This window comes from Ostrea edulis, chromosome 2, assembly GCF_947568905.1.
Source record: "Ostrea edulis chromosome 2, xbOstEdul1.1, whole genome shotgun sequence".
Lineage (NCBI taxonomy): Eukaryota > Metazoa > Mollusca > Bivalvia > Ostreida > Ostreidae > Ostrea > Ostrea edulis.
Genome location: NC_079165.1, coordinates 1,258,958 through 1,331,046, shown reverse-complemented (window position 1 = coordinate 1,331,046; position 72,089 = coordinate 1,258,958). Strand labels below are relative to the sequence as shown.

The 72,089-nt window shown below is 34.4% G+C and overlaps 4 protein-coding genes, 1 long non-coding RNA gene and 1 pseudogene across 6 annotated transcripts in view; 3 read left to right on the top strand and 3 right to left on the bottom strand.

Moving 5' to 3' along the window:
• The window catches only part of LOC125678399 (serine/threonine-protein phosphatase 6 regulatory ankyrin repeat subunit C-like), a 7,705-nt gene extending 6,672 nt beyond the window's left edge, over nt 1-1,033 (bottom strand). The window contains exon 1 of the mRNA XM_056156629.1: nt 989-1,033. Within this exon, the coding sequence (XP_056012604.1) occupies nt 989-1,033 (45 nt within the window). The remainder of the gene's footprint in view (nt 1-988) is intronic.
• Nucleotides 1,034-4,705: 3,672 nt separating this feature from the next.
• On the bottom strand, nt 4,706-5,394 carry LOC125678398 (ankycorbin-like). The gene is made up of 2 exons (XM_048916828.2): nt 5,142-5,394; nt 4,706-5,022 (listed from the first exon to the last, which is right to left on the bottom strand). The coding sequence occupies exons 1-2, from the start codon at nt 5,392-5,394 to the stop codon at nt 4,706-4,708; spliced, it is 570 nt and encodes a 189-aa protein (XP_048772785.2).
• Nucleotides 5,395-18,055: 12,661 nt separating this feature from the next.
• LOC125681411 (uncharacterized) lies at nt 18,056-23,804 on the top strand. The gene is made up of 3 exons (XR_008800741.1): nt 18,056-21,434; nt 21,925-22,289; nt 22,548-23,804. It is a non-coding gene; the product is annotated as an uncharacterized LOC125681411 (long non-coding RNA).
• Nucleotides 23,805-23,964: 160 nt separating this feature from the next.
• On the top strand, nt 23,965-26,475 carry LOC125681412 (uncharacterized; annotated as a pseudogene).
• A 19,599-nt stretch (nt 26,476-46,074) lies between these two features.
• On the bottom strand, nt 46,075-55,175 carry LOC125678957 (tryptophan--tRNA ligase, cytoplasmic). 2 transcript variants are annotated; one of them, XM_056157253.1, is made up of 9 exons: nt 55,054-55,175; nt 52,382-52,570; nt 51,623-51,731; nt 50,876-50,995; nt 49,682-49,864; nt 48,038-48,251; nt 47,120-47,293; nt 46,594-46,734; nt 46,075-46,438 (listed from the first exon to the last, which is right to left on the bottom strand). In XM_056157253.1, exons 2-9 carry the CDS (start codon nt 52,518-52,520, stop codon nt 46,262-46,264), a joined length of 1,257 nt encoding a protein of 418 aa, XP_056013228.1. In that variant the 5' UTR covers nt 52,521-52,570; nt 55,054-55,175; the 3' UTR covers nt 46,075-46,261. The 2 variants fall into 2 exon arrangements, with proteins under 2 accessions (XP_056013228.1, XP_048773739.1); XM_048917782.2 differs by lacking the exon at nt 55,054-55,175 and adding an exon at nt 52,677-54,197.
• Nucleotides 52,663-70,274, top strand: LOC125678958 (tryptophan 2,3-dioxygenase-like). Its single transcript, XM_048917783.2, has 14 exons — nt 52,663-52,764; nt 63,685-63,731; nt 63,832-63,922; nt 64,056-64,123; nt 65,428-65,496; nt 66,617-66,678; nt 67,222-67,297; nt 67,396-67,506; nt 67,941-68,030; nt 68,182-68,217; nt 68,343-68,388; nt 68,547-68,681; nt 68,764-68,854; nt 69,848-70,274. The coding sequence occupies exons 2-14, from the start codon at nt 63,687-63,689 to the stop codon at nt 69,939-69,941; spliced, it is 1,014 nt and encodes a 337-aa protein (XP_048773740.2). The 5' UTR covers nt 52,663-52,764; nt 63,685-63,686; the 3' UTR covers nt 69,942-70,274.
• Nucleotides 70,275-72,089: the final 1,815 nt, after the last annotated feature.

Here is a 72,089-nt window from a genome sequence, read left to right as displayed (position 1 = left end):
ATGAAATATGATAGGGATTGGTTTAGAAGCTGAATGCATTATTCAAAAATATGTGTGAATTATGTATGATGATGTTAAAAGCGATGCAACACTAATTGTAAAAACCCTTAATTCATTTTGATGCCTGGGAGATTTACATTACATTTTAACGATTGAATATTGAGATTAAGATATATTTCAGTATGCAGTTGAAATTTTTCAAAAAAGTATATCTTACTTATATAAAGAAAACAATAACTGATTTGAAACATATAAATGATTAAACTATATTCCTCCCAATTAGTAATACATTGTTCAAATGCGTAAATGAATGTCGCAACATTACAAATATAATTCAAATTCAAGGAAACTTAGTTTATTTGAATTGAACTAAACCATAAATAAAACAGTATTTGGTGACTATTACACACTCTATGGAATTCGTCGTATTATAGTTGATATATGATAAATATGAAGAAAATTGAGTGATGTATGATTACAATCTCGTATTCGACACATAACAACAAAACTACGTACCAACTATCATTCTGTGTTTAGTAAACCAGATATGATGAGATAATTATATAGATTCCATGAGGAATATGTATTGGATCCAGCTGACAAAAGCTCATGATGCGATTGTCTGTATTTGTAAGTATCATTATTACAGCTGCATTCTAAACGAACTTGGCATTAATTCCACATTTGGTAATCCTTCTTATACTCCAAGTTTCCTTTTCAAAGACGATATTTTCCAAAATCATGCTTTAGTGTTAAACACATGTGATAGCCAGGTCAATGAAACAAACGCACGAAAGGTGAAGATAACGAACAGTGATTGACCTCATAAATCTCATAAGCAATGCAAAATAGATAACTGGGCAAACACGGACCCCTGGACACACCAGAGGTGGGATCAGGTGTCTAGGGGGAGAAATCACCCCTGTCGACCGACAAATATGAATTGCTGTACCTATACTGAATTTCAAAATTACACAAAACCCCTTACAAACAGATAAACTACTAGATCCAGCAAATGTTCTACAAAGCTCATGTCTTTGCTCCTCACATAAATATAAACTGCTTTTGAATTACTGTGTTTACTTGATCAAGTTGTAAGGTTCAACGCGGGTGTGACCGGTCAACAGGGGATGCTTACTCCCCCTAGCCATCTGATCCCACCTCTGATATATAAAGAGGTCCGTGTTTGCCCTACTCTTAATATTGTATTCTTTATAGGAGCTATGTTCATCTCCCCATTTTGTATCGTACAGTAAGTAGAAGGCCATTTTTATCTTCTTACAAAATGTAGACAGTGAAAGCGACTGTAGTTAATATTATAACAGGGGCGTGTATGATTGTGAGAACATAAACGCGTTTGCATCTGCAAAAGAGAGAGAGGAAATCAAAATAGTTTACGTCAGGACTAAAACTTGTCAAACATCAATTGTAATTCAGACCAGAGTAGAGCACTTACCATGTCTACAATTCAAACCCCACGGTCATTGCATCAAAATGTTATTTATAAATTCATAATGATAAAAAGTATAGCCCCACAGTACATGCAAGCATTCGTTTTAATTTTTCTTCCAGAATGATTAACGATTAAGCTAATGAGTAATAATGGTTTTCTATACACTCAGAGTTTACAAATGAATGAAGTAATGGCACATAATATCTCCAAATTTACATTTAATGTTTCTTTCATCCATAAATTCATACAAAATATTGTCGTCTTGTTCATTAAGAAATGCGGTTTACCAAAACAAACAGCAAGTCCAAGTTATATGTCTCATTGTCGCACTGCCCAATCAGATTCTTGATATACTCTAAAATGATGATATGTTAATGAAGACATTATGAAGTATATAAAACCACAATAGAGCAATAACAAGAATTTTACAATAAACAATATCACCATATGTGAAAGGCAAATCATCTGATGATAAAGGGAATTATTTCTGTATAATTCAAATTACATTATGAAGAAATTCGATTCGAATTTAGTAACAAAAGTCTCGTAAATCTCTAAAACATTTCCTAAAACATGCTCTTCTCAAACACAGGGTTCAGAATATTTGCTTGAAATAGAATCGTAAAAGATATATTCAACATGTGGCAGTCTAAAAATGTAGAATATTATAATGTCCGGCGGGACCTGTGATCCCTGGTTTATGAGACTGGTGTCATCCAATGAACAACGGTATATCGTGATATACTGCAATACGAAAGGTATCTGTGATTTATTTTGCTCTCACTTTCGTCAACATTAAATATCATGTATTTTCAAAGGTGAAATTTATTCCTTGCACTTTACTGCTGTTGATCGTTTGTTTGTCATACATGTGGATTTGTCGTACAAAGGACAGTTCAAAGTAACTTGTGGAGAATCGCATACATGTAAGGCGGAGTATTCCGTAATATTCCAAATGATTCCTTTGAAACTGACTTTTAATTTTGTTTTCGTTATAGGACTTATGAGATTGATCAATGTTCATTATCTTCACCTTTTCACCCCAGTGAACTCTAAATAAAAGACGCCACAGAGTCATTTATATCTGCTTGATACATGCCTTATATGGATATTATATGGATATTTTGTTGAACATGTATGCAAATGGCAAAATAATAAAGAACTTTCTGAAAGAAAGATGAATTCAGCTTCTTTATCCTTAACTTTCAATATTTGTGTATCAATATTCCATCATCACCTAGTCATGTTGTGTAAGAATCCCCATTTTGTCGATGTACGAGAGCATGTTCTATGTATGATCGCATTTTAGATTGAAACAGGGCACAGACAATTAAGTTGACATTATAGGACTTTCAATAGTCTTGTTGAAAATCAACATTTTGAAATTCTGTGATCGTTATAATAATATAATTTGCATATATATAATCTATCACTGAGTTGAAAGCTGTCTAACCTGTTTCATATCACACGATTGAATTAAGGCGTCCTATACAGGTATAAAGTAAAGTATATACTTAGAACAGTCACAAGATTTTTACATGGATAATATTCAATGAAAAATATCCGAGAAAGAATGGACATTCATGCCCGATGCCTAGTAAGCTTCCATACATTTTCATAGAGGCCAATGTTTAATATCACGTGACTATCACGTGTCATTGTAAATTTAGAACCTACAAAACTATTGTAATAATCTTAAAAGTGCAATGATATCGGCTATATGCAGGCCGACCTTTTTTACAGTGATAAAGCTTACTATATATTCACTGAAACGTCTTGGGAGCAAGATCTATAAAAGAAATGAGGTCTAAAATGCAAATCATGCAGCATAGTTTTCAGTTTTCGAGAGTATGCAAGAAAGTATCAGATACCAAAAGAGATTTCTGTTGTGTGAGAAGTTGCTCTCAGAACTTTTCTTATTAATCGATGCAAGAGGAATAAAAACATATAAACATCAAACACCGCGATATACTGTATATTATTGCACTTTCAAATGTACTGCATCTGGTCGCAATGATTATGTAAATTACATTTGCTTAAAAGTCAGTGATGATCGAGATATAAAGACGATTTCAAGGTTGCAATACAATGTAGAATGTACAATGCATTACACAAAATAATTAAAAGGATTGCTCCCGTCCCTGAACCAGCTGTATCACTGGAAAACCAAAACAGTGAATATTTGTGTTTATATCCAAAGATGTTTCTGAAGGTAAAGCCGGAACCATTGAAAGTTTAGGTATATCGTACGAAAATTCATGAGTTAGAATAGCTTTGAAAGACTAAGTAAGATTAACAAAACATTGTGAAGATAACAAAAAGAGATCAATCTCAGAATTCCTTTCAAGAATACAGAATCAGGATTAGGGAAAACACGGAGCCATAGAAATACCAGAGTTCAGATCTAGTGTTTAGGAGGAGTAAGTATCCATTGTTGACTGTGAGCCCTTTGTCAGGTAGATATGTTATAAGATCGATTTTAAAGTCAACCTCATTCGTTTTATATATCCATAATCATGTTGAAAAATAACTGCTTTATAAACAGCAGTAATGTATGTGCTTTAACTGTTTAACTGGATACGTTTCCCTGAATGTACAGATACCGGGGCTATTAAGAACAAAAAAGGTTTGAATAAAACACAATAGATGTTCTTATCATTGCTTTATTAGTCATACTACATCGATTCTGCATTGAATAGAACTAAATGGTAGTAAAATACTTCTATTATGCTTACAGAATCCTATACTAATCAATATGCAATAAACAAAAACAAATTCTTATTGCATCGGATGCTATCCGGAACGACGCATTCCCCCTACTCATTAAGCTATCCCCGGGTAATTAAAGTGATAACGGCTATTTCTGACATAGCTATTTAACCGTCTTCTTGAATCCTTTCTCTATACAACAGACGAGGCGTTTAGTGATTATGATTTGTATACCAGACTACAAATTTTCTGTTGGCCAAGTTGTTGGCGACCTCATGCAAAACGCTCCTTCGAAATTTCTTCATGAGATTGTATGCTTATTCACAGCCAGTTCCCATCGACTTCATGTGATAGTTGGTTCTCATCGACTTCTTCTTACAAGAGGATATCATCGACTTCTAATTAGAGCAAGTCCCCATTGCTTTCTAATCTCAGTCAGTCTTCATCTATATTTAAGAGTATCTGCAGAGGTGCAGAAACAAATATGTGACAGACGTTTCAAGACTCTCTTGGTATCACATTGTATTCCCGTACCAAAGTCTTTCAAAATGTTTTGATTTTGTGAAGCAGTTTTGCGTTTTTAGACTGAAGACGTTTATTGCCCATCAGGTCCTCAGGGCATATCCACTTGTCTGCCTCTTTCATCACGTATCTGCAGTGAAACAGGATTTTAACGATTTTCGTACAGTCATTGTGTTTCCCCGTGGCAACAAGATGTAGGGCTGTTTCACCAAGACCATCCATTTCATTCACGTCACTTCCGTGTTTGATAAGGTATTCAGTGATTCTGAATTTTCCTTCCTCCAAAGCCAATAACAAGGGGGTGTTACAGGAATTATCCCTCTTGTTCATTCGACCCCCTGAAAAACAGAAACAAAATGACAATAAAGTATTGTATAATTGAAATACGTAACTGATAAAATGAAATATCAACAAATAAGATTCATGTCTTTGGAATATATTCAAGAGTTATGTATACCTGCTTTGATCAATGCTTTGATCATTTCCACATCGCCTATTTCAATAGCCAGCATCAGAGCAGATCTTCCATCTTTGTTTTCAATGTTAACATCACAGTAAACCAACAACATTTTCAGTGATTCTAAATCTCCATTAACAATAATGGTAAATATCAGAGGTTCTCCATTCTCACCAGTGATATTGGGATCGACTCCACAATTCAGCATTTTTTTCAATGCTCCCAAATTACTGTTGATAACACATTCCCACATGTTTTGAGCTATAGTTTCCATAATTTCTCTTAGACAAGTCCAGATTGTGGCCTAGATTATTTCAGAATTTACATTTTCTGTCTTTTATACTTGGCTATATTTAGCTCTAAAACTTCATAGTTATTTCGGATTTCAAACATTTTGGTTGAGCATCACTGAAGAAACATTATTTGTCGAAATGCGCATCTGGTGCATCAAAATTGGTACCGTATAAGTTTTACATGCTAGGGTTCTTTTTTATTTAGCATATTATTAGCATTGTTAGGAAAGGCTGCAAATTTGATTGGATGCTATTCGTATGCAATAAAGCTCAACATTTGTATGGGTTCTCTGCAGATATTGGAAAGATGGGAAACCGCAATTCCTAATTAATTCTTTATTTGTGAATGTGTTTAAGGGACTAAGGTTATTTAAATGGTAAACATATTTGGTGGTTTTTGAATTACCACACACGAACATCTCCAAGTATATTGTTTCGTTCGTTACAAAAACAGAATGTAAAGAATAACTATTATTATTCACGCAAAGCATGTAAAATTTAACAATTATCATTGAAAGAATAAAAGTATTTTGCAGAGCAAGGGATAATATATCACGATTGAATTTGATATAATACATACTTCTAAATATATCTCGCATATTTCCCGTATACCTTTACAAAATCACAGACAATGTGTTCTCACAGTCAGAGATGTAATATCACAGATAATTTATGGAAAATAAAAGAACTATGAATAGTACAATATAATAAAAAACAACAACAATTAATAGATTGAATATCGCACATGCATTCTTTGCCTAAATAACCAAACACCCCCCCCCCTCCTCCAGATGAAAATGCCAATTGGGTCTTATATTAGAAATTGAAATAAGTACCAGAACACACCTGGTTTGTCCAGGGGTCCGATATTGCTCTACTCTTAATTTTGTAATTTTGTGGGATTTATGAATTTGATCACTGTTCGTTATCTTCACATTTTATGCAAACTGATGCCAGGTGGATAAATGAGTGATTGGCATAGGCAGCACAGACAATTATCGTAAAATGCATAAATTCGGGATTTGCAAGCAATATAAAAGATGGATGATATAATTGGTGATTTATTTATACAAACAAGCTGTCTTCCCTTTGTTTACCAATTATTGTATGTTTTTGCAGTATTTTCAGTACCAGTTTATATAAATATTCATTTTATGATGAATTTTGAGTAAATAGTCACATGTATGTTATTATGCATACATTTCTTTACCCACCTTATTGTCAAACTTAAAACATAATACAAGGATATGTCATTTACCATTTTATTTCATGCAATTCATATTTATCACAAATACAAATAATTCATAGTGTCATTACCTCGGAATATTTGAACTTAAATCATGTGTTTACAAGTAAAGTAATCCCATTATTTCCCTATACATCTCGTGACATAAATCAATGTCATGATTCGTATAAGGAATACAGACTGAAAAGCATGGGAAACACGGACAACTCGATATACCAGAGACTGCAACCCCTGTAACCTCAAGGTATTTGACAGTAGCATGCCTCAATTTAAAAACTGATCATACACAAACCAAACTCTTGCGTATAGAATTACATATGTTGTTGAGAGAAATAAACACCATATACAGGTGATAATAAAATATTCCTACATAAATATGGGAATTTGATGATGGATAAGCTGAAGTCATCCTGTTCGTCATGAAGTTGAGTTGTTAGTTTGCTATTAACATGTATGCTCAGAAAAAATAATACGAAGCAGATATGGAAGACTATGAGGTGTCTTTTATTTCGAGTTCATTGGGATATATCGAATCAGCACATCAACAAAAACTAAAAGCATAGGTGGTATAAAATCGTGTTCCTATTAATAGTTGTGATAATGAGAATGATATATTCAGCATAGTCTTTAACAGTTACTCCTTTTAAAGCAAACTTTGTATTTCGATTCATATGCGAAATCACCACTATACTTGTGTTTGTTTTTAAATGTGTTTCGCAAATTTGTCCAAAAACAAAAAAAATCAAACCGAAGCTTTCGCAAAACCAGTTTGATATAGGTACACACTTTCTGCGACACATAACTGGTATTTGTATTGCTTGAAAAATGTATGCCAACACTCTACTCTTGAGATATTACTGAAATAAGTCAACAAATGTCTGTAGCATTCACTTTTAAAATTATGTGGCAATGGCTGGTCTTAGTTCAGTATACTATTTGACAAAAGCGCTGATCATAATGTGGTAGATAAATGGGACTTGAAAGGTCGTTGCTCGTGATACACTTTGATATATTTCGGATTTTAAACATTTCGGTTGAGCATCACTGAAGAGACATTATTTGTCGAAATGCGCATCTGGTGCATTAAAATTGGTACCGTATAAGTTTTACATTAAGTACTTTTCAAGCGATTAATTTCATCAGGGAAATCACGGCGTACCAAGTAGGGGATAAATATTTAAATCATATAATGAATAATGATAGCATTTCAATGCTAAATTAATGTTCTGAATCACCATAATTTGATCAAAGATATTTCCTGATTATATATGGTTTTCTTCTACCTAAATATTTATTTGCTAATGTGCAGTATGTGTTTACTTCATGATAAAACTTGAAACCAGATGATTGAACAGTCTATATGAACAAGTGAAAATCACTAACAGTGATCAATTTTGTGATTTCTATAAAAATATATAATCAAAAGTAAAGGAAATTCAGATCCCGGGCCACACCAGGTTACTCCGTTTATCTTATCAATATATAGGTTTCACGTAGGATGTGATCGGTAGTCAGGGCATGTTTTCTCCTCCTAGGCGTCCACGTTTGTTCAACTCTTCATTTTTTATTCCTTATAGGAGTTATGAGATTGATCACTGTTATCTTTATGGAAATAACGGACTAACAATTGGAATAAAACGGCGTAGGAAAGCATCCGACCCCGTAATAGCTTGTATTTGCAAATTGGATGATTATAACGAACATATAATTTGCAAGAGTATGAATCTAAACGAGACTATTGATACTCCTATAACACATGCTGATTTGTCACGAACTTGCCTCGAGTTTTAAAAAAATGCTCATACACATTGCTATTTTCCCACGTTTTTTTGTGTTTTTTTTTTTTTTTTGCCGCTTTGTATATCCTATTTACAAATGATTTTGCATAGGTACATTGCAATTTTAGATGACTTAGTGTGGATGAAACACCACGGACAGATATAATTCTAATAATTAATTCCTGAATAGCTCCCGTTGATTTAGGACAAGGCTCAACATTTTTTTCTTGATTTTGTGAAAAATACTCTTATGTCATGAACTTTAAATTGTGTGCTGAACGAACGAATACGAATTTATAACTAAGATATTAAATCAAGTTCAAACAAAATACAAAGACAAGAAATTTCAACTTACTCTCATTTGATTAAGATTATGTGGATTGAAAAAAGGTCAATTGTCATGCACGTTAATTATCAAAGGTATGTTATTTCGAAGATTTACACATGGTAATGAAATGATCAGATATAAATTGAACAATTATCCTTGACTTGTTTGCGTGTGTGACCAGTCGACAATGGATGCTTACTTCTCTTAGTCACCTAATATCACCCCTGGAATGTCCAGTGGTCCGTGTTTGCCCAACATTTAATTTTGCACTCTTCATATGAGCTATGAGATTGATCTTCACCTTTTGATAAAATTACATTTAAATAATATCACACTTTTTAGCATACACTTGCACAGGGTGCTTAGATGGAATATTTGAGAGTATCATATGTAAAAACAATGATTATTACAATTATGCCGTGGTATCTGCCTGACTGCCTCTTGAATTTATTAAAGCTCATGGTATGTTATTATCACCATGAACACTATAGGGTTTAAGAAAATATCGGAATTTTGTTAATATGACTTGTGTTTGTAATAAACCTCTTTCTTAGCGAAAGTAATGTTAAGATCGTTTGTTCACAAAAAATACTTATCTGTCCTTGAAATGATTGTTACTAGATACAAAAACATAAATTGTTCTTGAAAAATAACAGATTATGAAGGACGAGTTATTAATCTCCCAGAAGACAGGGATTGCAGGTTTCTAAAACTATGACCTAATTTTTTGCTATAATCAATAATTTCAAAGTACAAATGGAAAACGTTCTACCTGACATTTGACATTTCTTTCTATGGCAAATCATGTATCCATGATGATTTTAAATATCAATGCCACCTTGATGTTTTGCTGTCTGAATTGATAGTTCAATACATATGTTATACGGTACATTCAATGTGATCGAAAGGACAGGAGATTAGCATAGATCATAGTTCCATTGCATATTTTGATATTTTCAATAACAATCCATTTCACATGTTCATTCATATAATTGGTAATAAAAACAAAAAATAAAGAATTCATGAACGTACTCTCCAAAGTTTGTGCAATCACGTTTAATATGCAATTTCTCCAGTTGATTTAGGCTAGATAAATCTGGACTCTGTACTAAATATTTTCTCTTAAATATCTTCAAATCACGATGTCCTCTATCTAAAGGAATTAGCATTGAAACGGGAAGTATCCCCGTGAAATGTGCAAGGTATTTACAAATATGATTTTAAGATTTATGAAATATGATAGGGATTGGTTTAAAAGCTGAATGCATTTTTTAAAAATATGTGTGAATTATGTATGATGATGTTAAAAGCGATGCAACACTAATTGTAAAGACGCTTAATTCATTTTGATGCCTGGGAGATTTTGATTACATTCTTACGATTGAATATTGAGATTGACATATATTTCAGTATGAAGATGAAATTCTAAACAAAATATATATTACTGATATAAAGAAAAATTAACTGATTTGAAACATTATGATTAAACTATATTCCTCCCAATTAGTAATACATTGTTCAAATGCGTAAATCAAAGTTGCAATATTACACATATAATTCAAATTCAAAGAAACATAGTTATTTGAATTGAACTTCACTATAAATAAAACAGTAACCGGTGACTATTACACACTCTATGGAATTCTTCGTATTACAGTTGATATATGATAAATATGAAGAGAAATGAGTGATGTATGATTACAATCTCGTATTCGACACATAAAATAAAAGTACGTACTAACTATCATTTTGTGTTTAGTAAACCAGATATGATGAGAGAATTATATAGATTCGATGAGGAATATGTATTGGTTCCAACTGACAAAAGTTCGTAATGCGATTGTCTATTTGTAAAGCTCATTATTACAACTGCATTCTAAACGAACTTGGTAATCCTCAAAATTCCCTTTTCAAAGACGATATTTAGTGTTATAAACACTTGTGGTAGCCAGGTCAATGGAACAAACGCATAAAAGATGAAGATAACGAACAGTGATCAATCTCATAAATCGCATAAGCAATACAAAATAGGTAATTGGGCAAACAAGGATCCTTGGACACACAAGAGGTGGGATCAGGTGTCTAGGGGGAGTAATCATCTCCCCTGTCGACTGATCAATATGAATTACCGTACCTATGCTGAATTTAAAAAAAAAATACGCAAAACCCCTTACAAACAGATAAATTGCTACATCCAGCAAATGTTCTACAAAGCTCATGTATTTGCTCCTCACCTAAATATCAACTGCTTGGAATTACTTTGTTTACTTGATCAAGTTGTAAGGATCAGCGCGGGTGTGACCGGTCAACAGGAACATGGAGATACTTACTCCTCCTAGCCTCCTGATCCTACCTCTGGTATATCGAAGGGTGCCCTACTCTTAATCTTGTATTCTTTATAGGAGTTATAAAATTGATCACTGTTTATTGATCTCCCTCCTTTTCACAAGAATTCATTTGAATCGTCCAGTAAGAAGAAGTCCATTTTTATCTTCTTACAAAGTGAAGACAGTGAAAGCGACTGTAGTTCATATTTTAACACGGACTTGTATAATTTTGAGAACATAAACGCGTGTACATCTGCAAAAGATAGAGGAAATCAAAATAGCTAACATCAAGGACTAAAACATCAATTGTAATTCAGACTACAGTAGCGCACTTACCATGTCTACAATTCAAACCCTACGGTCATTACATCAAAATATTATTTATAAATTCATAGTGATGAAAAGTATAGCCACACAGTAAGTGCAAACCTTCGGTTTAATTTTTCTTCTAGGTTGATTAACGATTAAACTAATGAGTAATAATGATTTTCTATACTCTCAGAGTTTACAAATGAATGAAGTAATGGCACATAATGGTTACTTATTCAAATTTAATGTTTCTTTCATCCATAAACTCATAAAAAAGATTGTCGTCTTGTTCATTAAGAAATGCGGTTTACCAAACCAAACAGCAAGTCCAAATCATATCTCTCATTATCGCACTGTCCAATCAGATTCTTGTTCTACTCTGAAATGATTAAATGGTAATGAAGACATTATGAAGAATATGAAACCACAATAGAACAATAACAAGACTTTTACAATCAACAATCTCACCATATCTGGAAGGCAAATCATATTATGATAATGGGAATTATTTCTGTATATTTCAAATTACATTATGAAGAAATTCGATTCGCTTTTAGTAACAAAAGTCTCGTAAATCTCTAAAACATTTCCTAAGACATGTTCTTCGCAACACACCCCGTTTAGAATATTTGCTTGAAATAGAAGCGTAAAAGATATATTCGACTTGAGCATCACTGAAGAGATATTGTTTGTCAAAATGCGCATCTGGTGTATCAATATTGGTACCGTATAAGTTTCACATTATGACCCCTGGGTCGAGTCCACTTCTGGTGGACTGTAAGTCCCCGAGGGTCTCTACAGCCCAGTAGCTAAGTACTTCGTTACTAGCTTGAAAATACGGATGTATATTTAATTGCTGGGATAAAATTTAGAAATTCATTTCAAAATTAAAGATGATATCTCCCTCATGCATAGCTCTGATCCTTGGACGAATTTGGTTCCAGTTTATTTGGCACTCTAGTTTTCCTTTTAGCTGTTACAAATTTTTTGTCATTTCGAATTTCCCAAATTTCGACTTCAGCATCACTGAAGAGACATTATTTCTCAACATGCGCATCTGGTGCATAAAAATGTGTACCATATAAGTTTTACATTAAACAAGTGGCAGTCTACAAATGTAGAATATTGTAATGTCCGGTGGGACCTGTGATCCCTGGTTTATGAGACTGGTGTCATCCAATCAACTGTGGTATATCGTGATGTACTGCGACACGAAAGGTATCTGTGATTTATTTTACTCTCACTTTCGTCAACATCAAATATCATGTATTTTCAAAGGTGAAATTTATTCCTTGCACTTTACTGCTGTTGATCGTTTGTTTGTCATACATGTGGATTTGTCGTACAAAGGACAGTTCAAAGTAACTTGTGGAGAATCGCATACATGTAAGGCGGGATATTCCGTAATATTCCAAATGATTCCTTTGAAACTGACTTTTATTTTTGTTTTCGTTATAGGACTTATGAGATTGATCAATGTTCATTATCTTCACCTTTTCATCCCAGTGAACTCTAAATAAAAGACGCCACAGAGTCATTTATATCTGCTTGATATATGTCTTATATGGATATTTTATGGATATTTTATTGAACATGTATGCAAACGGCAAAATAATACCACAACTTTCTGAAAGCAAGATGAATTCAGCTTCTTTATCCTTAACTTTCAATATTTGTGTATCAATATTCCATTATCATCTAGCTATATTGTTTAAGACTCTCCATTTTCACGATGCACGAGAGCATGTTCTATGTATGATCGCATCTTAAATTGAAGCAGGGTACAAACACTGAAGTTGATATTATAGGAATTTCAATAGTCTTGTTGAAAATCAACATTTTGAAATTCTGTGATCGTTATAATCATATAATTTGCATATATAATCTATAAGCGAGTTGAAAGCTTTCATACCACACGATTGAATTAAGGCGTCACATACAGAAATAAACTAATATATATATATATAGCAGTTACAATATTTTTTTCCATGGATAATATTCAATAACAAATATCCGAGAAAGAATGGACATGCATGCCGATACCTAGTAAGCTTCCATGCGTTTTTATAGAGACAAATGTTTAATATCACATGACTATCACGTATCATTTTAAATTTAGAACCACCAAAATGATTGTACATGTAATAATCCCCAAAGTACAACGATATCGGCTATATGAAGGCCGACATTTTTGTAGTGACAAAGCTTACTTTACATTCACTGAAACGTCTTGGGAGCAAGATCTATAAAAGAAATGAGGGCTAAAATGTATACCATGTAAAACTTATACGCTACCAATTTTGATGCACCAGATGCGCATTTCGACAAATAATGTCTCTTCAGTGAAGCTCAACCGAAATGTTTGAAATCCGAAATAACAATGAAGTTTTAGAGCTATTATAACCAAAAACAGCGTGCCAAAAAAGTGGAGTCAAATTCGTTTAAGGATAAGAGCTATACATGAAGGAGATAATCCTTAATTCTGAAATGAATTTCTAAATTTTATAACAGCAATTAAATATACATCCGTATTTTCAAGCTAGTAACGAAGTGCTTAGCTACTGGGCTGTAGAGACCCTCGGGGACTAACAGTCCACCAGCAGAGGCCTCGACCCAGGGGTGATAATGTAAAACTTATACGGTACCAATTTTGATGCACCAGATGCGCATTTCGACAAATAATGTCCCTTCAGGGATGCTCAACCGAAATGTTTGAAATTCGAAATAACTATGAAGTTTTAGAGCTATTATAGCCAAAAACAGCGTGCCAAAAAAGTGGAGTCAAATTCGTCTAAGTATATGCCGCATATTTTTCAATTTTCGACAGTATGCAAGAAATTATCAGATACCAAAAGAGATTTATTTTGTATCAGAAGTTAGTCCTAGCAGTTTTTGTATTTATAGAATGCAATTGGAATAAAAATATATAAACATCAAACATCGCGATGCACTGTATATCGTTGCACTTTTACATTTACTGCAGCTTGTCGCACTAAGTATGAAAATTTTATTTGCTTAAAAGTCAGCGATGATCGAGATATAAAGGCGATTTCAAAGTCACAACACAGTATGAATATCACCTTCGCGCATACATGTTATGAAAATCAAAAGAAATCTCATATTAAAATGAGAATTAATTTGACAAGAAAAATGTTCACGTATACAGCTTGATAACGGTAGTAAATACCGACAAAATTTTATGACAATTTATCCGCGATGGAATTATAAGAACGTGTATGTTTTAACGTATTTTTATTTAATTGCGACACATGTGACCGGTCGACAGGGGATGCTTACTCCTCGTATGCACTTGCTCCCACCTCTGATATATCCAGGGTTTCGTGTTTGTCCAACACTGTATTTTGTGTTGCTCAAAGACCCACAGAAATACCGTACGGTTTCTTCACGAATCACTAGATGTAGGTGGAGATAATCTATGGTTATTATTAATCATATGTACCTGGAATTTACCTGGCCAAGAGATCAGGGTGTAGTGTATAGTTTTGATATACACAGGGCATGTCTCAGGGCTGTCTGCAGAGTTTCTGTGGTCATATTAATTGTATAATGACTGTATTCCTAATTGTAGTTGATACACAGTATACACCCACCCACCCACCCCCCGTCTTTATCCTTCTCAATGTTATGGCTCAATGAATAATTTCTATTATAGATATTGAGGTATCAGAAATTGATGATATAAATTATTTCAATAAGTTACAAATTTTAGAAATTAATGTGCAAATTATTGTTTGATTTCTGATTGTGTAATTCATAATGCATTTATATAAAGGTAGAAAATACAATTATATCAAAATTGGATTGTTCAGCCGTTTTTTTTTTTATTATTATTTTGAATTACGAGAAAATAGCAGCTGTGGACAGTTTCGTGCTATCAAAACTCAGGTAGACTGGGCTTCCTCAAGATCTAAAGATACCTGTAAGTTTTGGCTGTTATTGTTATCAAAACATCTCTCTGGGGTCCCTCCAGATCACAATCTCTGTAGATGTCACTCCACCTGAGATCTATTGTTAAAAGTTTGATTGACATTGATCAAGGTACAGCTGAAACTTGTGGATGTTAACTTAAAATTGGGTCTTAAAAGGAGCTATGAGATTGATCACTGTTTGTTATCTTCACCTTTCATGGTGCAAAGTGCACAGAGGTACATTTATATACAGCACTGAGATTGTTCTCAGGAAGCCTTAACTGAGCTGCGCAATTGTTCGGGCGTTTTTCACATACGCATAACTCCATTAACCTGATTAAGATCTAGGGCTCAGGCGGGCGTAGCTTGTGAACAGCTGATGCTTACTCCACCTAATTTCACCACTGGTATACCCGTGTTTGTCTTTCTCTTAATGTATTTATTATACAATTTATTGCATTAATAACTTTGTTAGCTTCACTTCTTCATTATCACCAGCATAAAGGTGAAGATAATGAACAGTGATGATAACGAACAGTTATCAATCTAATAAGCAATGCAAAATAGAAAGTTGTATCTACACTGTGAAAGGTGAAAATAACGAACAGTGATCAATCTCATAATTCCTATAAACAATGCAAAACAGAGAGTTGGACAAATACGGACCCCTGGATATACCAGAGGTGGGATCAGGTGCCTAGGAGTAAACATGCCTTGTCGACCGGTTTCTCCCGCCGTGAGCCCTATATCATGATCAAATGAACAGAGTTATCCGTAGTCAAACTCAATGTGCCAAGAACGGCATAACAATCGGCATGAAACACGTCAGACAACATTTGACCCAATAATATGTTATATAAATAAACTATATTGTTATAACGACCAGAGAATTTGCGAAATGCTGACTTAATCCATTTCGTTTTTAGTTCACTCAACTTCACAGTAGCAGTCGATTTCACATTTGATCTGTAGTCCCTATTCAGTTTACCATAGATACCTAAACACTACACATCTTCTTAAGCATGAAACCCTGTCTGACAAATCATCATAAAAACTAATCGCATTAATTTTCATAGATTATGCAGATCTTCAAAGTCATTCATGGGAACAGACTGTGCCAATGTTTACTTCGAGTTGTCGTTCGTATGTCATCGTTTCCAGTCAGTATCGCATTGCCTTTCGCAATGTTTAAAGAAAGAGCTTGTATTTTAGCATACATCGCCAATAGCCATTTCTACATGCCAATGTTTGTTTACATTGGATAAAAACGGATATAGTATTGCTCAGCAAAATAATACCCCTGAAAATGATATGTACATGTCACGATTCAGCATATCTCAAACAGATTTTGCTTAAGGTAAACAGCTTAGAAGATGTATTCATGAAAGCAAGGAAGGTGAGAGGTGTTGATATCCGATTACGGGCTGCGTCAAGAGTTTCGATTAATCATTTAACTTTGGTATGTCAATGAGTTCGTGTTTCCCCGGCGTAAAGTGATTTCTGCGAACGTCACATGAGGAAACACTTATAAACACATATTACATTAAAGGTCAAGTGTAATAAAAATAGATTTGAAAATAAAGTTTATTATTCATTGAAACCCCTTTTGAAAAGTTTATTGATGTGTTTATTTTTCTTTAAATTCCAGGTAAATGCGCAAAATACCTATTCAAAATCGTTGTTTATAGAAACGAATGAAGGAATTGTCGCTCTTTCTTATTACGTCATTTGAGACACATTTGTAGTTGTTTACGCCTGTATATCATCGTGTTAATTTCGTTGAGAAATTGACAGTTTTAGCGGCACTGTGGATAGTGATGGTGAAATACCGTAGATACACTTGAGTCTTGGGATTCAACCTTTTATGTTTGTACCTGCACCCGGCGTTTCGAAACCATCAGATACATGTAGTAATATTTATATGATATATACATGTATATGTTCGACAAATATCTCATCGGAATCTCAATTAAAAATTATTTACCGGGCCAGTCCATAGAAAATGGGAATGATATTGGAAAAAAAATGTTCTATCAAAAGATAACCTTTGTATTTTACACAATCTAGGCTAATCAAAATCAGACTTCATAGATACTCGCCGTATACTCAATTGTAGCGATTGTGAGCGTATTTTGGATCTGATTTTAACTAGATTGACTCTCACGTTTGTATTTTTTGATGGGATTTACTAGTATGAGATTGATCAGATTCAGATTCAATTGTGTTTAGCTAGATATATACTTAATTGAAAAATGCCTTTTTGAAAAAAGAACAACGAAAGACAAGAGAAAAAACATATTGTGCACAACGTTATTTGTAACATCCCCGCCCCCTTTTATTTTTAACATCTACATGTAGATATAATAAATTGTAAATTAGGCCTATTAGTACATATAATTTCTTCACAACACACGTCAAATGCGAAATTGAAATATTACGGCACAAAGTTAACGAATAGTAGCATTTTGAGGTGTGAAATTTTGCTTTAATGATTCACGATATATCTATTACTTAAAAGCATATTAGGAAAAGGAAAAACTTGTACTTGTTTGCATAATGAACTTGGAAAAAAAGCTTTGGAAATTTGACTGACCTCGCAATAAATAAGGTTTTATCAAAATGGGTTTTTTTTAAATTGAATTCATTTTCATTTTTACTATATTTTATTTTTTCAAAATATATATAGTGAAGAAATGAAATGATGAGTCCCTTGTAAATATAGTATGAGTACGACAATATTCGAAAGATATTTCATTTAATAAATGAAATAAAATCAATTCGAACTAGGTAATGGGTGACATTAATTTTTATGTGCAATCACAAACCCAATGAATACAATGTCACATTAAAGCATTCAGTAGTGAATGTAGAGATGGATGGATTGCATCCCCTTTTTGGGTTGAACTTTTTATAATTGAAATACATCCCTCCACTTGTTTTGTAGGATGCCCAGGTAATATCACTTTGCACTTTGTTTGGAGTCAAACAGGATGATGCGTCAGAGTTGATGGGAATCTGATCCTCGTTAATTAAAAAGTGTCGCTCACTGATCCTCGTGGCTTGTCACAAATCTCAGTGTCTCTTTTTAGTTTCAGTGTCCAAATTCTTCGAAATTTAGGGTCTTTTGGGAAAAGAACATACTTAATCCCTGTTCCGATTTCACATTGCAGTTCAATGCAGCGCATAGTACCATAAATGCAGGACTTTTCTATGTAAACACTATAAAAACCCTATCAATGCAATCGAAAGTTGTCTCAGATGACGTCATAAGCTACGAGCGATAACTCACGTCACATCACATTTATCGATCGCTCAGGTAAAGTTTGATAGCGCCGTGTAATTCACGCCAAGTGATTTTTATCAAAATTGCCATGGAATTAATCCATAAGTGTACAACAGGCATTTTTTCTGTATAAAACTCCAGTTTTAGGAAAATCATCGTACTTGACCTTTAAGAAATATATCAGGCAACTGACCAAGGCTAGACAAATACAAATATCCGAAGTATTATGCTCTATGAAACACGTCTGCTCGCCCAGATAGTTTACAGGTTTATATGAGAGAGAGAGAGAGAGAGAGAGAGAGAGAGAGAGAGAGAGAGAGAGAGAGAGAGAGAGAGAGAGAGACTTTGAGTCCCACCTAAACTCCACCCCAAATCACTATATCGTTTTAATTTTGTATAATTTGTACGATTTATGAGATAAAAATATAGATGTAGATATCATCCATATCGTCCGTGATTGTCCTACTAAGGATTTAAAATTCTTTGGATACAACATTGGATCAGCCCATTTGATGAACAGAACATGTCGTAATCACGCTCCCTAGAAAACATTATTAGCAACCCAAAACAATAAACGTGTATTAAAATTGCAGTGTCAATACCCTTGTACATTTAATGTATATTGGCAAACTGTTTAGATCATTATTACAGCCATAACATTTGCGAAATGCTGACATTAAAATAGACACCCTGCATCATCAACTTGTTTGTCAATAGCCTATCTCGATTTACAAACAGACCATATACAGAACAAGCTCTTGCATATCGAATATTATCTTCACCTTTCATTGAAGTATCATTCTTTCTTTTGACTAAATAACACTAAGTAACTTCATTTGGGATTATTTCAACTTTCTCATCGTCAACTTCCCAATTTATGTAGCAATATTTCATTATTATCTGCATATGGTATTTATATCTGTCAACTGATTATATACACAAGAGCTTGTTCTGCATAAGGTCAGTTATTAACTCGAAGCAAGCTACTGGCAAACAAGTTGATGGTACAGGGGTTTCAACAGTCTCGTTTAAAGTCAGCATTTCGCAAATTCTATGGTCATTATAGTGGGGTTTATCCAATGTGGATAAACCTGGTTATTTTGTGCAGGTCATATTCAAACATGCATAATTCTTACTGTTGTAATTAATTTTGATCGGGTTCAGTATACTAGCTTTCAACTTCCTTTAATCTGAGCATGTCATCTATATTATTCCTTTCCCTTTCGTAGTTTGACAGGTGCAGACGCACAATTATTTTTTCCATTGTAATCTGTTGTAATCCTGCGAGTTTTGGTCAGTTAAAACAGAGATGTTCCGGGCAGCAAGGAAAACAAAAGAAAAGAGTCCGTATCACAGGACAAAAGCAGTGAATCCGACCGTAAATTACCGTCCTAGAAATCGGCGAGTAGCAGCTACAGTGACTCGTGCCAACTCCTTCATATTGCAACCCAATGAGACACAAAATGCAGCTCCGGGTTCGAGACTGGCAATGTTCCAAGATGCTGTTCCGGCGGTTATGCAGAGTGCGGCACCATTGTTGTTACCAAATAGGCCTACAGCACCGGCGGTGACGCGGTCGGGATTCAGCTTGCTTCGAACCCATCTACATTGACTGCCTTAACTTTCCAGTATTCGGGTACAAATAGTCCAGGTAGGGTCAATTATGACCCTTTAGATAACTTGCCGAATCCTTTTATTAGTGTAGCTTCTCCACTTGCTGCTCATGTGCCACAAAACACAAGAGAAAAAATATTTAATAATCTGTTCTAATGATCCTACGGCAACTCAGCAAAATCAAGTGGTATTTGAGGATGGTATTTTCCAAGTAAAACGAAAACGAAGAGACCAAAGAATTTCAAATTTTTCACAACGGCTGGATGTCTTTTCGATATTTGCTTCAGTATACTTAACAAAATACAAGTCTCAAGCAATCCCAATGTTTAGATATATGACACTGATAAAGAGGGGGTTGGAAAATTGAGAGGTAATTTGTTAATCTATGACATTCAGTTTCGGCTGAAAAAATTGTACAATACATCCTTATGCTGGGCATCAGTTGATGCGAAATTGTTGATGATTTACATGCAATCATCCCCTTCCACAAATTTAGGATCTTGTCAGCCAGACCGCAAGTACAGTGCAAATGTTATGCTTACAAATATGCATCTTCGTAAGCCAAGTGTCCGATTCGCGTACTCTCATCTACCCCTTAGCAGATTTAGTCAAGTTTCTAACCCTTAAAAATATCACGCTTTGACTTTCCATGGCATCCAATCAGATCGCGTCATACATACACTTTCGGTTTGAGTAATGACGACCTCCATGTCTAGCCCGTGTTGTCGCCTTTGCCATGGAATTTTGTCCAAAAAACAAAGACGAATGATCTTTGGAGAAAGCTTTGGCGTGTATGATCAACTGCTAGAAATAATAGATCAGATTCCTCACCAAAATGACGAAAAAAGGAAGTACATCTACGGCATGTATTAGAATAAACTAAACAGACTGAATAAAATCGAATACGACATAAAAACAAAATTAGAACAGTTCAAATCTGAAAGGCATGATTTGATACGCGATTTACGCAAGGGGGACATAAGTGTACAACAAGTATTTACACCTAAATCCAAAAAAAACCCATTTAATTGTTCACTCGCGAACACCGAGGAAAATAAAACAGCTGTTCACTGAATCCAAGTCCACTCAGCTGACGGATACTCCAACATCATCATCGAATCCTGTGACCGACGACAAAGACAGGAAGAAAATGAACATTCAGCTTTTCTCTCCCAGTAAAATCAAGGTATGATTTATCATACATTGTCATAAATACATTGATATTTTGTGTAAACATGTACACAGGACAAAATAGATTTTGAAACCCGACACTAAATTTCATATTTTTTATAGTCTATTGCATTTCACTGCAGCTTTTGACATTTGTCATGATTTTTAAGAAATACTAAGCCAATAGATTTGGTTTTAAAGAACGATAGCTTTTCAATATTGTATGGAAGTAGTGGGTATAACCTTTTATCCAACACACAATTTAAAAAACCATTATATGCATGGTTGGGGCGGTATGGTTATATATTCAAAAGTCTCAGAATTTCATCGCACATATATCAGATTTCTTGTGAAAATATATATGCTGATTCTAGTCATAGTTGCTAAAGTAATGAGGATCATTAATGATTCGCTAAGAGGTTGTATACAGAGGCCCAAAAGAAAAGCTGAAATCCAAAGTTATCCCTGCTGGAGATTCATAGAACATCATTATATGTATTTCAAAGGGTGAATCCCACCAGAAAACATCCAAAGTAATCTACAATTCCACTTTACAAGACAACATCTATAACTGTGTGATCAAAGTTCTCAGAAAGGAAATGAACAAGCTTTCATCTACCAAGACTATGTCATGTCTGAGAAAGACATCAAGTGACAAGTTAGCAACGATTAACTTCGAGTCATGGAATTTGGAGCTACAGTTAGAGATTCCCCGTTATTGTATAAGATAATATCTGGTTCCTTTAATCCCCATAATCATGTTGCAGTGGCAGAGATCGCTGCTGTTATCTAAACGAATCGAGTTATGCACATGTTTGCCTTTCATCATGCAGTAACTCAAGTTTTGGATAATGGTGGAACAACGGATGAGGTAATTATGCAAAATGTAATACATCATTGTCACACGTGACGTACAAAAACCTGTGTGTGTGATTGTGTATAATTTAGAGGTACAATGATGGAGATTATTAAGGCATTTAACTGAAACTAAAATTAATTGTAATTGTTTACTTCATTGCATTTAGAAAACTATTACATGTATATCAATGTAATGCATTCATGGTGTTGTCTGGTTTTTAATCAAGCATTGCTCTATTGTGTGAAGAACATAAATAATTTTTTTTGGTAGTGCATAAATCTTCTCAGCAAGTTGGGTCTTTGTCACCATCTGCTGCGGCAAAGAAGTCTTTTGATAGCAAGGTAAACTGACCACAGACAACGACTGATGATGTCCGAATAGAAAGCCCTAAAAAATACAGGTGAGGATTGCGTTACATCCATATCAGAAGCTGAGAACAGCATATTCATTCCAAGTATTGAAGATTGCAGGTCCCTAGAATATAATTTTGTTCACCATATTATTAAGGTGTTGGTGAAATATTTTCCCTGCTTTCAAATGAAAGAGCATATTCTGCACAGTTAGCTATTTTAAATGGAGCTATAGATCTTGAACTGATAGCAGGTGTCATACATAGGCCAGAAGGACTGCATAGAATGATGAATCTATGTCTGGTAACAGATTAACCCCCTCTTGACGTTCAATTTGAAGTTACAGTTCAAGGTTTCAAATATGTCAGGTAGACATTTTTTTCAAGTTTGTTTTACCATTGTATAGTGTCTTCTGGAGCTTTTAGTCCTTAAAAATTCATTGTTTTTTTTTAAAAACTAGATTAGAAGATTTTTCTCAGTATTTGGGTGGGGTGGTATTTTAGTATATTGCTTGGTTCTGAATGATTCAATTATGGCCATGTGACCTTTATCTTAACCAGAACAGTCAGTAAGGTCATGTTGGTTTTGAGGTACATCAGTATTATGTGAATTCATTTTCAATTATATCCTGATCATTTGGGACTAGGTTGGGGCCAAAAATCAGAGGTTAACATTTTTATGGGAATAAATATTGATTAAAATTCTTTTAAAATTACAACTGCTTGCCAACGACAGGACCAAGGTCACTCAGGTGAGTGATGTGGCCCCTTGTCCATTTATACAGTATAGCTACAGAGGACAAATGGTTTTATTGTTTGCTGTGGGACATGCTTACTTATCGGTGCATAAACTAATATTTCAGTTTCAATTCATTTATGGAATTTTATTTCATGCTGTAGATGTTACTGTCTAATTAGAATTAGCTGATTTGAATTTTGAATCTGCAACTGCTTGGTAGCAGATTCAAAGCAGCTATTTAGATTTTAATTAGATTGTAGATGTTCAATTTTATTGTTTTTATTGCATGTTATATTACATTTGATTTTAGTTTTAATATAGTTAGGTTGTTTACTAGAATAACATGCATTGAATAAAATGCTGCATGTTCTCTTCTCTGATGTACTGTTGAATGACCAACAACATTAATTTTTAAATGATGCCATTTGAATGATATTGATAATTATATATTTTCGGATATTTAGATTATCGATTGTAAAATTAAGAATTATACATGTATTCGAATGAAGACAATGGAATGTTTACTTTATGAATAACCAACATTTTCAATTGTTTAAAGCAGATTCTCTACCAGCAGTTTTACAAGGCTCCATCTATTAATGACCGTGGAGCTCTTTCCCAGTCGAAAAACATCGTTCATCGAGTTGATGTTAAAGGAGCAGAAAGAGTTATCGAAAGTTACAGGTATGAAAACATGCATGTTGAGGCATTCATCCCTTTCTGCATTTTCGCAAGCCAATCAGACACTTGGCTTGTGAAGATGCCCTTTCTGATCAAATATTTCAAGTGGTTGTAGTATTTAAAATTTTTGTAAGAGTACTGGTTTTTGCCTAAACTTATGAAAGACTACATTTACATAATATAAAATAGATAAAATTAACACAATATGACTAATTTCGAACCATCTACCTCTACCTCAGAAATTATGAAATTTACAAGTTTGTTAGAGGCCTTCCTGCTTTACATGAATATGCATGAATACTCAAGTGAGCTTTTCTGATCACCCGTTGTCCGTCTACAAGATTTTTACATTCTCGACTTCTACTCCAGAAGCACTTGGCCAATTTCAACCAAACTTAACAAAAAGCATTCTTGGATTAAGGGCTTTCAAATTTGTTGAAATGAAGTGTCATGCATGCCCCCTCCAAAGGGGATATAATCACAAAGATAGGGTGGGGTCATCTAAAAATCTTATTTAGAACCATTGGGCCAGAAGAGCTGAAACTTACATGAAGGCTTCCCGACATAGTACAAATTCAAGTTTGTTAAAAGCATGGTCCCTGGGGGTAGGTTGGGGCCACGATAGGGGATAGAAGTTTTACATAAAAAAATATAGGGGAAATCTTTAAAAAGAACCACTGGGTCCGAAAATTTTACATCAAAGCGTCTTGAGATAGTGCAGAGTCAAGTTTTTGTTAAAAGCATGCCCCCGGGGGTAGGTTGGACCACAATAGGGAATCCAAGTTTTTACATGTGAATATATATGTGGAAAATCTTTAAATATGGACCAATGTGACTCAGGTGAGTAAATGTGGCCCATGGGTCTTTTGTTAAAGATGTGCAGTTGTAGAGAATATGTTTTTAAATTGGTCAATTTTTGTCCCATCCCCAAGTCCTGATATTTACAATTTATGTCAGTCTTGTCCCAAAAATGCTTCATACCAAATTTGAAAAGAATTGGAATGGTAGTTATCAAGAAGTTGAAAATGTTCGCTTATTAACACACAATGACAGATGCAGACCAATAGCAATATGTGACTCGGCCACTTGGGTGACCTAAAAATGTTCTGGGTGACAAATAAAGGTGATTTAGATTTGCATCTATTTCATTTTAGTTACTCTGAAAAGAGATCACTCTATTTCAGCTACATTACTATATTCTAATCTTCTGGTATCAAATTGAAAGTGTGAAGGTGATTTATATCAGAATTTAAAAAAAAAATTCCTTAAACTCATTGACAAGTTAATAGAGTGATTATGAAAAACAGAAGAGCCATTGTTAACTGCACAGGTCTTATAGGAATCATTCATTTTGTTTAACAGAGATTTTGATGTCAATTTAAATTCTAATTGAATACTTAGTTTTCTACAAAAGTAAAAGTTATTTGAGCATAGAAATATAGTCTAAATAGGAAATGCTGAACAGTCTCATGTTATCAAACACAAGTCCGTGTAACTGTGGGTTTCTCTAGAAACTTAGTTCATATGTAAGCATGGTTAATTAAGGTTTTAAGCTGTTTTATAGATTTGCACACCTTGGAACATGCTGCTGAGGAACTGGATACACAATAGCAACAAATCAAAGATATGTTTGATGCCACTTAGGGATTATACCACTGTGTTGATTGTCGGCGCCCATACAAGAAGCAGGGACACCTTAAAAATCATCTTTAAAAAGAACATGATTGAGACTTTCATCATCAAAATCAAGAAGCTGGTGAAGATCATGATCGAGTGGCCCTTTACAGAGCATCATTTATGAAATGTGCTCTTCTACTTAGAGACACCAGTGACGCTTATAAATTGGGTGATGGAAATAGAATTATGGACAATTCCAAATGCTTCTCTCAGGGATTGCACATCATACAAAATACCAACTATGGCCATTCAGATTTCTAGCAAACTATCACTGCTTGCTAAGTCCAAGAGAAGCATTTGAGTACAAATGGAACTGTGCAACAAATATGAAAGGCGGATGTGGGCATAACATTCCGAATGATAATTTGGTAGAGATTCTAGTCCATCGACTTAAATCAAAGTTGCAATTACAGGGAGCAAATGTGACATTTTCAAGTGCGCGGAACGCAGGTTTGACTCTTCAAATACAAGATGAGATCAAGGAAAATTTAATTGAGAAGACTGGCATGACAAAATCAGGGACCACTCGTTCAAGCACGTCCATGGACAAAGCCATTGTACTTATGGTGACTGAACTCTCTGCTGCCAGTGTGTTTGATTACATTCCTGGTAGAAAATATGACAATTTCAAAAACTTTATTGATCTGTTTCCCAGAATTAATATTCCAGAATTACACAAATGGTTATGTAAACAAAGGAGAGACTGTCTTTTGAAGCCATTTAAATAATATAAATTGATGTAAGTCAAAGCAACCATAATGAAATGAAAAAATGCGGAGTTGTTCTCATTTTACTGCATTAACATATTAACAAAATGTTTTCTGACAGTGTTGAATAACAATTTGTGCACCAATCTAATTAAAATTAGATCCTATGATCCGCTCATCTACTATCGCTACACATGGGTAGATAGCGGATCATAGGATCTAATTTTAATTGGATTGATTCGTGTACATACATGTACTTACATGTTATTCATTATAGTTACCTTCGTCTTCAGTATCAGTATCTAAAACACTGTACATAACATCATCTCCGAATATTTCATTGATAACATTTGAGATTTGGTTAGCAACATCATATGACCAAACTGCACAGTTTTTCAAAATATCTTCAGGTGTAAAAATTTGTTCAACATACTGTACAACATAGTATATCATCATCAGACAAACCGTGAATTAATTCTAATTTCATCAGTGTTGAAAAATTTGACAGTTTAAATTGTAATGCATCTAATATCTGCTTTGATAGTACCCTGTCAGCTGAATTGACATATCGGCTCATATGATTCGTATTTTCTTCTTGCAATTCAAACAATAGTGCTGGATGGGTGTCCGGACAGTGAAGTTGACATTTGCAACTTTTTTCAAAGACATCACAACACAATGATGCATTGGAATCACCTTCTCAAGTTTATATCCATAAGACGAACACCAAATTTCACGTCTACACTTTGAATATTTAGCCAATTAAACAAGTTCCTCTTCAACTCGTTTTAATTGTCCCTTGTGGAATTTGTAAAGAATAAGTTCATGAGCAAATCTCCATCCCTATCTGCCCTACCCATCTGTTGAACAAAAGTGTCCATTTCTCTTGGGAGGCCATAATGAATAATATTATGTACTTTGTAGAAATTTACACCCAAGCCTGCCGAATTGGTACATATCAAAATTCTAATTTTTCTATCTTTTGTCATTTCTGACCTAATGTATTCTTTTCTGCCTTCTACTGTTTTGCTATGAAACATTTCATAATGTTCACTTTTTCCTATCCTTTTTCTAAATATTGCATAAATTTTAGACACATCATTTTTTGATTCTGAAAATATTTTATATGTATGTCTTGGATGTGTTTCCTTTTTTTTCAAATTCATTCAACAACCAACACATTACATCTTCAATCTCACTGTTGTTAGGGACATTGGGGATATTTTTAATGTTTTTCCTATCGGGAGACTCTGATATGATCACAGTTTTCGATGTCCTGAAGCAAAGACTTCTCGTGATTTTGCGACGCTGTGTAGGACCTGATGCTGTGGTTAAGGCAGATATTGGGACTTCTGGGCAAATTGCTCTCAACTCTCCTATTTGACTGAAATGTTCCCTAAAGGCCTTATGGTGATCATTTCCTTCACCCCTAAATTAAAAAAATACAGTTAAGTATACATGTGTCCTTTCTATCTTTCATCTACATTTACAATGCAAGGTGAAGATAACGAACAGTGATCAATCTCATAACTCCTACAAGCAATACAAAATAGATGGTTGGGCAAACACGGACCCCTGGACACACCAGAGGTGGGATCAGGTGCCTAGGAGGAGTAAGCATCCCCTGTTGACCGGTAACACCCGTCGTGAGCCCCATATCCTGATCAGGTAAACGGAGTTATCCGCAGTCAAAATCAGTGTGCCAAGAACGGCTTAACAATCGGTATGAAACACGTCAGACAGCATTTGACCCAATGCGAGGTTGTATTGACGAACTAGATCGTTATAACGACCATAGAATTTGCGAAATGCTGACTTAAATCGAGACTGTTGAAATCCCTGTACCATCAACTTGTTTGTCAGTAGCTTACCTCGATTTAAAAACTGACTATATACCCAGAACAAGCTCTTGCATATCGAATGAGTTGAGATATATAAACACCATATGCAGGTGATAATGGAATATTGCTACATAAATGTGGGAAGTTGACGATGGAGAAGCTGAAATCATCCCGTTTGTCATACAGTTGAGTTGTTAGTTTGCCGTTAATGTCTACTTTCAATAAAATATCTAAGTATGAAGCAGAAGTGGACGACTCTGTGGTGTCCTTTATTTCGAGCTCACAGGGATATATCAAATCGACATATGAATGAAAGCTATCATTGTTAATAGACAAAACGTCATCGATATATCTAAAAGTGGAATTGAAGGTCACAGTGAGAGATTTTTTCTTCTCACGTAGAAGTTTTTGAATAAATTCTGCTTCATATGAATATAAAAACAGGTCAGCTAACAACGGAGCACAATTCGTGCCAATGGGAATTCCAACAGACTGTTGGAAGACCTGATCACCAAAGACCACGAAGATATTGTCAATGAGGAACTCTAGCATATTTTTTATTTCAACTTCAGAGTACTTGTGCGTGGAATCAGGGTGGTGTTTAACAAAGTAAGTTTTTGAATGACTGATCACTAGATATGAATATTTCCGTTTTCCGTTTTTGTGGAAGAAGCAACTGTCTATGATGTCAAAAAGTCTAGTCTTTAATTTATCGTGAGGAATGGTCGTGTATAGTGTTGAAAAGTCATAGGTTTTAATGGTATTGATTTGGGAAAAATTTTGTGATTTCAAGTTTACTAAAAGTTCTTTAGAATTTTTTAGAATCCACATTTGATTAACACCACTTCTGGCATATGTAGTCGCACAGTAAGTTTGAAGTTTCTCCTTCACAGCTGTTAACATTTTCGTGAGGAGCAAAGATAGGGGCTTGGTAGAGCACTTACTGGATCCAGCAATGTATCTTTGTTTGTAAGGGTTTTTATGTAGTTTAGGAATCCAGTATAGGTACGGTAACTCATATTTATTCGACCCATTGACTGGAATATTAAATGTGTCTAAAACTGAAGCATGGTTTTGAAGAATTTCGTCTTTTGAAAGGGCAGTTGGAGTATAAGTATGATTACCAAAAGTGGAATTAATGCCAAGTTCGTTTAAAATACAGTTGTAATAATGAGCCTTACAAACAAAGACAATGTTGTTACTAGCTTTGTCAGCTGGAACCAAAACATATTCCTCATGTAACCTATCTAATTCTTTTTTCACTTCTGGTTTACTAAACACAGAAGGATAGATGGTACGTACTTTTGTTTTCATGTGTCTAATGCGGGATTTTAATATCCCTCTTATGCTTTTAACCCATTCTGACAATGTATCAAGTTCTTGTTTTTCATATTTAGCCCATCGTCTGGCATGATCTTCGACAGAACTCATAATAGAGATGAAGTTCTGTCGCCAATTAAAAGACCGAGGTTCTCTGTATTTAGGACATTTAAGAATAAGTGATTTGAGGTCCTCATTTTCAACTATATTAACATCACCAGTAATGACAATCTAAGAGATGACTTCAGTCACTTAACTCTCTCAGATTATCAAGCCCCAAGACCATAAACTGAGAATAAACTTGAATCAAGATTTTCATTACTTATATTTCAAGATTTATTCAGCACAAATGTTTGTAAAACTGCAGGTTTATGGGGGGGGGGGGGGGTGTCAAATGCAAACATATACTGAAAATTTTATTTGTTTATGAAAATTATTTCAAGGGTTGGGTGCATTTGAAATTTAGACTTAAGAATATATTCTCAGCTTATGGTTTTGAGGACTGGTATATATATGCAGGTAGATTGGAATAGTAAACAATGAGCCATATAAGGGTGAAATTTTGTAAGTTTAGTTACACTTGTGTATTTATGAAACATTTACTATCATGTTGGTGGGGAGGGGTGTCATAAACAAGATTGATAACCACTGAACAACTGTGTGGGCCTCGTCCACGACGATGACTTTAATTTTCTCTCTTAATTTGGATACCATATCCCTCCACTTCTTCTCGCCAACCAGTGCCTCCGGACTGCCAAAAATAAACTGAAATCACTCTTCCTGTAACACATCAGCGTCGTCTGGGTCCTGTCCAGTATATATACAAGTGCAACCTAGCTTGCAGAGTCTTTCCGTCTTCAATCCTACGAATACATCCTTTCCATTACAGACCGTTTTGATCCCACTTACTTGATTTTCTCTTAAACACTCTATGCTGAACCTGTCTTCAATCTCTTTTCATCCGTCAACTTCATTTTGTTGACATACACATGTACCAGAAATTATAACACGTGATCTGATGGGTTAGTATTTGATTCCGTCAAGAACGATAACTCGCTCGATCCATTAGATGGCATTTCAGTCACGATTAAATCTGCCAAGGGGTAGATGAGAGTAAGGGAATCTGACACTTGGCTTGCAAAGATGACAATTATGATGGTATTTGCAACAAGCCAAATTGTAAATTTGTCCATAGCTGTATCAAGTGCAATGCTTTCCATCCATTAATAGTTAAATGTTTCAAGGACAAAGCCAATTCAGCGGAAGAAGTTAATGGCGGGTTACAAGAAATCTAATTATCTCAAGATATTAGAAAACCCATTTCATTGTGTTTGTTGTCAAAAATTATTAATTTGTTGCCTCATTTGTGTTATTCAACTTACGAGGTAACTCCATCTTAGTCTGCCTTTACAAGGGCAATTTTTTATTACGTGAGTGAGACAGGTGGTGGGATAAGTCCGATTAGGTGTTGACATGTTACTGCACCTTGGGATACTATTTAGTTTTTATATCAACCCCAAGACTCACCAATCTGGCTTGGGGGCAGTTGTGCAGGTCTAAAGATCAAATGATACAGCATTGTTGTTTCAAGCATTGCTGAATTATTCTGCTTTATCTAACATATGCAGAAAATGTTTTTCTTTTCACACCTGAACTCAAAACCCTTAACCCAACACCAATTTTCATACATATTGAACAAGGCTTTACACAGTTTTTTTTTTGTTTTTTGTTTTTTGTTTTTACATTTTCTGGATAATGCAATGATTTCTGTATCATAAGTATATACCATGCAAATTCCTAGGATCTTTGTCACAGTATAACTAAATTACGGTTAGCTAGTTTGGGTTTTGACTTCTTATGAAAAGTGTGAAATATATTGGGTCGGCGCAATATCAGATCTAGTCTAAGATCACGGATATCTTTCGCCCACCCAATATATTTCACACTTTCCGCAAGAAGCTAAGCACTTCTGTTGATTTCAAAAACACGGATTAGCTAACCCCCATTGTTCTACTGAGGCGAAAATGCATGGAATGTACAAGTTATACACAGGTCATTGTTATAGTCATACACCATAGTACCGCTAACCTGACAAACATTTTTTTTAATTTTAAATAAGTTATTGAATGACGAAGTATGACCAAACTGCAGATTGAACTTTATAGAGCCCCGTGCTAACATTACTTATATTTTTCAATGTATCAGAAGGAGCAGGGTTTGACTTGTACTTATTTGAGCACTAGACCAGTCGGGCTACTTCAAATGATTTTTACTAGACCTGTCTTTATATCCACTAGCCCTGACCAACTTTCCAGAAAAAATCCCTAATAGTTTCTCCATATTTAAATACTTCATGTAAATGACAAACGTTTACGACGTAATTTAGTAACTTGATAAACACTTTATTATAGTTAATTCAAATAAACTGTTTAAAATTAACATCGAGTAGATGTCGTAAAACATCACTACCGACCGCGACTTATTTATTAGAACTAAAAATAGAAATTATTCCACCACACGGTTCAAGATTGGTAGTTTCTTGTTTATTATTTAACACGACCAGTCGGACTAGTAAATCGACATTTTACCCGACCGGACCTGTCATTTAGTAGACTCGATCGGTCGGACGTGCCTTAGTGTCAAACCCTGAGGGGTATGTTGCCGGTTAAGTTGTGTAAAATTCTTGACAAGCAATAAAATAACAACAAAAATGGTGCTTAAATTGTCCGATTACTAAAACCTTAATCAATATTTAAGGATGTAAATCCTCGGTGTCAAATGCAACTAGTTCATGAAAAAAAGACTAATATCAATATAAACAGAAATAACTTAACGATTATTTGCTTTTATCATGTACACTATCGATTATTAAAATCTTTAATTTAATCTTTAGATGCATTAGATAATGAACGCAACACACACACACACATACACACACACACACACACACACACACACAGAGAGAGAGAGAGAGAGAGAGAGAGAGAGAGAGAGAGAGAGAGAGAGAGAGAGAGAGAGATAGAGAGAGAGAGAGAGAGAGAGCGTTGGTAATCATAATATTGATTATAATATTCATGAATGTATGCATATACGGGAAGTTTAATACGTCCAGTATAAATCTTGAAAGTACAATTTCGTTCTGATTAATTACCCATCCCCTTTCATTCTGATATTTTTTTTTATGTCCCATATTGTTTTCTTTACATGTTAAATTTTCCGGCTGGTCCGGGTTAGGATTAATGAATGAGCCCCCCCCCCCCCCTTCTACAACGATGTTACGTGCCTAGCTGTCTATCTCCCTCTTAGTCAAAAATAAAATAAATACATGCTATATATACTGTAACATCATTGGATTTACTGGATAATTCTTCGATTTCACCTTCATAATACATGTTAATGCAAGCGGACTATCTAGGCATTTTTTTTCCATCTTCACTAGCCAAGATTATTCGTCCACGAAGGCACAGTTGACCCAAAACCCATTGCTAGCGGAAATGAGATGAATTTTACCCCCGTATTATGTTATAACTGACCAAAAACCTAGTACGTTTGTTTTACAACTTTCATTAAGAAGACGCTTAAGTTTTTGAGTCACTGAATAAACGAGAAAACGTCTGCATTTTTATTTCAATCGTTGTCAACTCTATACTTTGTGATATTTAAAGACTACATGTACTCAATTCAATTTATTGGATCTCATCACCATTATGCAATGGTTTACAAATATATAAAGACAAAAAGCTGTTATATATATATATTTAGTAAATAATACGTGTAGTAAAGTATTTATCAAGTTAGAAAAAAATCGTGTTATTATTAATGTGAAATATGGGCATTCTAGGTAGGGGAGCACATTTTATTTTATTATTTTCTTAATGAAAGTACGGAGTTTTCTAACGGTTTGTTTATATTGAAACTGTCACAAAATAATGGGGTTTATCCAATGTGGATAAACCTGGTTATTCTGTGCAGGTTATATTCAAAGTTGCATAATTTTTACTGTTGTAATTAATTTAGATCGGGTTCAATATACTAGCTTTCACTTCCTTTAATCTACGCATGTCATCTAGATTATTCCTTTCCCTTCCTTAGTTTGACAGTTGCAAACGCAAAATTATTTTTTTGAATTCCCACCCTCCCTCCCATTACCGAAACTTTAGTATATCTAGTTTAAACTAAGCTATTAGCGATTCATCAGTTCTGAGTACAATCTAGTGAAATGTTCCATTTCCCCCACAAGCCTCCTCTTTTCTTTCATTAAACTAAGAAATAGTGTACATCAATAATGTAGTGCTAGTTCCAGTTGTCGCTTCGGTTTGTTAATGTCTCTTTTCAGCGTCATGGCTTGGATCTCTTGGCTCCTGTGGTGCTGAAAGAGTTCCAGAAGAGTGTTTGGGGGTTTAGGGTCCCATGTGTGTCTCCTGTGTTTAGTGATTGACGATCAGCATAATTCTGCATAGATTGCTGTCTCCCCGGGGTGTACTGTTTTTTCCAGCTCCCCTGGATCAAGATGTCACTTCTATTGCTGCATGTTTATGCTGCCAAGTATTTCTCATCGGCTCATACATTTGCTCATTATTTGTATTTTCCTGATGTATTTATTTCTATTAAATTACCATTACAAGTACGACAAAACACAATTTTGCTTATTCAATTGTTGTCAACTTGTACCTTTGTTTAAGGGTATTTTTGATCAATGTGTTCTGTCGTTGTTTATATTGAAACTGTCACAAAATAACGATTTAGTTTGCCAATACAACCTATCATTGGGTCAAATCCTGTCTGCCGTGTTTCATACCGATTGTTAGACCGTTCTTGGCACACTGATTTTGACTACATATAACTCTGTTTACTTGGTCAAAATATAGGGCTCATGGCGGGTGTGACCGGTCGGCAGGGGATGCTTACTCCTCCTAGGAACCTGATCCCACCTCTGGTATATCCAGGGGTCCATGTTTGCCCAACTCTCTATTTTGTACTGATTACAGGAGTTATGAGATTAATCACTGTTCAGTATATTCACCTTTCACAGCTATAGATCTACAGAAGTCCGTTGATATATCGAGAAAAATGGTGGAACAGGAATCTCAGTTTCGCAGCTCCATCACATTCGAGAGTTTATATGGTACTGACAGCGCTTGAATATCTATATAGATCACTCCTTTCATCTGGCTTAATCCGGTTGTCATTATTGTTACTATTCTTGTTGTCTTCAAGCGAGCCTAGCTTTTCGGCCACACTCAGATATACTTCATCATCATAATGGTGCTGAACCTTCTATATACTCAGGTGACTGGCATTCGAGATAATTATATACGTTTCTCCAAAATGGACTACGGATTGATAGAATATAACTTGTGCCATCCTCTTCTTGTTTCGATTGCCGTACAAACTGCTCTTCACGGGAGTTCAATGGGGGATGAAATGTCAGATGTATATTTCCCACACAATCTCCATTGCTTTTCCACTGACGTGCAGAACTGGTAATCTGAAGAAGGTCCCATTTTCTGCCCTGATTATACATTTTGTAATAACCATTCTGTTTATTTCTCTATCGGTCATAAAGCCACTAAAGGGGTTAATACTCTCCAGCCTCCCGAGGAAGTACAAAAACCAAGGCTCATACAAGCTTGTGTTCTGGATACAGATTCAGGTTTTTATGAAATGCCTTTCTTTAACTTCCTGAGCAATTTCATACCCTACTCTAGATATGTTAACTACATGATTCTACCCACTCGTTTCAGATTGATAACTGTTAATAGATCAAGCGTCGTCGATATATCTAAATGTCGCAATGAAGGTCACAGCAAGTATTTTATTCTTCTCGCGTAGAAGGTTTTGAATAAATTCTGCTTCGTAAGAATATAAAAACAGGTCACCTAATAAAGGAGCACAATTTGTCCCCATGGGAATTCCAATGGACTGTTGGAAGACCTAATCACCAAAGACTACGAAGATATTATCAATGAGGAAATCCAGCATATTTTTGATTTGAACTTCAGAATACTTGGGAATAGAATTAGAGTAATGTTTATTATATAAGAAGGGGATTTTTTGGATGACTGATCACCAAATATGAATATTTCCGTTTTCCATTTTTGTTGAAGAAGCAACTTTCTGATTTCAAAACGTCTAGTCTTTAATTCATCGTGAGGAATGGTCTTGTGAAGTGTTGAAAAGTCGTACGTTTTGTTTGATGTTGTTTATTAATAAAACTTTGCGATTCAAAATTTACTAAAATGACAAAGAAAATGCACATTTGACACTCAATATTGTACTCGAGTATCAAAACTTGCTTGTATTATTGCCATGAAATGCATTACATGACATGTGGACGGAGTGACTGTAATGACACCGTGGATAGGTACATAAGCAAAGATACACGCAGTTCACATGTACATGCATAATAAACTTGACAAACAAAACCATATTGAAAATACATTTTATTAAGGAAAAGAATGACTGTAATATCCAAATGATGTTTGTTAATAATAATCATAAAAGTTAATGGATCAACTATCAAATGTGAACATTGGAATTATAGAGCAATCTTCCAATTTTAATGGTGTTTCCTGGGTTTCATGGCAGGGTGTTGAATTTTATTTAGTATGATTTTAAATTTTAAAAAGAATAGGAAAACGGTTACACATTATATGACACTGATAAATGGTTTAAATTTCTTATTGATATATCTGAGTGAATATTTGTTCATGATTATCAGAATTATATTTTATTTGTTGACTTAAATGTAATATATCAAAGAAGTACACAGGCTAACTATGGATTTCCGCTTACATTTCAGCTCGTATGTTTTAAATAGCTTTGGAATTTTAGTAATGATATTTTTAAATGCAAAGTCGAATCTATTTGTAAATGCGTATTAACTTTGATACCAGCTTTAATTAATTGTTCTTAATTTCAACTCCTTGTGATTAGAAAGTACAAAATATGTTCCTTGAAACTGGGCTTTAAACGTCATATATTTTAAAATGCTCATTGATATCAATAAATAGCCATTTAATTTGTCAAATTACTTTATAGTACTGAGTAAAACAAAATGGTTAATTTTCCTTTCTCACACTTTATTGAGGACGTACTAAAGAAAAACACACCGTGATGTCTGTCAGAAGCAGTACATAGGAGAAACAACAGACCTTCGCAGTATCTCTATCAAATCACTTTAACAAAATTACGCACGTACAATATACAATGTAGAAAGATAGAAACATATACCCCTGAGAACTTCTCGTTGTCGGTTTCGTCTTCGTAGAATAGCCATTGTTGCCATAATTATTTAAAGATAAGTTGATGTGTACCCATGGGTAGACCTTGTAATTAAGACATTTAGATCCGCTTTGAGGACGTATTGAAAAAACAAAAATGCTTTATTATGTAATTTTGTTTGAAGACGATCATATAACGCGTTTATTTATTCATATATCCATCTCCAGGAGTGGTTGTTAGCTTTCTCGTCATAGAGTTACAAAGGCATGAATAGTCAATGTTTGACTGCACGAAGAATGAAAAAACGTGCTATTAATACAAGAACGTTCACAGTTTTACTTCCCTGGTGCAGACACAAAGTATTGATTTATTATGCAATTTTGTTTGCAGACGAGTGAAAGGTTTATCCATGTATCCCATTGATAATGAACTGTGGGGGTTAGATTTTTCCAAATTGATTTACAAGGGTATGAATTGTATGAAGTGGCCAAACTTCTGGAAATCCCCAAAGAGATAACGAAGTTTCACTTTCTTTTACTCACAAAGCAGAGGAGACGTAAAGATTATTGGTAAATTTGATCGACCATTTAAAACACAATTTGTAGATGACAGACTTTTGAGATAATGAACTGTTTCACCTTGAAATATGACACTAGTATCTAATACCTCTTAATTCTTTTGGGGAAAACGATTGTTATGAAAATGTAGATATATGGATGCTCATTGATCAATTTCTTATCTTAGTTTCCTGGAAATATTTCAGCATATGCTATATAACATTATTAGTTGAAGTCGTTAAAGGAACCATTCTACCGATCATTCAGAGAATACTTTGGGTTTCATCATTTCAATATGCTTAAGTAGTAATGCATGTATTCTGTTCATGTACAGTACTGATGAAAGGTGAAAATAACAAACGGTGATTGATCTCATAACTCCTATTAGCAATACAAAAGAGAGAGTTGGGAAAACACCGACCCCTGGATATACCAGTGATGGGATCGGATGCCTAGGAGGATTAAGCATTCCCTGTCGAGCGGTCTCAATCGCCGTGAACCCTATATCTTGATCAGGTAAACGGAGTTATCCGTAGTCAACATCAATGTGCCAAGAACGGCCTAACAATCGGTATGAAACACGTCAGACAGTATTTAATACAATGATAGACTGTATTGGCAAACTAGATTGTTATTACGATCATAAAATTTGTGAAATGCTCTTAAACCCCCTACACCATCAACAGTAGCCTCTATCCACTTAAAAATATATCGTATGCAGAACAATCTCTAGCATATTGAATCGGTTGAGAGATATACACACAATATGCAGGTGATAATTCAATACAGCTAGGTAAATATGTTCACAGGTAAATGTGAAAGGTGGAGATATTCAACAGTGATCAATCTCACAATTCCTATAAGCAATACAAAACAGAGAGTTGGACGAACATGAAACCCTGGATATATCAGAGGTGGGATCAGGTGCCTAGGAGGAGTAAGCATCCCTTGTCGACCTGTCACACCCGCCGTGAGCCCTATCTGGATCAAATAAACGGAGTTATCCGTAGTCAAGCTCAATGTGCCAAGAACGGCCCAACAATCGGCATGAAACATGCCAGACAGGATTTGACCCAATGATAGGTTGTATTGGCAAACTAGATCGTTATATGATTTGCTAAATGCTGACTTAAAATGTGACCGTTGGAACCCCTGCATCATCAACTTGTTTGTCAGTAGCCTGCTTCGATTTAAAAACTGACCAAACGTATAACAAGCTAAAGATTGCGTATCGAATCAGTTGAGAGATATAAACTCCATACAGTGTATGCAGGTGATGATGGAATATTGCGACATAAATATGGGATATTGACGATGGAGAAGTTGAGTTGTTAGTTTGCCATTAATGTCTACTTCCAATAAAATATCTAAGTATGAAGCAGAAGTGAATGACTCTGTGGAGTATTTTATTTTGAGTTCAGTGGGATTTATCGAATCGAATCATTATTGTTAATAGATAAAACGTCGTCCAAATATATCCAAATGTCGCATTGAAAAACACAGCAAGCGATCGCGATTTTTTGTTCTCACATAGAAGTTTGGGAATGAATTCTTCTGAAGATCCTTTGAAAAGGTACAATGCAAAAGGTGAAGATAAGCTGCAGTGATCAATTTCACAAATCCTTTTAAGAATACAAAATTCAGAGGTGGGCAAATACATACCCCTGAAAGCACTAAAGATATAATTAGGCTTGGATTTGTCAAAAAATGTTGAAACTTACGCTTGGGTTATCTTTTATTTGAACAGCCGTAACTTTAGCAAAATCTGAAACTTTAGTCGAAGTTTTAACTAAAGTTTTTCCCGAGACATTCAAGCCAGTTAGTTAAGAGGAGGAAGCCTCGTCTGTTGACCGGTCACACCAACCATGTGTCCTTTGGTTCGCATAGATAATCGGAGCAGAACGGTTTAGGCATTTGTATGTCAAACAATATTCAACACAACGACGGGTGTTTCTTTGCAAAAGAGGTTAAATTACGTTGTTAAACACCACTCTGATTTTATCCATTTTAAAATACTCTGAAGTTGAAAATAATCTTACGAATTGCCAGGAACCGCATAAATAGTCATCATTGTCTGTATGGCGTAATCTGACTGGTTGATAGTTCTCATGAATATTCCAAGCGAAAGGTCATGCGGACATGACCCCCTATGGGGTTATGTCAGATCCTATTGTAGCGATTGTGAGCGTATTCTAGGATCTGATTTTAATCAGATTGATAATCAAAATAAAACAGTTGATTATAAAACCACCAGGCAGAGCAAAATCCGTTACCATTTTATCACCCTTTTTATTTTCTAGCAGGTGCAGAGACATGTACTGTATATCTCGTAATAATTTTTTTTTGGTAAATAGGAATAATTTGTCTAGTTACATTTGTATGATCAAGTTTCTCTTTTTAAATAAAAAATATTTTCATCAAAATTATTTATCGGAACTGTCTGCATAATGCACAGACCTAACTGTATATACTGTGACTTGTATATTCTACACAAATTCCAAGGTGCTTTTTTTTTTTTTTTACCACAATAGAGGTAAGCTAATCCAGGTATTTGAAATGAACATTCGTACAGAAGGTGTGAAAATCGGCGAGGGCAATTGAAATATGACAAAAGAGATATTTATATCTTTTATCTCTCAAAAAAGAATACAAATTACCCAGGTGTTTTAACGGCACTTAGATTGAATGTACAATGATAGCGAAACAGACGCGAAACAGATGCGAATTTTTCAATGAATTTAATAGAGCAATGAATAGATAAAGTTGAATAATCAATAATCCATGGCAATACAATTTATGCATCTCTTTTGCTTTATTTCCGAAGTTAAAAGATATTCATTTCCTTTTATTCCAACGTTTCATAAATCTAAGCTATTCCTTGTTTAAACCAACCCCAGGATGAAACAAATAATGCCGAAACAATCAAAGCTTGAAGGTCAAGCCGATCGTTTCGTGCAGATCGTTCACAACCCTCTCTCCGCCCAAAAATGTTTCAGTCTTTCCTGACGAATTTGTTTTTTGAAATCATTCTATCTGTTTTCATACACGTAAACATGTACGAGTATCAATCTAATTAAAATTAGATGTTAGATCCGCTCGCGTACTCGCATACGTATGGGAGTACGCGAGTGGATCTAACATCTAATTTTAATTAGATTGGTACGAGTATATAAAATATATAGGTTTATCTAACATATGTCTTGTTAATAATAATCATAAAAGTTAATGGATCAACTATCAAATGTGAACATTGGAATTATAGAGCAATCTACCCATTTTAATGGTGTTTCCTGGGTTTCATGGCAGGGTGTTGAATTTTATTTAGTATGATTTTAAATTTTAAAAAGAATAGGAAAACGGTTACACATTATATGACACTGATAAATGGTTTAAATTTCTTATTGATATATCTGAGTGAATATTTGTTCATGATTATCAGAATTATATTTTATTTGTTGACTTAAATGTAATATATCAAAGAAGTACACAGGCTAACTATGGATTTCCGCTTACATTTCAGCTCGTATGTTTTAAATAGCTTTGGAATTTTAGTAATGATATTTTTAAATGCAAAGTCGAATCTATTTGTAAATGCGTATTAACTTTGATACCAGCTTTAATTAATTGTTCTTAATTTCAACTCCTTGTGATTAGAAAGTACAAAATATGTTCCTTGAAACTGGGCTTTAAACGTCATATATTTTAAAATGCTCATTGATATCAATAAATAGCCATTTAATTTGTCAAATTACTTTATAGTACTGAGTAAAACAAAATGGTTAATTTTCCTTTCTCACACTTTATTGAGGACGTACTAAAGAAAAACACACCGTGATGTCTGTCAGAAGCAGTACATAGGAGAAACAACAGACCTTCGCAGTATCTCTATCAAATCACTTTAACAAAATTACGCACGTACAATATACAATGTAGAAAGATAGAAACATATACCCCTGAGAACTTCTCGTTGTCGGTTTCGTCTTCGTAGAATAGCCATTGTTGCCATAATTATTTAAAGATAAGTTGATGTGTACCCATGGGTAGACCTTGTAATTAAGACATTTAGATCCGCTTTGAGGACGTATTGAAAAAACAAAAATGCTTTATTATGTAATTTTGTTTGAAGACGATCATATAACGCGTTTATTTATTCATATATCCATCTCCAGGAGTGGTTGTTAGCTTTCTCGTCATAGAGTTACAAAGGCATGAATAGTCAATGTTTGACTGCACGAAGAATGAAAAAACGTGCTATTAATACAAGAACGTTCACAGTTTTACTTCCCTGGTGCAGACACAAAGTATTGATTTATTATGCAATTTTGTTTGCAGACGAGTGAAAGGTTTATCCATGTATCCCATTGATAATGAACTGTGGGGGTTAGATTTTTCCAAATTGATTTACAAGGGTATGAATTGTATGAAGTGGCCAAACTTCTGGAAATCCCCAAAGAGATAACGAAGTTTCACTTTCTTTTACTCACAAAGCAGAGGAGACGTAAAGATTATTGGTAAATTTGATCGACCATTTAAAACACAATTTGTAGATGACAGACTTTTGAGATAATGAACTGTTTCACCTTGAAATATGACACTAGTATCTAATACCTCTTAATTCTTTTGGGGAAAACGATTGTTATGAAAATGTAGATATATGGATGCTCATTGATCAATTTCTTATCTTAGTTTCCTGGAAATATTTCAGCATATGCTATATAACATTATTAGTTGAAGTCGTTAAAGGAACCATTCTACCGATCATTCAGAGAATACTTTGGGTTTCATCATTTCAATATGCTTAAGTAGTAATGCATGTATTCTGTTCATGTACAGTACTGATGAAAGGTGAAAATAACAAACGGTGATTGATCTCATAACTCCTATTAGCAATACAAAAGAGAGAGTTGGGAAAACACCGACCCCTGGATATACCAGTGATGGGATCGGATGCCTAGGAGGATTAAGCATTCCCTGTCGAGCGGTCTCAATCGCCGTGAACCCTATATCTTGATCAGGTAAACGGAGTTATCCGTAGTCAACATCAATGTGCCAAGAACGGCCTAACAATCGGTATGAAACACGTCAGACAGTATTTAATACAATGATAGACTGTATTGGCAAACTAGATTGTTATTACGATCATAAAATTTGTGAAATGCTCTTAAACCCCCTACACCATCAACAGTAGCCTCTATCCACTTAAAAATATATCGTATGCAGAACAATCTCTAGCATATTGAATCGGTTGAGAGATATACACACAATATGCAGGTGATAATTCAATACAGCTAGGTAAATATGTTCACAGGTAAATGTGAAAGGTGGAGATATTCAACAGTGATCAATCTCACAATTCCTATAAGCAATACAAAACAGAGAGTTGGACGAACATGAAACCCTGGATATATCAGAGGTGGGATCAGGTGCCTAGGAGGAGTAAGCATCCCTTGTCGACCTGTCACACCCGCCGTGAGCCCTATCTGGATCAAATAAACGGAGTTATCCGTAGTCAAGCTCAATGTGCCAAGAACGGCCCAACAATCGGCATGAAACATGCCAGACAGGATTTGACCCAATGATAGGTTGTATTGGCAAACTAGATCGTTATATGATTTGCTAAATGCTGACTTAAAATGTGACCGTTGGAACCCCTGCATCATCAACTTGTTTGTCAGTAGCCTGCTTCGATTTAAAAACTGACCAAACGTATAACAAGCTAAAGATTGCGTATCGAATCAGTTGAGAGATATAAACTCCATACAGTGTATGCAGGTGATGATGGAATATTGCGACATAAATATGGGATATTGACGATGGAGAAGTTGAGTTGTTAGTTTGCCATTAATGTCTACTTCCAATAAAATATCTAAGTATGAAGCAGAAGTGAATGACTCTGTGGAGTATTTTATTTTGAGTTCAGTGGGATTTATCGAATCGAATCATTATTGTTAATAGATAAAACGTCGTCCAAATATATCCAAATGTCGCATTGAAAAACACAGCAAGCGATCGCGATTTTTTGTTCTCACATAGAAGTTTGGGAATGAATTCTTCTGAAGATCCTTTGAAAAGGTACAATGCAAAAGGTGAAGATAAGCTGCAGTGATCAATTTCACAAATCCTTTTAAGAATACAAAATTCAGAGGTGGGCAAATACATACCCCTGAAAGCACTAAAGATATAATTAGGCTTGGATTTGTCAAAAAATGTTGAAACTTACGCTTGGGTTATCTTTTATTTGAACAGCCGTAACTTTAGCAAAATCTGAAACTTTAGTCGAAGTTTTAACTAAAGTTTTTCCCGAGACATTCAAGCCAGTTAGTTAAGAGGAGGAAGCCTCGTCTGTTGACCGGTCACACCAACCATGTGTCCTTTGGTTCGCATAGATAATCGGAGCAGAACGGTTTAGGCATTTGTATGTCAAACAATATTCAACACAACGACGGGTGTTTCTTTGCAAAAGAGGTTAAATTACGTTGTTAAACACCACTCTGATTTTATCCATTTTAAAATACTCTGAAGTTGAAAATAATCTTACGAATTGCCAGGAACCGCATAAATAGTCATCATTGTCTGTATGGCGTAATCTGACTGGTTGATAGTTCTCATGAATATTCCAAGCGAAAGGTCATGCGGACATGACCCCCTATGGGGTTATGTCAGATCCTATTGTAGCGATTGTGAGCGTATTCTAGGATCTGATTTTAATCAGATTGATAATCAAAATAAAACAGTTGATTATAAAACCACCAGGCAGAGCAAAATCCGTTACCATTTTATCACCCTTTTTATTTTCTAGCAGGTGCAGAGACATGTACTGTATATCTCGTAATAATTTTTTTTTGGTAAATAGGAATAATTTGTCTAGTTACATTTGTATGATCAAGTTTCTCTTTTTAAATAAAAAATATTTTCATCAAAATTATTTATCGGAACTGTCTGCATAATGCACAGACCTAACTGTATATACTGTGACTTGTATATTCTACACAAATTCCAAGGTGCTTTTTTTTTTTTTTTACCACAATAGAGGTAAGCTAATCCAGGTATTTGAAATGAACATTCGTACAGAAGGTGTGAAAATCGGCGAGGGCAATTGAAATATGACAAAAGAGATATTTATATCTTTTATCTCTCAAAAAAGAATACAAATTACCCAGGTGTTTTAACGGCACTTAGATTGAATGTACAATGATAGCGAAACAGACGCGAAACAGATGCGAATTTTTCAATGAATTTAATAGAGCAATGAATAGATAAAGTTGAATAATCAATAATCCATGGCAATACAATTTATGCATCTCTTTTGCTTTATTTCCGAAGTTAAAAGATATTCATTTCCTTTTATTCCAACGTTTCATAAATCTAAGCTATTCCTTGTTTAAACCAACCCCAGGATGAAACAAATAATGCCGAAACAATCAAAGCTTGAAGGTCAAGCCGATCGTTTCGTGCAGATCGTTCACAACCCTCTCTCCGCCCAAAAATGTTTCAGTCTTTCCTGACGAATTTGTTTTTTGAAATCATTCTATCTGTTTTCATACACGTAAACATGTACGAGTATCAATCTAATTAAAATTAGATGTTAGATCCGCTCGCGTACTCGCATACGTATGGGAGTACGCGAGTGGATCTAACATCTAATTTTAATTAGATTGGTACGAGTATATAAAATATATAGGTTTATCTAACATATGTCTTTGGGAAGAGGCCTGGAATATATAAAATACAAATGTACATGTATTTCAACGACACTCATGATGACTGTACAAAGCTAACGAAACAGACGCGACCATTTCATATTCAGTTTCAATGAATTTAATAGAGCAATGAATCAATAAAGTTTGATTAATCAATATTTCATGACGAAGCGATTTTTTCATATTTTTTCTTTTGTTTCCGAAATAAAAATAAAAATAAATTTCATTTGTTTTCATTTCAACGTGTTCATAAGTCATTGATCTAACAAGTTAAAAATGAAATTTACCACGTTGTACATAAGCAATCATTGAAAAATAAATCATTATAATTTCTTTCGCAATCTTTTTTTAATATCTAGAATACTGCCATTATATTGAAACTATTTGAACCAGATAATACAGAAAAATCAAAGTGTGCAGGCCACGCCTACCTTTTCGTGCAGACCGTTCACAAAGCGTGCAAGCCACGCCTACAAAATGGTCAGCATTTCGTTCAAAGCGTTTCGTGCAAAGCGTTCACCGTTCCCTGCAGACCGTTCAGCATTTCGTGCAAACCGTTAATCGTTCCATTCAAGAATCGTTTCGTACCGTTCCGTGCAAGTGGTGTCGCAGTACGCTTCAGGGTCTACATGTATAGTGTACATCTATGTTTGTAACGGTTTTTGTGGACGTTTAGGAATTCAGTTTTTGTTTGTTTTTATGTGTCTAATGCGTGATTTTGATATTCCTCTTATGCATTTTATCCATTCTCACAAGGTATCAAGTTCTAACTTTTTCATACTTAGCCCATCGTCTGGCATAATCTTCGTCAGAAATCACTAGAGAGATAAACTCAACAGGCCGAGTTTTATTTATCATGTGTCTAAAATTGTACTCAAGTATAATTTATTTCCTTATTGATTATTCCCAGGAAATGTAAAGGGTTTGACACTTTATGTCAAAAAATGAAAATACTCCCCATTCAAGGGAAATCTCTTTGTTGTCGTTGTTCAAAATGAGAAATGTACATTAACTGTTTTATTAGACTATTTCAAAGCGTGCGCATGCATTTTGCGATTGACAGTGCAGAGATTGTTCAACTTTTACAGTATTCCAGTATATCCCAGTTCTTGTTGGTTCAGTGAACGTCATTTTTCATTTATATTGCATAACATCTAGTGGAGGATACTCCAGTTTTTGCTTTTCCTGACTACATATTATCAGGATTGGGATAGTCAAATTTTAATTTTCTGGGTTTCATGAATTGTCTGACAAGATCATCAGTCACATCCTCCCGCCGTTTACGATGTTCACCGACCAATTTCTGTAAAATCTCCACGAGTTCCTTCTTTAAGGATCCAGTCATCAACTCCCCGCTGGTGTATGTCTAATAAATAAGGAAATATTAATGTGGCAGTTCAGACATTATAAAAACGTTTATGAACAACGTAATCGGAATGAGATTATGATGTATAACTTTGATTGATATTCTAAATTGTAGATATCTTTACATTAATCTATGGAAATAATTATCTTATAAACCTTTCGTATTTCTTCTAGCCGTTTGTCGTCTTCCATGAAGAATGTTAGATATTGGTATGAAACGTCTACATCACAGTTCCCCCCCTTCAGTTTGTGCTCCTCTACGGTAGCGCCACCTCCAGAGAAGGCGTATTTATTAATCTACAATGATAGGTGTACATTTCACCATAATTTATACACTTACCCTTACTTACAAATCATCATATGTGACTTGGCAAACTGAAAAAAAAAACTTTCGAAACTTAGCCAGCTAATAATATAATTATGTTTGCTGTAATAAATAGCATACTTTTTGAGTTGAGACAATGACAGTGGCGGAATTAGATGTAGTTGCGGAAGTAAAACTCCACCCTCTTGGACTGAATATTTGTAATAAAACTGGCCATTTTTGACATTTCGGACTGCTCAATACCCTTTTGAAGCGGAAAAGTTGTACCAAACTTGGGTAGTAAATGCTCTTGTTTGAAACGTTTCTGGATCCATCACTGTATGTCAAAATGAAAGCTTCCATTTAGAAGAACAGTACCTTATCTTTGATCTGTTGGTCTGTATCTGTGACAAATATCGATGAATTTGGGTCACTGGCACTCATCTTGGTTTGTGCCCCTTGTAGGGCTGGAAAAAATGTAGAGTGAATGAGGGCAGGCTTTAGACATCCCATCCGGGGCGCCACGTCTCTGGTCATTCGGAAATAGGGATCCTTCAAGTAAACAATTTGTTCATATCACTATATCAGAATAATAAATGATGTGATGTAGATAATGCAGTGATATTTATTTACGATATTCCTGAAATTCTATCTAAACTTTAGCGAAAGAATAACCTGAACAACTATAAATATAATTATTATATAGCTAATAAATAGTCTAACATAAAATCTGCGTAAAATCTAGAGAATGTTAGCGTTCAATATCCTGAGAATTTATTGAACGCTAACTTTGCATTGCGTAAATTGTATGCGCCCGAAACATTCCGAGTATGAGCGTTCAATATTGACGTTACCGTAACGACGTAAACAAGCCAAAATGGCAGACGACGGTCCTCCGAATCTGACAGAGCCGGTATTTGATATTTACTTAAGCAAAATGTTTTACTGTACATAAATTATGATGTCCCCATTTACAAAATCAGTTTGCTTCATGCATTGATGACGGGTTAAATATTGAACAGTTAACAAATGCATGCTGTTATTGCACACTGCCAATATTGATGAATTCTCGTCTATTTTGGAGTAGTTTGAGTGAAAAGGGATATAATTTAACAACTAAATACTTTAGCTATATAATAAAAGGGTTATTGAACTTATATAGGTGGATATTGGCACTCGTTGGCTGTCAAAATGCACGAGCTTGCGAGTGCATTTTGACAGCCAACTCGTGCCAATATTCACCAATATAAGTTCAATAACCCTATAGTCTTCGTTGAAAGGTATGCAATAATATACCTGATCTATTGCACATGGAATGAAACAAGGGATATCAGATCTCCCATTAAATATTTCCGGAAACATACAACTGAAGCTGGGAGCGGCCTGAATGGCGGGAAAGCTGATTTTTCCGATACTGTCGCTGTCCGAGAATCCGAAGATGCCCTTCACCTGATTATATGTCACAAGCTTTTGGATTCGGCATATAGTTCTATAAAATGCCGGGCTGTTCCTACATACGAGAAAAATTAACATTGAAAGTAATGATAACATTTCCTCTACCTATTGAATACTTGAAAAAAACCCACCAAATATTCTATTGTTACCATGTATGTTCATGCATCTTTTCCATAGTCATAGTTTAAAATGGACAAAAACAGCCAAACATTTTGTCTAATCTTATAGATCCTTAAATACGAGACAAGCATATGAGTTCCGTATATCATTTTTCTGGATTCCCATATCCTTCAAAATTGGACCAGTGGAGGATCCACATTGTAGGCAAACGCCCAATAGAAGGTGACAAAAGAACAAGAAGGAAGAAAGGAGAAAATTACATTCTAAAAGCAAAACAAAAATTAAATAAAGTCTTTTGCGCATATTTCTTATCGGCGTGACCCCTGCGCTGTGGTATTTGGACATTAAAGGAGCGATCCTGATGCTCATTCTGTAGAATATTAAACAAAATTTTCCTTGATTCAGAAGTGCCTATTGACACAATGGTTAATATATTTTAATGATTCCCCTTTCAGTGGAACATTCTTCAAAATATCCGGATGTCGAAAGAAAAAATGGCAAATCATTAGTGCACATCTAGTTTGGTTTTAATTAGGCTGCTTATTTTCAAACTTTGGCATTAATGTAATCGGAATTTCAATGATCCATTTGACCTTTAAACAGAGCCTTTTCGTCATATGCGCTTCCTTCCTGTCCCACAATGTCAATCAATTATATTAGTTCTTATAAACTTTAATGTCAGATCGTAGAATTTGTTTATTCAGTCTCTTAAATTCACTCGCTTTAATTTCAATCTTCTATATTTTAGTTAGACTCTTAGGCACCTCGATCCCACCTCTCGTATGTCCAGGGGTCCATGTTTGACTAACTCTTTATGTTGTATTCATTATAGGCGTTATGAGATTGATCACTGTTCGTTATCTTCTCTTCTGGTGTTACAACTTTGCTTCAAATTATCCCATTGCTTAATCTGTTGAAATATGGGTTGTTACAAATGAAATGTCAGTTTTGTTTACGAGCGAACACATCAATTTTTGTGCAATTCAGTGTCCTTCATTTTGTAAAGTTGTATTTTTGCACTTACAATTAAAATTGAACTTTTATATTAGAGAAAGAGGTAGAGATAATGAACAACGATCAATCTCACAAATCGTAAGGCAAACATTGATCCTTGGCAACAACTGAGGGGGAATCGGGTGTCTAGAAAGAGTAGGGAATCCCTGTTGACCGGTAACATCTACCGATAGACTAATCATTTCCAATTTCCCGCAATGATATTAGTTTTTGTACAGATATCTTATCTAAAGTGATGTTTCAAACCGGAAGATAAAACCTATGAATTACTCAGGAAATAATACAATGACATGTCAAATAGCAAAACATGATAACTCTTACTTTATTGTGAGCGTGTTTAATTTTGCTTACGTTAAAAAGTCTAGATCGCTGAAGATGAATGTCTTCTCCTTGTCAAAACCACAAGCTATGATGTCCTTCGCATTCTCAAAGGCCAAGTGGTTGGTTTGTTCTAGTGTTAGGTCTTTCCACAAAAACTTTTCATCGTCGGTCAATTGGATGACCAGTGGGACATCAAAAGTATCTTGCAGCCACCTGGAGTACAAGTATTAGAAGTATTTCAATTTAAAGACTTACACAGTATGCATATATGCATAGACTTATATCATACAATGCCGTCGTAATACGAAGATTAGGGGAAAACATTTTATACAGTTTTTGAAACCGAAATCAAACAGTTTACTCTAAACTTACATACCAATGGTACATGCCATATTCGTTATTTAACCTTGCTTTTCAACAAAGATACATTTGACCGTTTCCCAAATTTGTATTTAGGTGTGATTGTTTGTAACGTCGTGAATTTGTGACGTAATGTCACTGTAAAACGTATGGTGATCAAAATGAAAGCGTTTGCGGTTTACTAGCGTTGTCAATTTTTAAAACTTCTTTCTATTCATTGTTGGACACTGGTTTACTGTGATAAATAATTTGTTACAATCTGTGGGCCTAAATCTCCTATCAGTGCGTAACGTGTGACCAGCGTGGTGGACTATCTCCAAAATCTCGCTAGGCTGTCACACGCAATATGGCCATTGAGAATGGAAATGGGATACAGTCATTTTAAAAATTTAAAAGGATCATACAAGTTACACACTACATTTTAAATATTCTATAAAGCGCAGCGAGTGCAATAAAATCTAGAATAATTATAACTGTCCTGGGTGAGAAATAATCAACATAAAGCACACAGATAGTCACTGTATTTTATTTGGATACCCATTTCCGCCGTTACATGCATGTACCCAGGGTTGAATTCACGAATTATGGAATCAAATCTCCTAGCAGCGTTCGACTAGTGCGCTAGACTGCTCGACTATCTATACAGATTAAAATAATAACTTGTTTTCGATGACGATGGATTTCTCGTCACGTTGCCACACGCTTCACGGTGGAAAGGGATAACCCTGTACTTTATGAAATATCTAAAAGGTAGTGTGTATCTTGTATACATGTATTGTTAACAGACTGTATCCCTTATGCGAATGTAATCGTTGTTTAAATTAAAAATGTTCATCAAGGAATTTAACAAAGACAATGCAATACTTAGTAAATATGAATGGAATAAGATGTCCCATGTGCATGGCTTCAGAAGATGGTCCTCTCCCTGTGTATAGGTAGAATGGTTTCCGTTGTTCATAGGCATCCAATATCATTTCCATGTCCCTACCAATGATGTGTAATATACATTGAATATTTTACAACACTCGACGACAATCGCGCACGATTTCCATGTAATTTGTTTTTCGTTCGATATGCACAAAATTGTTTGTGTTTTATGTTTAAAAGTGATACATGTAACTTTCAAGAAAACAAATATTTTAAAGCTCATCTACTTCACGAGTTGTACATGTATATATGAGTCATTGCATTATAAAGTACACGAAAGGAGGAGATGGATATACAGCATTTATAAAAGTGTAGGAAAATTCCCTTTCACACCCAAGTCCACAATCATTTCATTTCCTATATTAGTTGTTCTATTCCTGTCCATCAATTCTTTTGAGAGGAAATCTGATCAAATTTCCGATCGATGAATTAATCAACATTTTCCCACACTCTATTTTCAATGTTTTGTTTAACAAACAATTTCAAGTGAAGATGTGCTGTGTACATAAATGAATAAAATCTTCCGCAATGTATGCACTTATCTTAAATCTGTTTATGTCACGTATATAAAATTAAATACTTTAAAGTTAAAGATCCTCGTTAGCAGTAACTATAATGTATTGTTATCGATGACTTGGTGACCAAGTACAAATGAGACGTAAAACTCAAGACAATGATACCAACCTCTGCGAGAAGAAAATGCCCCTCCGAAGAAGATGGTGGACAGGCTTTCCTGTGACTTTTTCTATTCTATGTATCAAGGCATCGTCAATTTTAGTGCTTCCAAACTTCCCTATATATCAACAGATTTATTTATTTGGATATATTTGTATTCCAATGACAATATATCATATAAAATAACCACTGAAACATATTTTCATAGTCAGAAAAAATAGACAAACATATTAAGTATAACTTGAACATAACATCGAAAATTTGTACAACTCTTTATTTTGTATTCCTTATAGGAGTTATGAATGTTTTTAAAACCATTTAAATACTTTGACGAATACCTCTGTAGATATTGAACTACACTTATTTTTGTCGAATATGACTTGCTACAGGAAGAATTGGTTAGATGTAGTTTTTCTACAACTCTCCTACCTTAGTATTTAATAAATCCTGAACTATTTTGAGCTTTTACTTTTATTGTTAAAATTTAGAAATTTGACAACGCATTTATTACCAGGGTCGCTTTATCTCGGACTGTTAATTGGGGCAAACCACTATCACAGTGTATAGGTGTCTATCGTCTTGAAAACTACTGCACTGTTTTTTAAAAGTGTTATCATGAAATGCATTAATGAAACATGAGTCTAAAATGAAAGTAGAATTTGATGGACGACAATACAAATATCGATCTTCATTCTGGTCTGAAATGAAAATTTAAAAAATATATATAATAACAAAATTTGTGTTCCGTACGGACTCAAACAATCTTACTGATGAGCTTATCATAGTCTACTCCTTTGGCAGACTGTGTAGAAACCTCCCAAGGATTCACAACATCCTCCTCCTCGTCATCCCCAGCTGGATCATCGTCTTTTAAGGACATCTTCTCCATTTCTTTAGGATCCGACATTTTCGGCTGAAATCCTTTTGGTAGTCTTCTCTCCGAGAACCTCTGTTTCTCTGAAATGGTCGAATATTTTATTAAATAAGAAGGTATTTAAATTATGAAATGAAACAAAAATAGCTTTGGGGAATTCTATTGGCTAGTATCCCAACTATGACGAACCAATAAATATTCTTCCTTATTCTTTTTTGCCAGTAATCGACAGAAATCAGGGACTGTGCGCGTGATCAGTTGCCTGAATCTCTTGCAGGTAATTGAATCTTTCAGTGCATATATATCATTTTTTAAATGTTTTAATTTTTACATGTGCTACATATTCTTTATAGATATAAAGTAAGTTTTCTGTCACCGTTTTTGATCATATTGAATTCATGAATAAGCCAGGCGCCGATTCTATCTGAACCGTCTTAAGTGTCATTATTCGAAGAAGAAAAAATAAGTTTAAAATAAAATTTGAAATGAAGGTTGGGTTTGGTTCAAGACAGTATTAGTAAGTATTGCGCAGTTGATTGGTTTGATATTGTTTAACGTCCCCTCGAGATGTTTTCACTAATATGGAGACGTCATCATTGCCGACAAAAGGCTGCAAAATCTATGCTTATGCTCGGTGCTTACGGCTTTTGATGAGGTAGGGATCTTTATGGTACCAAACTGCTGTGACATGGGGCCTCGATTATTTTGGTCTCATTCGAAGGACTGCCCAGTTTAGTCGCCTCTTGGAATAAGCTGTATTGTGCAGTGAAAACAAATTATTTCTTAAATTTAGTAGACATGGTGCATTTAAACATGCATTACAACTTGAAGCATATTTGTTTTCTATAGACCTAATACAAAAAGGCAACATATTTGAGAATTATTTTGGGCTAGATTCAGGACTCATGGAAGTCGGGACTTATATCGGGAGTACATGTATTCTTCAATTTAAAAAAAATGACAAAAAATGTTCGGTCTGAGTGTTTGCTATTAAAAATTATAATCATTTCATCGTTCTCATATCCTCGGTTGAAATGATAAAACAAGATTAAAATTCCTGTTTGTAAATTTATTAACTTTGTATACGTATGAACGAATAAAAAACCTATACTTCATTTTAAAGTTATTTCATATATACCAAAAATAATTTGTTTTTCATACTGCTTTGAATTCTAGAGAATCACTGAAACTGTTTTCATTGAACTTAGTCGATGGGTGGATGGGGGAGGGTGGTAAGACGTAAGAAGGGACCGCTGGTGTCCTCAAGACGATCAATTGCTTCGTATTGTGATGGTTAATAAGTAATCATATATATCTTTGTATATAGTATATAATGCATGAAGACCATAATATACTTCATCTGCATATTCGCATTTGAAGCTCGCATATTTTAGATACATTGAAAAGTGAAGATAACGAACAGTGATCAATTTTATAATTTCTATAAACAATGCAAAATATATGTAATGTGAAAAGAAGATAGACTTATTCGTGTGTAAATTATGTGGCTTAAATGAAGATTGTTTTCTTTTTAAAAGATTTATTATGCACTTGTACTTGTATATATGTAAAACTTATACGGTACAAATTTTGATGCACCAGATGCGCATTTCGACAAATAATGTCTCTTCAGTGATGCTCAACCGAAATGTTTGAAATCCGAAATAACAATGAAGTTTTAGAGCTATTATAGCCAAAAACAGCGTGCCAAAAAATCTAGCCCAAAATATATACGTTCCTCTTCAGCTTAAAAGTTAACCAGCATCCACCATTTAAAAAAAAGGGTTTTTGTATTTTTTATTTTGCTTCTTTAGCTATATCTAAATCTAACACCATTTACTAACTAGGTTCTAATTATCAATGGTCATTGTATACAGTACAAACGTGCATGTAATTCCTCGGTATCATATGATACCATCGCTGTAAATGTATATTCAAACCTAAAGCACAGACAAACTAATTATCTTTATCTTAAAATCTTCCGTACTCCATTTATTTTGGATAGCAAGATATAGGGGATTTTAAAACGCCGATATTTTCAGAAGATTGTTTACATGTTAAAGTGTCTTTCCTTGTAAATACTGTTAATCGTTACTAATTTTATTGTAAAGCGTATTTAAATATTAATACATGTTTTACTTCAAAATGTAATAATAATTTATATGTAGAGGATACACGAATATCATTATCTTTTCTTTTTGAAAACCAAAACAGCATTTATTCTATTTATTTGTTTTGCATTTTAGACTTTAGGGTGTTTCAAGATTCATTATAATTGATTAATTCAACTCCGAATTGTGATCGATATATTACTTTTTTCCTTTTTACCTTACGCTATTAAATTGTCGTGAAAGTCGACCATACATCATGGTCCTTGTGCTCTTCGCTAGGATCTTTCCTGCTAGGTATGCATGCGAATAGAAGGTATATAAGGTAGAGCTCTAGCTCTGCTGTTCTTAAATCATTTGTGCTAGTGTGAAAGTTTACACAGACAAAAGGACAGACCGTAAAACCCCCATTATAACGACCATCTTCAATGTTCTGCAGCAGTAGATAAAATGCATACCTATTAACAATAATCTTTCTCAGAACAATATTTCGATTCAGACGTTGACTGTACAAGTCGGCACTTCTTGAAAAAGTAAATCCGGGCACTCTCACATACATGACATCAATACCCAATGTATGTAAGAAATAGATGAACTGCGACGCTTTATATGCTGGCATACGTCATGTGCACATTGTAACGCTTCATGAAAAGCATACCGAAGTGAAACATTCCAGTTAATATACCGTACCCCAAGTATGAAAATGAAATTTACTTTCAAGTATCATTTATGTTAGAATTCCCTGCAATTGAAATAGAGGCAGTATATCAAGCAAGATTTATACGCTCATTGCTCACAACTGCAGCGCATTGATGACGATATTGTTACCAATACAATTTGAAAAGATACCATAGCCAAAAACATATTGGAAGTGTAAATATCACCAAATATTTACGTTTTCTCCACCTGAATGCACATAAGAAACTTTGTTGAATTTGATATTTAAAGCAGGTAATATATGTAATTCTCATCTTCTTTACTCGTATACGGAATGGTGAGAAATGAAAGATTTGGGGTTCTTGCCATGAAAACAGACTCAACGTAATGGAGTTTAAATGAATTATTTAGAATAAGATTCAATCTATGAACATAGGCATTCACGGTAACAATCGTTCGTGTCCTAGCGTTGAGATTTAAATAGGCGAATGGGGTTTTCCTGTAACATCATATCCAAATTATCGGATCACAGTCTTCAATCGCACACCGCACTGTAGTTGAACAAATAAAGATTTGACACACATGTATTCAAAGAATTTCAGACACTTGAGATTCCGAAACCGACACTGAAATTTTCTAGTCTTGAATATCAAGTACTTTAGAATTACCCTCATGGATTCGTATTTAGCTTTCTAAAAAGATACAAATACTGAGCATTTGCTTTGTTGTAAATTACATCCGATAATTATGAAATGTAGAAAATATACTGGGTACATGTAGAGTTTTTTGGTTCGATTTCACTGATAATCATTAAAGAAAGATGATATACAAAATATCCTATTGATCTTAACTATATATTTACTCTATTACACTACGCAAGATAAACAGGTTACTGAAAAAAGTCTTAAAAGCCTAACTAATTGCAACAAAAACCACTATATGTTGTGTGTAGTGATTCAAGAATAGGCAGTGTAATGGCGAGTATTTATCAAATTATGATCTACCATAGTGTTTTACAGCTGTTAGTCAATATAACGTACGTTTATACATTAATAGCGTTATGTTTATACACTCTATCACTGACAGCGTCTCTGCTGTTAAAAATATTAAGCATTCTGTAATGTAGTGTCAAGAGAGACGTCTTTTGGAAGGTCTCATGCAGAGTCTGTAGTCGATTTCCTTTTCATGAAACGTGAGGATAACGCACAGTGATCAATCTCATAACTCCTATAAGGAATACAAAATAAAGAGTAAAAACAGAATCCCGCATACACCAGAGATGGGATCAAGTGTCTAGGACCGGTCATACTCACCGTGAACCCTATTTCTTGATCAGGTAAACTGAGTAAATCGTAGTCAAGTTCAGTGTGTAAAAATGACATAAAGATTGGTATGAAACACGTTAGACAGCACTTGATCAAATGACAGGCTGTATTGACAATGTAGATCGTATGAATGGCCATAGAAGTTGCGAAATGCTGACTTGAAGCGAGACTGTTTAAACCCTGTAGCATCAATTTGTTTCTCAGTGTCACGATTTGATTGAAAGAATCACCATACGCAGAACAAGCTCTTGTGTATCGAATCAATTGAGAGACACAAACACCATATGCAGTTGAAAATAGAATATTGCTACACAAATATGGAAAGTTGACGATGGAGAAGCTGAAGTAATGCAATTTATCATAACGATGAGTTGTTAGTTTCTTGTTAACATTTATGTGCAATAAATTATCTAAGTACAAATCAGATGCGGAAGACACTTTGCTGTCTTTTATTTTGAATTCACTGCTATACATGTATATTGAACCAACATATGAATGAAAATGATTAGAGGTAATAGATGAAACGTCGTAGATATATTTAAATGTCGAATTAAAGACCACAGTAAGATATATTTTTCTTTTCATGTAGAAGCTTTTGAATAGATTCTGTCTCATTATAATATAAAAACAGGTCAGCTAAATAGAGAGCACAATTTGTGACCATGGGAAATCCAATATCCTGTTGGAAAACCTGATCACCAATTTCTAGAAAAGAATCGTCAATGTGGAACACCAGCATCTTTTTAATACCAACTTCAGATTGTTTGTTTGTAGAACCAGATTGGCGTTTAACAACTAATAATTTGACGACGAATCACTAGATATAGATATTTCCCTATTCCATTTTTGGTGAAGCCATCATTTGAAATGTGAGAAAGTTTAGTACTTATTTTATCATGAGAAATAGTCATGTAAAGTATTGAAAAGTCACAGGGTTTGACGTTACTAGTTTCAAACAAGTCTTGCAATTTCAAATTTACTGAAAGTGCTTTAGAGTGTTTTAGATTCCACATTTGATTAACACCACTTCTGTTATATATTTTGGTCCAACACTTTTGACGTAATCCTTCACAGAAGTTGATATTTTCGTGAAGAGCAAAGATGGGGGATTTCTAGAATATTTATGTTGTACATTTTTATTTTATTTTTTTGTTTGTTTATTTCTTATATCTTCGTTCTACTATCATTTCTGTTAGAATCTCCTACAGTACTATGTTTATGCTATATTTAGCAAGACTTCTGCACTCCTTGTTCAAAAATACAACTCATTCATGGGAAAATCTATCATTACAATTTGTGAAGATACCAAAGGCAAAAAACATTTCAAATTTGAATATCATCAAATATTTAAATATCACTTGTTTTTCTCCACTGTGAACTCTAACATGTAACAGTTGCGTGTTTCAGACTACGATTGCAATTCAATAGGATATATTTAATCGACATTTGAATGAAAATTAATATTGTTAATTAATAGATAAAACGTCGTCGGTATATCTAAATGTCTTGTTGAAGGCAATGAAGAATTTTTCCTTTCATGTAGAAGCTTTTAAATAAATTTTGTCTCGTAAGACTACAAAAACAGAATACAACGTTCTATCCTTTCATTCTTGTCAGACAACAAAACATAGGAACGAAGCTGTCTGGTCTACTAAAATCCAAACGTTGTCATGGGCAAAGTAAATATACTCATTACACCTTGATGATTGAATATTTAAGGCAGACCATGAATGCAAGATAACGAACATTGAGCAATCTCAGACATAAACAATACAAAATAGATAGTCTGGCAAACACGGACCCCTGGAAATTCTTATATTTCTTTATATCGAATGGTAATCAAATCTTTTCGGTTCTTGCCATGAAAACAAATATCCATTCAGGGTATTAAGGTGTAAATGAAATAATAATAAGATTTAATCTATAAATGTTAATGACAAATGTATTGTTTTCTTGGTCAGGCATTCGCGGTAACAATCGTTTGTGTCCTGGCGTTGATGTTAGTTTTTCCCTGTAAAAACACCAATATCTAACATGTTATGATAATTACTGGACCATATGACAATGAAATCTTTTACATCGCATACAACGTTGCAGTTGAAAAGAAGTAAACAAAATTTGCAGTGCATGTACACAAAGAATTTAAGACAATTGAGATTGCGAAACCAAAACTGAAATTCTCGATTTTTCAATATCAAGTACTTTAGAATTACCCTCATGGATTCATATTTAACTTTCTAAAAAATACAAATACTAGACATGTGATTTGATGTAAATAACAACCGATAACTATGAACTGTACAAAATATACTGCGTACATGTAGAGTCCTGTTTGATTTCACTGATAATCATTAAACAAAAATGATATACAAAATATACTACTGATCTTAACTATATATTTACTCTATCACACTACGCAAGATAAACCGGTTACTGGAAAAAGTCTTAAAAGCCTAACTAATTGCGACACAAACAACCAAATGTTGTGTATAGTAATTCAAAACTAGATAGTATAAAGGCCTGAATTTATCAAATTATGATCTACCATAGTGTTTTACAGCTGTTAGTCAATATAACATACGTTTATACATTAATAGCGTTTACGTTTATACACTTTATCACTGACAGCGTCTCTGCTGTTAAAAATATTAAGCATTCTGTAATGTAGTGTCAAGAGAGACGTCTTTTGGAAGGTCTCATGCAGAGTCTGTAGTCGATTTCCTTTTCCATGAAAAGTGGAGATAAGGAACAGTGATCAATCTCATAACTCCTACAAGGAATACAAAATAAAGGGTTGGGCAAACACGGACTCATGGATATGCCAGAGATGGAATCAAGTGCCTAGGAGGAGTAAACATTCCCTATTGATCGGTCATACCCACCGTGAACTTTATTTCGTAATCAGATAAACTGAGTAAATCGTAGTCAAGTTCAGTGTGTAAATATGGCATAAGGATTGGCATGAAACACGTTACACAGCACTTGACCAAATGACAAGTTGTATTAGCATACTAGATCGTAAAAATTACCATAGAATTTGCGAAATGCTGACTTTGAGCGAAACTGTTTAAACCCTGTATCATCAATTTGTTTCTCAGTGTCATGCTTCGAATTAAATACTCATCATATACATAACATGTTCTTGCGTATGGAATCAATTGCGAGGCACAAAACACCATATGCAGTTGAAAATGGAATATTTGCTACACAAATATGGAAAATTGACGATGGAGAGGCTGAAGTAATGCTCTTCGTCATAACGTTGAGTTATTAGTTTCCTGTTAACATCTATGTTCAATAAAGTATCTGATAACAAAAAAGATGCGGAAGACTCTTTGCTGTCTTTTAGTTTGAATTCACTGGTGTACGTGTATATCGAATCAACATATAAGATTGATCAATGTTCGTTATCTTCACCTTTCATGGATGAAACTGATTGGTGTTAATAGATAAAACATCGTAGATATATCTAAATGTCGAATTGAAGATCATAGTGAGAGATGTTTCTTTTCATGTAGAAGCTTTTGAATAGATTCTGCCTCATTATAATATAAAAACAGGTCAGCTGAAAAAAAAAGAGCACAATTCGTGACCATGGGAAATCCAATATCCTGTTGGGAAACCTGATCACCAACTTCTACAAAAAAATTGTATATGTGGAACCTCTGCATCTTTTTAAAACCAACTTCAGAGTGTTTGTTTGTAGAATCAGATTGGCGTTTAACAACTAATAATTTGACGACGAAACACTAGATATAAATATTTTCCTTTTCCATTTTTGTTGAAACCACTATCTGAAATGTGAGACAGTCTAGTATTTATTTTATCATGAGAAATAGTCGTGTAAAGTATTGAAAAGGCACAAGGTTTGACGTTACTAATTGCAAACATGTCTTGCAATTTCAAACTTACTGAAAGTTCTTTAGAATGTTTTAAAATCCACATTTAATTGATACCACTTCTGTCATATATTTTGGCCCAACACTTTTGACGTTATCCTTCACAGAAGTTGACATTTTCGTGAATAGCAAAGATAGAGGACTTCTAGAACATATTTGTTGTACATGTATATCATTGCGTTTCATGAAAAGTATGAAGTTTATTTCTTCATTCTACTATCATTCTGTTAGAATTCCCTGCAGTACTATATTTATACTATATTTAGCAAGACTTACGCACTCATTCACGAGGAAATGACTATCATTACAATTTGTAAAGATACCAAAGGCAAAAATTGCCAATGTAAATATCATCAAATATTTAAATATCACTTGTTTCTCTCTTCACTGTGAGCTCTAACATGTAACAGGTGCGCGTTTCAGACTACGATTATAATTCAGTAGGATGCGAGGTGAAGATTACGAAAAATAATCAATCTCATAACTCCTACAAGCAATACAAAATAGATGGTTGGGCAAACACGGACCCCTGGACACACCAGAGGTGGGATCAGGTGCCCAGGAGGAGTAAGCATTCCCTGTTGACCGGTCACACCCGCCGTGAGCCCTATATCCTGATCAGGTAAACGGAGTTATCCGCAGTCAAAATCAGTGTGCCAAGAACGGCTTAACAATCGGTATGAAACACGTCAGACAGCATTTGACCCAATGCGAGGTTGTATTGACGAACTAGATCGTTATAACGACCATAGAATTTGCGAAATGCTGACTTCAATCGAGACTGTTGAAATCCCTGTACCATCAACTTGTTTGTCAGTAGCTTACCTCGATTTAAAAACTGACTATATCCAGAACAAGCTCTTGCATATCGAATCAGTTGAGATATAAAGACACCATATGCAGGTGATAATGGAATAGTGCTACACAAATATGTGAAGTTGATCGAATCGACATATGAATGAAAATGAGTATTGCTAATTAATAGATAAAACGTCGTCGGTATATCTAAATGTCTAGTTGAGGGCAATGAGGGATTTTTCTTTTAATGAAGAAGCTTTTAGATAAGTTTTGTCTCGTAAGACTACAAAAACAGAATACAACGTTGTCTCTTTCATTCTTTTCAAACAACAAAATATAATAACGCCATTGTCTGGTATACTAAAATCCAAACGTCGTTATGGGTAATGTAAATACACCCATACAACTTGTTGAATGGAGATTTAAAGCAAACGATGTATGTAATTTTTATATTACTTTATATGGAATGGTAAGAAAAGAATTTGGGCTTTTGCCATGCAAACAAACTTCCACTCAGTGTACCAAGGTCTAAATAAATTAATGATAATAAGATTCAATCTATAAACGTATAGGCAAATGCATTGTTTTCTTGGTCAGGCATTCGCGGTAACAATCGTTTGTGTCCTAGCGTTGAGTGTTGGGTTTCCCTGTAAAAATACCAATTTTGACATGTTATGATAATTACTGGACCCTATGACCATGAAAAACTTTAAATCGCATTCAGAACTTCAGTTGAAAAGAAGTAAACAAAATTTACAATGCATGTACACAAAGAATTTAAGACACTTGAGATTTCGAAACCGAAACTGAAATTCTCGATTTTTCAAAATACTATTGCACATCCATACCAGATTTCCTGGTGTGTTAAATAAAGTGGTAAAACCTCAGTTGCATTTCGTACAGTTTAGCATGAAGAAGTGAAGATGAGAAAGAGCTATCAATGAAAATGTGAAGATAAAGAACAGTGATTAATCTCATAATTCCTATAAGGCATACAAAATAGAGAGTAGGCCAGACACGGCCTGGTCACATCCACCTTATATATCTTATATATCTTGCTCAGGTAAACGACCTAATCCATAGTAATAAATGCATGTGGTATTGCATTGATCAACGAATAGGACAAGTACATCTACACAGATCGAATGCATTCTACCACAACCATACATTTATGTACATGTAGACTGGTTTGTGTTGCTTTATTCATACTACATGTTTCACACCTCGAAACAAAAGAGATTTGCCTATACTAATTCACTTGGTACATGCCTAGTCCAAGCTCCATGGATGGGAAACCAAGTCACTGTATCTTTCAGTATTAAATCAATAACCAATAAGTCATGTTGTCTGAACACGGTGGTTCAATTGTACAGAATTGATACAGGACATTGAATATTAAAACCACATATGTGTGCGACATTGTTGCAAATGATGTTATGGGGTTTTTGGATCGTAAAAAACAGTGCTTGAATTTTATTCAAACGAATTTGGAATTAATTCAAAATATGATAATCCTACCTATACTCCAACTTTCCTTTTAAAAGATGAATTTCTTCAAAAATAATGTTTCAGTTCATGTTAAACACAATTCATATGCCATTCAATGGAACGAATGCATACAAGTCATGCACCTATATTGGATTCCTAAACTTCTAGATTATTAATAAAACCCTTACAAAGATGCATTGCTGGATACAATATATGTTAATCTTTGATCCTCATGAAAATATTAATCGCTGTGAAGGAGAAACGTTATTAAACATATTCTGCCACAAATTATCCCGGTAAATCAAATATGGATTCTTAAACATTTAAAGCATATATAGTAAATCATACCACTTTTCTAATATCAACAACATGAAAGGGGGGGGGGGGTGATAACGAACAGTGATTAACCTTTTAACTCTTGGACACACCAGAGTTGGGATCAGGTGCCAAGGAGAAGTAAGCATTCCTTGTCTACCGGCCACACCTGCTGTGAGCACAACATCTTGACTAGGTAAACGGAGTAATACATTGTCATAATCAGTGTGTAAATAAAGGCCTAACAACTGGTATGAAACACGTCAGACAGCATTTGGTCCAATGCCGGGTTGTATTGGTAAATTAGATCGTTATAAAGACCACAGAATTTGCGGAATGCTGACTTTAAACAAGACTACCGAAACCCCTGTAACATCAACTTATTTTTCAGTAGCCTGCTTCGATTTTAAAGCTTATCATACGCACTCTCGTTTACTCAACAGTCTCGTTTAAAGCTGGATAATATTTTTCTATTTATAAAACCTCACACCCGCGGAATCAAAATAAATGGGAAGAATATTCCTAAGACCTGTATGTTTGTTAAATTGTCGTTGATAATCCATTAATACTTAGTATTATTTATTTCTGTTTTCTTCTAATTTTTCAGATATGTCGGAACCACCTTCAAAAGTCACATATGAAACCTATCTCGGTGTAAGAAGAGTACTGCAATAATTCACATTTATCAGAAAAAGAAAATCAAATAAAATGCAAATTGAAAATAGAAATATCTACGTTTTTGCTTGTGTTTTAGTTAGATAGATTGCTACAGTGTCAGTCATTGGCGAGTGAAAAAGCCGGAGAAAGAGTGGACGAAGAACATCTCTTCATTATTGTGCACCAAGGTCTGGATTCTTGACAAATTCTGCTTCATAATCGTTGAGTTTTTAAATTTGTTGAAATTGAAATGAATATCACTGTAATTGGAAACGAAATTATATATGAAGCACCATTTGTTTTGCTTTCAATCTTCCCCAGCGTTCGAGCTATGGTTCAAGCAGATCCTTGATGACCTGCGTGCGGTATTGAAAACATTTCAATTAGAAGTAAGTGTTATTCTAAAATATACGTAGATATGCATGTAATAAACACGGTGATATTCATCACAACTTTCCCTAGATTCTTTCGTGAATCGTACTGATTCCATGTATTTGAAGTCAATGCCGAATTATTTAGCTCTTCATCAAATTTATATTCTTCAGATTTTAATGGCAATATGTTTTATTTTATATCTCTCTATATGAAGTAAATAATTTTTTTAGATTGTAGTAGCAAAATCTCTCATTATCTATCTGCCCTTACCCTCAAAATTGGGATATAAAAATTTTCGAGTCTTAACACATGAGTTTTATATTGAAAGAAAAAATACAGCCTACATGCAAGATAGTTTAGATAAATGTATAGAGGTAAATGTAGATAAATATAGATAGATAGATAGATAGATAGATAGATTAGATACTGAAAACGAGGAAATTTGGCACGCTACCAACTTTAGCGCCAGTGACCTTTTGCGCCAACATAAGAAGTGCACCAATGGTTTTCCATTTTAAAAGTAGTTGTTCGGAAAGTATTCGGTCATTCTTTTGTTAACTCGATTATGTAATGTCGGTTCCTATGTATACACACTACTCCAAGTGAGTAGTGACTAAATAAATATGGATCATCTGGGCTTTGATTGTGTGAGTACTCACATTTTCCACATTCAAAACTTTCGTCCCATTGTACCATTCACTTTATTGCCTCAAGGCAATACATAACTTGAACCTTGAGGATTTTCCACGCTGACAACGAGTGTACATGTACTGTTATCACCTCTACAATTTTATATTTCCTCCGAACAAAAAAAAATGTTTAAGAATTACGAATGAACAATCATTTTTCAACTATATTTACATGTCATCATAGTATGTCACTTACAAAAAGTTGTTTGATACACTCAGAACTATATCCACGTAAAGACTACCTAAATCATACGTAAGTGCATTAAACATTCTTATGTCTCCTAACGACTTTAACAATTTGAATAATTCAACTCTGCCTTTGAATTTGTTTGTACAAGTGGCATGGATCAAACTGGCTTCAGGACGGAGGGTTTGGGAGATACGGAAGACAAACTGAAATCGGCGTTCCAAACTTGAAATTCCTTTTTCAATGTACCCAATAATTGATTTTTCACAAGTTTACCTGAATACTAGTATCCGGGTTAGAATATAAGATCGAACCACAAACTCTATGCCAGTGCGCTAAAATTAATTTTCGCCAATGTCTTGACATTTGTTTATGCGGCAAACTTTCGTTTTACTGAAGATAGATACATTATCTGTGGGGTATTTTGTTAACTCATTGACAGGAGTTTGATGAGAGCAAACATTTGGCAGGGATAGCAGCGAAGCTAGGGCGGATTACCCTCATCCAGAAGGTGATGTTTTACAACTAATTATTGTGCATATATCTGGAAACCCGCAGTTACTTATCATTGTTCCGGTCATACTTCATTTAAATGAACTTTAGTTAAACTTTTGTCATTCATATTAAAAGTTCATTAGTGAGATTAAAAATTGCTCATACGTAAATTAATTACCAATATTTGCTGTGTGTATTAAATATAAGGGTGCATCATTGAGAGAGCTTGGAAAAAAGGGCTAAGATTGATTACTAAAAATCTGCATTTCAAAGTTTTATCTGCATGATCTTCTCTGGAACTATGAGGTTTTCTCTATGCCTTTCATTTGGAATCAGCTAACGTAGGTTCTATCATAACATTTTCAAAATATCAAAAACGAGTTCCACAAGGATTTTCAAAATGGTTCAATATTTGTTACAACAAATATCATCGGCCTTAGAAAGATATCAAAATGTAACAGCTTTCAGTGCAGTGAAAATACAAACGTATGACATGATGAAATTATCGACGCCGATGTAATAAAAATCAAAACAAATTGCGCGACGAGTGCCCAAAACATATATGTACAACAACGGTGGATTATATGATGAGGATTTGTTTCCTCAGTAATAAACCAATGCAATTTATTTCTCGAAAATATCAACGAACTTTCATTTTATATATATATATATATATATATATATATATATATATATATATATATATATATTTATATATATATACATATATATATATATATCGATGTAAATGTATTACAAGATGTAAGACACTAATCAATTGATATTAATATCGATATACTTATATTATAAAATGTTAGAAAATCAGTTGTACATGTAGGTTACAATGTAGATAATTCGTCATCAGCTTAAATGGGTATTACACTATATCATGTGAGCGTTTACCCACTTCCACCTTCATTTCTGGACTCCTGAATGTACCTCTAGATCTCAGGGTGAATAGCGCCTGATGGACCATCTATAGTCAACCTACATTCACAGATTTGAGGACCAAGATAATCCACATAGTATTGCTACTACCCCTTTTGTTGTTGATAAAGGCCAGTCATTGATATAGGTGCATATTATACACACCAGGAGTATATACATGTATCACATTATATATAATTGTTTTATAGTTGATTATCGGCCATTTCGAAATCATTGAAACAATGCCACCGGCCATATTCCTAAATTTCAGGTAAGAGTATCTTGACTTTATACGAAGTTTCAATTTACAAAGAAAAATACATGTATACAGTACATCGACAAAACACAATGAAAAATATGAAAAATGGGATAGATTGATTTTCTGAAATCGCCACTATGTTTCGAAATTCCTTTTTAAATTCCTGCAGCATCTGTGTTCTGAATATCCAACGAGTGGAACAGACGAAAGCATCTCCAATGTTAAACAGTTTACACTGTCTGAACAAATATTTCATTTGATTCCTATCCCCCTAATCCTAACAGCAAACCCCTTGATGCTAATGCCTCTAGATCGATTCATCGTTCATCAACGAAATGTGTCAGTAATAACAAAAACTCATTAAGAAAATTGATGAAGGGAGAGAAAGTGTGCATCTCTGATGATCTGACAATAACATTATTCTGTTTAAGTCTTTGGAAAATCAACATTTTCAAAAAAGAAGTTATAGAAAGACGATGATCTAAATTCAAAACACATTCAAAATACACATTGATGGGTGTGGATTCACTTTTGTCATTTGTTTCTATTTTGAAGGAAACATTTACGTAGTGGGTCTGGATTTGAAAGCTTGCAGTTTCGTCTGATAGAAAATACCATCGGCCTCCAGCGGGTGTGTTATCAATGTCGAAATGTATCAGGAAATTAAAGTTATTTTCAAATTTGAAATGAATCACCATTATAATTTGGTGTTTCTTTTACGTTGCGTAGGGTACTCGGAAAACTATGAACAATAGTGATTACAAAGGTATTCTGAATGCGGATCAAAGAAAGATAGCAGAACAATCAGAAGAGGACCCATCTTTGTTTGACGTTGTGGCGGTGAATAGCACAATTATAAGTTTTGTGGATAAATTCTTAAAGAAGGGAACAGTTCTATCTACTCCATTGCAATTTGAATTGTATTTTAAACATTAACAATAAACAATGCATTGCATCTCTTCCCATTCCACTTCTGTTCATGAGTCCTTTTTCCCTACTTTAAATTTTGCATTCTTATTACGATTTTGAGATTGATCTATGATTGTTATCGTCACTTATCCATTGCGTCTTCATATTTTTATTAGTTTTAATAAGCTTATCAAAACCATAGTTTATATCGTTCTCATATGAGAAATAACATGAGAAGACATATAGAGTTATAACATGCAGGTTTTATTTAAAATATACTAGCTCATAGCATCCCATACGCTCGTAAAATCCTTTTGGTAATCATATATACTATAATATTAATGTACGATGCTAATTTCTTTTAGAAATGGCTAGAAAGCGTATTCGCAAAATATGTTGGAGATGAGGAAAAGTATTTTGAAGTGTTGCAGACGATGCTTGATAGGTGGTCCAAGGTGATATATATATATATATATATATATATATATATATATATATATATATATATATATATATATGCATTTAATAATCAAATAGTTTTGATGTGTTTCCTTTTAATTCTAAAAGCATAATCATTCTATATTCAGTTCTTATTTACTTCTTCAGGATGAAAGCATAGACGAACATCATAGAGGAAAAAAGGTAAAGTTATCTCAATTGGAAAACGGAAATGTATAATGTAATTCATATATGACAAATCTTAATGTTAAGAAAAACCATGTTTTCAGTACATTCTGACTTCAATATTTTAAATTCACTTCATTTAGGATTCATATACAGTGATATTCAAAAAGGCTGAATACGATAGTAGTGGTGAGTTGGAGATAATGCAAGAAGATACACGGTTCATTAAATTGCTGAACTAATTGAGCAAATATTTATTTAATTTTCACATACATGTATCTGCGACGATTTTGTTTTCCTGAAACAGCGAACACATTCTAAATCTTTCTTTACAACTATTTTCTAAGATAAGCGGCTCAGTTACAGGGCATTTCACGGAGCATTTCTAATATTCCTTTACCAAGAGGAACCACAGTTTCAGCAAGCGAATCGCACGTTGAAACTTATAATGGACGTAGACGCCCAGCTCTCCAAATGGCGCCGTGAGTACATTCAATCTACTGTGGATTTTTAATTTACTACTAGATTTAAAAGAAATAACAGAAGAATGATTAATTTGCTCAGATACTCATGTGCTGATGGTTCACCGAATGTTGGGCAAGAAAATGGGAACAGGAGGGTCATCTGGGTACGACTACCTAATGAGCACTAATGTGTGAGTATAGATAGCAAAGACTGGCAAGTCAGATAAGTACCCCATAATTCAAACTGGCAAGTCAGGTAAGTACCCCATCAGTGAATATAGATAATACAGACTGGCAAGTCAGATAAATGCCCCATCAGTGACTATAGATGATACAGACTGGTAAGTCAGATAAGTACACCATAATTCAGACTGGCAAGTCAGATAAATGCCACATCAGTGAATATAGATAATACAGACTGGCAAGCCAGATAAGTACCCCATAATTCAGACTGGCAAGTCAGATAAGTACCCCATCAGTGAATATAGATAATACAGACTGGCAAGTCAGATAAGTACCCCATCAGTGAATATAGATAATACAGACTGGCAAATCAGATAAGTACTCACATCAGTGAATATAGATAATACAGACTGGCAAGTCAGATAAGTACTTCATGATTCAGACTGGCAAGTCAGATAAGTAACCCATCAGTGAATATAGATAATACAGACTGGCAAGTCAGATAAATACCCCATCAGTGAATATAGATAATACAGACTGGCAAATAAGATAAGTACTCACATCAGTGAATATAGATAATGCAGACTGGCAAGTCAGAAAAGTACTCACATCAGTGAATATAGATAATACAGACTGGCAAGTCAGATAAGCACTTACATCAGTGAATATAGATAATACAGACTGGCAAGTCAGAGAAGTACCCCATCAGTGAATATAGATAATACAGACTGGCAAATCAGATAAGTACTCACATCAGTGAATATAGATAATACAGACTGGCAAGTCAGATAAATCTTCACATCAGTGAATATAGATAATACAGACTGCCAGATTAGATAAGCATCAATCAATGAGCATAAATAACTAAGATTAATAAGTAAGAAAAGATATCAATGAGAAGTATCAATGATTGAAAAGTCGGGTATATTCAATATGACTGACATTACTTCATACTGTAATGTAAATTGCATAAACTGTTTCACATATCATCTTTTTTACAGGGATGATTACCGAGTGTTCATCGAACTTTTCCACATGGCTGCATTTCTTATTCCATATGAATACAAACCATCGGAAAAGCCACCATTCAAATAACACTAAGATTTATGTGTAAAAGAAACTCTCTACTACAAAGGGGTATATATAGATGACCATCAGATATACGAATGGATTATATGAAAATATCCATTGTATTGTCTTAATCAAAATGTATACCGTATATAGCGTTAATCGTTTAAATCTTGTTTGAGTGTGCTTGAGCGCACGTGTGTATTTTATTAATCAAACTACATGCACAATCTAAGAATCCAATCATCCTCTTTATACATGACGTACATAGTTTTGTTTGTTTTTTGTACACTTTGTCGTCAGGTCATTCTCGATTACTGAAAATTATTGAAATAAAAAAACGTATCGTTTGTCTTTCCCTACATGTCTTGGAACTTTCTATTAACATATATGTCATTATAACCCTCCTGGATAAACTCAACATAGTGGATAATAGTGGATGATACTCTCAGTCTAGTGGATGATATACTCAGTATACTGGATGATACACTCAATAAGGTAGATGATACACTCAGTATTGTGGACGATATACTAAGTATAGTGGATGATACGCTCAGTATAGTGGATGATACACTCAATATGGTGGATGATATACTCAGTACAGTTGATGATATATTCATACACTCAATATTGTAGATAATATACTCAGTATTCTGGAAGATATACTCAGTATAGTGGACAACACACTCAGTATAGTTGGTGATACACTCAGTAGAGTGGATGATACTCTCAGTCTAGTGAATGATAGACTCTGTATAGTGGATAATACACTAAGTATTGTGGATGATATACTCAGTATAGAGGATGATACACTTAATATAGAGGATTATACTCTCAGTATAGTGGATGATAGACTCAGTAAAGTGGATGATACTCTCAGTATAGTGGATGATACTCTCAGTATAGTTGATAATACACTCAGTATTGTGGATGATATATTCATGCACTCAATATAGTAGATGATATACTCAGAATTCTGGACGATATACTCAGTATAGTGGACAACACACTCAGTATAGTGGATGATGCACTCAGTATAGTGGATGATACTCTCAGTATAGTGGATGATACTCTCAGTATAGTTGATCATACACTCAGTATTGTGGATGATATACTCAATATAGTGGATGATATATTCATGCACTCAATATAGTAGATGATATACTCAGAATTCTGGACGATATACTCAGTATAGTGGACAGCACACTCAGTATAGTGGATGATACCCTCAGTATAGTGGATGATACACTCAGTATAGTGGATGATATACTCAGTATAGTGGATGATACCCTCAGTATGGTCGATGACATACTCAATATGGTTGATGATACACTAAGTATAGTGAATGATGCTCTCAGTATAGTTGATGATACACTCAGTATTGTGAATGATATACTCAGTATAGTGGATAATATACTCAGTACATTGGAGGAAACTCTCGGACAAGTGGATGATACATTTAGTATTTTGGATGATATACTCAGTATAGTGGATGGTATACTCAGTATAGCTGACATATTCATATATTCAATATAGTAGATTATATATTCAGTATTGTGGACGATATACTCAGTATAGTGGATAACACACTCAGCATAGTGGATGATGCACTCAGTATAGTGGATGATACACTCAGTATTGTGGATGATACACTCAGTATAGTGGATGATACACTCAGTATAGTGGATGATATATTCATACACTCAATATACTAGACGATATACTCAGTATAGTGGATACCACACTCAGTATAGTGGATGATACACTCAATATAGTGGAAGATACACTCAGTATAGTGGATCATACTCTCCGTATAGTTGATGATATACTCAGTATAGTGGATCATACTCTCCGTATAGTTGATGATACACTCAGTATAGTGGATGATATACTCAATATAGCGGATGATATACTCAATATTGTGGATGATGTACTCAGTATTATGGATGATATACTCAGTACAGTGGATGATGTACTCAGTATAGTTGATGATACACTCAGTATAGTTAATGATACTCTCAGTATAGTGGTTGATAGACTCAGTATAACATATGATACCCTCAGTATGGTCGATGATATACTCAATATGGTGGATGATATACTCAGTGTAATGGATGATACTCTCAGTCTAGTGGACGATACACTCAGTACAGGGGATGGTAAACTCAGTATTGT

Bases quoted from the DNA above. Each gene is read 5' to 3' on its own strand.
- LOC125678957 (XM_056157253.1), bottom strand. From the start codon at position 52,520: ATGTCGGATCCTAAAGAAATGGAGAAGATGTCCTTAAAAGACGATGAT. The intron at 50,996-51,622 runs GTTGGTATCATT...CATCATTGGTAG, and splicing joins GGCATTTTCTTCTCGCAGAG to GGACATGGAAATGATATTGG. The intron at 49,865-50,875 runs GTATTGCATTGT...CTTGTACTCCAG, and splicing joins ATTCCATTCATATTTACTAA to GTGGCTGCAAGATACTTTTG.
- LOC125678398 (XM_048916828.2), bottom strand. From the start codon at position 5,394: ATGTGGGAATGTGTTATCAACAGTAATTTGGGAGCATTGAAAAAAATG. The intron at 5,023-5,141 runs GTATACATAACT...TCTGTTTTTCAG, and splicing joins CAAAGCATTGATCAAAGCAG to GGGGTCGAATGAACAAGAGG.
- LOC125678958 (XM_048917783.2), top strand. From the start codon at position 63,687: ATGTCGGAACCACCTTCAAAAGTCACATATGAAACCTATCTCGGT. The intron at 67,298-67,395 runs GTGTGTTATCAA...TACGTTGCGTAG, and splicing joins ATACCATCGGCCTCCAGCGG to GGTACTCGGAAAACTATGAA. The intron at 67,507-67,940 runs GTGAATAGCACA...AATTTCTTTTAG, and splicing joins CTTTGTTTGACGTTGTGGCG to AAATGGCTAGAAAGCGTATT.